Genomic DNA, 72,089 nt, shown 5'->3' on the forward strand with positions numbered 1-72,089 from the left:
GATGTATCGAACACCCATAGCATTGTGGTGTTGATCATGTTTTGCTCGAGGAAGAGGTTTAGTCAACGGGTCTGCAATATTCAGATCCGTGTGTACTTTACAAATATCTATGACTCCTCTCTAGACCTGGTCCTGGATGGAGTTGTAGCGGCGTTGGATATGCTTGGTCTTCCGGTGAAATCTGGGCTCCTTGGCTATGGCAATGGCTCCAGTGTTATCACAGAAGAGTGTCATCGGACCTGACGCGCTTGGAACCACTCCAAGGTTGGTGATGAACTCCTTCATCCAAATCCCTTTATGAGATGCTTCCGAAGCAGCTATGTACTCCGCTTCACATGTAGATGCTGCCACGACGTCTTGCTTGGTGCTGCACCAGCTCACTGCCCCGCCATTCAAAACATACACATATTCGGTTTGTGACTTAGAGTCATTCGGATCTGTGTCGAAGCTAGCATCGGTGTAACCCTTTATGACGAGCTATTCGTCACCTCCATAAACGAGAAACATCTCCTTAGTCCTTTTCAGGTACTTAAGGATATTCTTGACCGTTGTCCAGTGTTCCATACCGGGATCACTTTGGTACCTCCCTACCGAACTTATGGCAAGGTTTATATCAGGTCTGGTACACATCATGTCATACATTAGAGAGCCCACGGCTGAAGCGTAGGGGACAGTACTCATGTTCTCTCTATCTGCTGCCGTGGTCAGCGACTCAGTCTTACTCAATCTCATACCTTGCAAAACTGGCAAAAACCCCTTCTTTGAGTTTTCCATATTGAACTTCTTCAATATCTTGTCAAGGTATGTACTTTGTGAAAGACCTATGAGGCGTCTCGATCTATCTCTATAGATCTTGATGCCTAATATGTATGCAGCTTCTCCAAGGTCCTTCATTGAAAAACTCTTGTTCAAGTAGGCCCTTATGCTCTCCAATAACTCTATACTATTCCCCATCAATAGTATGTCATCCACATACAGTATGAGGAAAGCTATAGAGCTCCACTCACTTTCTTGTACACACAGGCTTCTCCATAAACCTGTATGAACCCAAACGCTTTAATCACCTCATTAAAGCGAATGTTCCAACTCTGAGATGCTTGCACCAGCCCATAGATGGAGCGCTAGAGCTTGCATACCTTGTTAGCACTCTTAGGATCAACAAAACCTTCTGGTTGCATCATATACAACTCTTCCTTAAGATACCCGTTAAGGAACGCTATTTTGACGTCCATTTGCCAAATTTCATAATCATGAAAAGCGGCAATTTCTATCATGATTCGGACTGACTTTAGCTTTGCTACGGGAGAGAAAGTCTCATCGTAGTCAACTCCTTGAATTTGTCGAAAACCCTTTGCGACAAGTCGAGCTTTGTAAACGGTCACATTACCGTTTGCGTCAGTCTTCTTCTTGGAGATCCATTTATTTTCTATGGCTCGCCGATCATCGGGCAAGTCCACCAAAGTCCATACTTTGTTCTCATACATGGATCCTATCTCGGATTTCATAGCCTCAAGCCATTTGTTGGAATCCGGGCCCGCCATTGCTTCTTCATAGTTCGAAGGTTCACCGTTGTCTAACAACATGATTTCCATCACAGGGTTGCCGTACCACTCTAGTGCGGAACGTACCCTTGTGGACCTTCGCGGTTCAGTAGCAACTTGATCCGAAGCTTCATGATCATCATCATTAACTTCCTCTTCAGTTGGCGGAGGCGTCACAGGAACAATTTCCCGCGTTGCGCTACTCTCTGATTCGAGAGGGGGTACAATTACCTCATCAAGTTCTACTTTCCTCCCACTTACTTCTTTCGAGAGAAACTCTTTCTCTAGAAAGCATCCATTCTTGGCAACAAAGGTTTTACCTTCGGATCTAAGATAGAAGGTATACCCAATAGTTTCTTGCCAAACCATAGTTCATACAGTGTTGTCTCAACGGATTTAGACAGTGCCCTATTTAAAGTGAATGCTGCAGTTTCCAATGTGTATCCCCAAAATGATAGCGGTAAGTCGGTAAGAGACATCATAGATCATACCATATCTAATAAAGTGCGATTATGACGTTCAGACACTCCGTTACGTTGCGGTGTGCCACGCGGCATCAGTTGTGAAACGATTCCACATTTCCTTAAGTGTGTGCCAAATTCGTGACTCAAATATTCTCCTCCACGATCAGATCACATACACTTTATTTTTCTGTCACGTTGATTCTCAACCTCACTCTGAAATTCCTTGAACTTTTCAAATGTTTCAGATTTGTGCTTCATCAAGTAGATATACGCATACCTACTCAAATCATCGGTGAGAGTGAGAACATAATGATAGCCACCGCGAGCTTCAACATTCATTGGACCACTAATGACCCACAAGTATAGGGGATCAATCGTAGTCCTTTCGATAAGTAAGAGTGTCGAACCCAACGATGAGCAGAAGGCTGTGATAAACGAATCTCAGCAAGGTAATAACTGCAAGCACTGAAAGTAGCGGTAACAAGTGATTGTGTAGCGAGGTGAAACATAACAAGTAAAAAGTAACAAGTAACAAGTAGTAGCAACGGTGCAGCAAGTGGCCCAATACCTTTTGCAGCAAGGGACAAGCCTGAACAAAGTCTTATAGGAGGAAAAACGCTCCCGAGGACACACGGGAATTTCTGTCATGCTAGTTTCATCATGTTCATATGATTCACGTCCGTTACTTTGATAGTTTGATATGTGGGTGGACCGGCGCTTGGGTACTGCCCTTACTTGGACAAGCATCCCACTTATGATTAACCTCTCTCGCAAGCATCCGCAACTACAAAAGAAGAATTAAGACAAAGTCTAACCATATCATTAAACTAGTGGATCCAAATCAGCCCCTCACGAAGCAACGCATAGACTTGGGTTTAAGCTTCTGTCACTCCAGCAACCCATCATCTACTTATTACTTCCCAATGCCTTCCTCTAGGCCCAAATATGGTGAAGTGCTATGTAGTCGACATTCACATAACACCACTAGAGGAAAATACAACATACAACATATCAAAATACCGAACGAATATCAAATTCACATGACTATTATTAACATGACTTATCCCATGTCCTCAGGAACAAAAGTAACTACTCACAAAACATAATCATAGTCATGATCAGAGGTGTAATGAATAGCATCAAGGATCTGAACATAAACTCTTCCACCAAGTAATCCAACTAGCATCAACTACAAAGAGTAATCAACACTACTAGCAACCTTACAAGTACCAATCGGAGTCGTGAGACGGAGATTGATTACAAGAGATGAACTAGGGATTGGAGAGGAGATGGTGTTGATGAAGATGTTGATGAAGATGCCTCCCCTCCGACGAGAGGAGTGTTGGTGATGACGATGGCGACGATCTCACCCTCCGGGAGGGAAGTTTCCCCGGCAGGATCGTCCTGCCGGAGCTCTAGATTGGATCTGCTCAAGTTCCGCCTCGTGGCGGCGGCGAAACCACGAAAAAGCTCCCTCTTCATTTTTTCTGGACCAAGACGCTTCATATAGCAAAAGAGTGTTGGAAATATGCCCTAGAGGCAATAATAAATTAGTTATTATTATATTTCTTAGTTCATGATAATCGTTTATTATCCATGCTATAATTGTATTGATTGGAAACACAATACTTGTGTGGATACATAGACAAAACACTGTCCCTAGTAAGCCTCTAGTTGACTAGCTCGTTGTTCAAAGATGGTCAAGGTTTCCTGGCCATAGGCAAGTGTTGTCACTTGATAACGGGATCACATCATTAGGAGAATCATGTGATGGACTAGACCCAAACTAATAGATGTAGCATGTTGGTCGTGTTATTTTGTTGCTACTGTTTTCTGCGTGTCAAGTATTTATTCCTATGACCATGAGATCATATAACTCACTGACACCGGAGGAATGCTTTGTGTGTATCAAACGTCGCAACGTAACTGGGTGACTATAAAGATGCTCTACAGGTATCTCCGAAGGTGTTAGTTGAGTTAGTATGGATCAAGCCTGGGATTTGTCACTCCGTATGACGGAGAGGTATCTCGGGGCCCACTCGGTAATACAACATCACATACAAGCCTTGCAAGCAATGTAACTTAGTGTAAGTTGCGGGATCTTGTATTACGGAACGAGTAAAGAGACTTGCCGGTAAACGAGGTTGAAATAGGTATACGGATACTGACGATCGAATCTCGGGCAAGTAACATACCGAAGGACAAAGGGAATGACATACGGGATTATACGAATCCTTGGCACTGAGGTTCAAAACGATAAGATCTTCGTAGAATATGTAGGATCCAATATGGGCATCCAGGTCCCGCTGTTGGATATTGACCGAGGAGTCTCTCGGGTCATGTCTACATAGTTCTCGAACCCGCAGGGTCTGCACACTTAAGGTTCGACGTTGTTTTATGCGTATTTGAGTTATATGGTTGGTTACTGAATGTTGTTCGGAGTCCCGGATGAGATCACGGACGTCACGAGGGTTTCCGGAATAGTCCGGAAACGAAGATTGATATATAGGATGACCTCATTTGATTGCCGGAAGGTTTTCGGAGTTACCGGGAATGTACCGGGAATGACGAATGGGTTCCGGGAGTTCACCGGAAGGGGGCAACCCACTCCGGGGAAGCCCATAGGCATTTGGGGAGGTCACACCAGCCCTTAGTGGGCTGGTGGGACAGCCCACCAATCCCCTATGCGCCAAGAGAGAAAAAAATCAAAGGAAAGAAAAAAAAAGAGGAAGAAGTGGGAAGGGGGAAGGACTCCCTCCCACCAAACCAAGTAGGACTCGGTTTGGGGGGGAGAGTCCTCCCCCCTGGCTCGGCCGACCCCTTGGGGATCCCTTGGACCCCAAGGCAAGGTCCCCCTCCCTCCTCCTATATATATGGGGCTTTTAGGGCAGATTTGAGACGATTTTCTCACGGCTGCCCGACCACATACCTCCATAGTTTTTCCTCTAGATCGTGTTTCTGCGGAGCTCGGGCGGAGCCCTGCTGAGACAAGATCATCACCAACCTCCGGAGCGCCGTCACGCTGCCGGAGAACTCTTCTACCTCTCCGTCTCTCTTGCTGGATCAAGAAGGCCGAGATCATCGTCGAGCTGTACGTGTGCTGAACGCGGAGGTGCCGTCCGTTCGGTACTAGATCGTGGGACTGATCGCGGGATTGTTCGCGGGGCGGATCGAGGGACGTGAGGACGTTCCACTACATCAACCGCGTTCTCTAACGCTTCTGCTGTACGATCTACAAGGGTACGTAGATCACTCATCCCCTCTCGTAGATGGACATCACCATGATAGGTCTTCGTGCGCGTAGGAAAATTTTTGTTTCCCATGCGACGTTCCCCAACAGTGGCATCATGAGCTAGGTTCATGCGTAGATGTCTTCTCGAGTAAGAACACAAAAGGTTTTGTGGGTGTGCATTTTGCTGCCCTCCTTAGTCTTTTCTTGATTCCTAGGTATTGTTGGATTGAAGCGGCTTGGACCGACATTACTCGTACGCTTACGAGAGACTGGTTTCATCATTACGAGTAACCCCCTTTGCTCAAAGATGACTGGCAAGTGACTGTTTCTCCAACTTTAGTTGAATCGGATTTGACCGAGGAGGTCCTTGGATGAGGTTAAATAGCAATTCATATATCTCCGTTGTGGTGTTTGCGTAAGTAAGATGCGATCCTACTAGATACCCTTGGTCACCACGTAAAACATGCAACAACAAAATTAGAGGACGTCTAACTTGTTTTTGCAGGGTATGATTGTGATGTGATATGGCCAATGATGTGATGTGATATATTGGATGTATGAGATGATCATGTTGTAATAGAAATATCGACTTGCACGTCGATGGTACGGCAACCGGCAGGAGCCATAGGGTTGTCTTTATACTAACATATGTGCTTGCAGATGCGTTTACTATTTTGCTAGGATGTAGCTTTAGTAGTAATAGCATAAGTAACACGACAACCCCGATGGAAACATGTTGATGGATGATCATGGTGTGGCGCCGGTGACAAGCAGATCGTGCCGGTGCTTTGGTGATGGAGATCACGAAGCACGTGATGATGGCCATATCATGTCACTTATGAATTGCATGTGATGTTAATCCTTTTATGCACCTTATTTTGCTTAGAACGACGGTAGCATTATGAGGTGATCTCTCACTAAAATTTCAAGACGAAATTGTGTTCTCCCCGACTGTGCACCGTTGCGACAGTTCTTCGTTTCGAGACACCACGTGATGATCGGGTGTGATAGACTCAACGTTCACATACAACGGGTGCAAAACAGTTGCACACGCGGAACACTCGGGTTAAGCTTGACGAGCCTAGCATGTGCAGACATGGCCTCGGAACACATGAGACCGAAAGGTCGAGCATGAATCGTATAGTTGATATGATTAGCATAGGGATGCTTACCACTGAAACTATTCTCGACTCACGTGATGATCGGACTTGAGATAGCGGATTTGGATCATGTACCACTCAAATGACTAGAGAGATGTACTTTTTGAGTGGGAGTTCTTAAGTAATATGATTAATTGAACTAATTGTCATGAACATAGTCTAATGGTCTTTGCGAATTACGATGTAGCTTGCGCTATAGCTCTACTGTTTTTATATGTTCCTAGAGAAAATTTAGTTGAAAATTGATAGTAGCAACCTTTGCAGACTGAGTCTGTAAAAACGAGGATTGTCCTCGTTGCTACGCAGAAGGCTTATGTCCTTAATGCACCACTCGGTGTGCTGCACCTCGAGCGTCGTCTGTGGATGCTATGAACATCCGACATACACGTTACTAATGACTACACGATAGTTCAGTGCAAGATACTTGATGGCTTAGAAGCAAGGCGCCGAAAACGTTGTAAAACGTCACGGCACATAAGTGATGTTCCGAAGAGATGAAATTGTGATTTCATGCTTGTGCCCTTGTTAAGAGGTACGAGACCTCCAAACAAGATTCTTTGTCCACAAAGTAAAGGAGAAAAACTCAATCGTTGAGCGTGTGCTCAGATTGTCTGAGTACGACAATCGCTTGAATCAAGTGGGAGTTAATCTTCCAGATGAGATAGTGATGGTTCTCCAAAGTCACTGCCACCAAGCTATGGGAGCTTCGTGATGAACTATAACATATCAAGGATAGATACTATGATCTTTTGAGTGATTCGCGATGTTTGACACTGCGAAAGTAGAAATCAAGAAGGAGCATCAATAGTTGATGGTTAGTAAAACCACTAAGTTTAAAGAAAGGCAAGGGCTAGAAGGGATACTTCGTGAAACGGCAAAACAGTTGCTGCACTAATGAAGAGACCCAAGATTAAACCCAAACCCGAGATTAAGTGCTTCTGTAATAAGGGGAACAGTCACTGAGGCGGAGCAACTCTAGATACTTGGTGGATAAGAAGGCTGGCAAAAGTCGAGAGAAGTATATATGTGATATACATAATGTTGATGTGTACTTTACTAGTACTCCTAGTAGCACGAGGGTATTGGATACCGGTTCGGTTGCTAAGTGATTAGTAACGCGAAATGAAAGCTACGGCATAAACGGAGACTAGCTAAAGGCAAGGTGACGATACGTGTTGGAAGTGTTTCCAAGGTTGATATAATCAAACGTCGCACGCTCCCTCTACCATCGGGATTGGTGTTGAACCTAAATAATTGTTATTTGGTGTTTGCGTTAAGCGTGAACATGATTGGATCGTGTTTATTGCAATACGATTATTCATTCAAAGAGAATAATGGTTACTCTATTTGCTTGAATGATCACCTTCAATGGTTTATTGAATCTCGATTGTAGTGTTACACATTGGTGCCAAAAGACACGAGTTAATAATGATAGTACCACTTACTTGTGGCACTACCGCTTGAGTCATGTTAGTATAAATTGCATGAAGAGGCTCCATGCTGATGGATCTTTGTACTCACCTGATTTCGAATCACTAGTGACATGCAAATCATACCACATGAGCAAGGCCTTGTTTTCATTGAGATGAAATAAGATAGTAACTTGTTGGAAGTGATACATTTTGATGTATGCAGTCCAATGGGTGCTGAGGCACGCAGTGGATATCATTATGTTCTTACTTCACTGACGATTTGAGTAGATACTAGAGTATTTACTTAATGAATCACAAGTCTGAAATATTGAAAAGTTCAATTCTGTTTCAGAGTAAAGTTCGTCGTAACAAGAGGATAAACTGTCTACGATATGATCATAGAAATGAATATCTGAGTTACGAGTTTTGGTACGCAGTTAAGACAATGTGGAAGTTGTTTCGCAGTTCATGCCACCTGGAACATCATAGTGTGATGATGTGTCTGAACAACATAGCCACGCACTATTTGGTATGATGCATACTATGATGTCTCTTATCGAATTACCACTATCGTTTATGGGTTATGCATTAGAGACAACCGCACTCACTTTAAATAGGGCACCGCGTATTTCCGTTGAGATGACACAGTATAGACTGAGGTTTAGAGAAATCTAAACTGTCGTTTCTTGAAAGTTTGGGGTTTCGACACTTATGTGAAAAAGTTTCAGTCTGATAAGCTCGAACCCAAAGCGGATAAATGCATCTTCATAGGATATCCAAAACAGTTGGGTACATCTCCTATCTCAGATCCGAAAGCAAAGTGTTTGTTTCTAGAAACGGATCCTTTCTCGAGGAAAGGTTTCTCTCGAAAGAATTGAGTGGGAGGGTCGTAGAACTTGATGAGGTTATTGAACCATCACTTCAACCAGTGTGTAGCAGGGCGCAGGAAGTTGTTCATGTGGCGCCTACACCAATTGAAGTGGAAGCTGATGATGATGATCATTGAGCTTCGAATCAAGTTACTACAAATCTCGTGGGTCGACAAGGTCGCGTACTGCTGCAGAGTAGTACGGTAACCCTGTCTTGGAGGTCATGTTGTTGAGCAACAGTGAACCTACGAGTTATGGAGAAAGCGATGGTGGGCCCGAATTCCGACAAATGGCTGGAAGCCATGAAATCCAAGAGAGGATCCATGTATGAAACCAAAGTGTAGACTTTGGAAGAACTACTTGATGGTCATAGGACTATTGAGTAAAGATGGATCTTTAAAAGAAGACAGACGATGATGGTGATAAGTCACTATTAAGAAAAGCTCGACTTGTCGCAAAGATGTTTTCGACAAGATCAAACAGTTGACTATGATGAGACTTTCTCACTCGTAGCGATGCTAAAGGTCTGTTAGAATTATGTTAGTTGTTGATGCATTATTTATGAAATATTGCACGTAGGATGTCAAAACATTGTTTCCTCGACGGTTTCCTTGAGCAAACATTGTATGTGATACAACCAGAAGGTTTTGTCGATCCTAAAGATACTAGCAAGCATGTAAGCTCCAGTGATCCTTCAATGGACTGGTGCAAGCATCTCGGAGTTGGAATATACACTTTGATGAGATGATCAAGGATTTTGGGTTTGTACAAGGTTTATGAGAAACTTGTATTTCCAAAGAAGTGAGTGGGAGCACTATAGAATTTCTGATAGGTATATGTGGTTGACATATTGTGGATCAGAAGTAATGTAGAATTTCTGTAAAGCATACAAGGTTGTTTTGAAAGAAGTTTTCAAAGGAGTACCTGGATTACGCTACTTGAACGTTGAGCATCAAAGATCTATGGAGATAGATCGAAAAGCGCTTAATGGAAGTTTCAACAAGATGCATGCCTTGACAAGTTTTTGAAAGGAGTTCAAAATAGATCAGCAAAGAAGGAGTTCTTGGTTGCGTTGTGAGGTGTGAATTTGAGTAAGACTCAAAACCCGACCCCGGCAGAATAAAGAGAATAGACGAAGGTCGTCTTCTATGCCTTAGCCGTAGAATCTAAAGTATGCCATGCTATGTACCGCACCTGATGTGTGCCTTGACTCAAAGTATGTTGAGAGGTACAGAGAGTGATCCATGATTGAATCACTAGCAGCGGTCAAAATTTATCCTTAGTAACTAATGGACTAAGGAATTTTTCTTGATTATGGAGGTGGTTGAAGAGTTCGTCGTAAAGGGTTACGTCGATGTAAGCTTTGACACTAATCCGAATAACTATGAGTAGTGAAACGGATTCGTATAGTAGAGTAGATATTTGGAGCATTTCCGAATAGCATGTAGTAGCAGCATCTATAAGATGACATAAAGATTTGTAAAGAACGCACGGATCTGAAAGTTTCAGAACCGTTGACTAAAACCTCTCTCACGAGCAAGACGTGATCAGACCCCATAACTATATGGGTGTTGGATTCGTTGGAATCACATGGTGATGTGAACTAGATTATTGACTCTAGTGCAAGTGGGAGACTGTTGGAAATATGCCCTAGAGGCAATAATAAATTAGTTATTATTATATTTCCTAGTTCATGATAATCGTTTATTATCCATGCTATAATTGTATTGATTGGAAACACAATACTTGTGTGGATACATAGACAAAACACTGTCCCTAGTAAGCCTCTAGTTGACTAGCTCGTTGTTCAAAGATGGTCAAGGTTTCCTGGCCATAGGCAAGTGTTGTCACTTGATAACGGGATCACATCATTAGGAGAATCATGTGATGGACTAGACCCAAACTAATAGACGTAGCATGTTGGTCGTGTTATTTTGCTGCTACTGTTTTCTGCGTGTCAAGTATTTATTCCTATGACCATGAGATCATATAACTCACTGACACCGGAGGAATGCTTTGTGTGTATCAAACGTCGCAACGTAACTGGGTGACTATAAAGATGCTCTACAGGTATCTCCGAAGGTGTTAGTTGAGTTAGTATGGATCAAGACTGGGATTTGTCACTCCGTATGACGGAGAGGTATCTCGGGGCCCACTCGGTAATACAACATCACATACAAGCCTTGCAAGCAATGTAACTTAGTGTAAGTTGCGGGATCTTGTATTACGGAACGAGTAAAGAGACTTGCCGGTAAACGAGGTTGAAATAGGTATAAGGATACTGACGATCGAATCTCGGGCAAGTAACATACCGAAGGACAAAGGGAATGACATACGGGATTATACGAATCCTTGGCACTGAGGTTCAAAACGATAAGATCTTCGTAGAATATGTAGGATCCAATATGGGCATCCAGGTCCCGCTGTTGGATATTGACCGAGGAGTCTCTCGGGTCATGTCTACATAGTTCTCGAACCCGCAGGGTCTGCACACTTAAGGTTCGACGTTGTTTTATGCGTATTTGAGTTATATGGTTGGTTACCGAATGTTGTTCGGAGTCCCGGATGAGATCACGGACATCACGAGGGTTTCCGGAATAGTCCGGAAACGAAGATTGATATATAGGATGACCTCATTTGATTGCCGGAAGGTTTTCGGAGTTACCGGGAATGTACCGGGAATGACGAATGGGTTCCGGGAGTTCACCGGAAGGGAGCAACCCACTCCGGGGAAGCCCATAGGCATTTGGGGGGGTCACACCAGCCCTTAGTGGGCTGGTGGGACAGCCCACCAATCCCCTATGCGCCAAGAGAGAAAAAAATCAAAGGAAAGAAAAAAAAAGGAAGAAGTGGGAAGGGGGAAGAACTCCCTCCCACCAAACCAAGTAGGACTCGGTTTGGGGGGGGAGAGTCCTCCCCCCTGGCTCGGCCGACCCCTTGGGGATCCCTTGGACTCCAAGGCAAGGTCCCCCTCCCTCCTCCTATATATATGGGGCTTTTAGGGCAGATTTGAGACGATTTTCTCACGGCTGCCCGACCACATACCTCCATAGTTTTTCCTCTAGATCGTGTTTCTGCGGAGCTCGGGCGGAGCCCTGCTGAGACAAGATCATCACCAACCTCCGGAGCACCGTCACGCTGCCGGAGAACTCTTCTACCTCTCCGTCTCTCTTGCTGGATCAAGAAGGCCGAGATCATCGTCGAGCTGTACGTGTGCTGAACGCGGAGGTGCCGTCCGTTCGGTACTAGATCGTGGGACTGATCGCGGGATTGTTCGCGGGGCGGATCGAGGGACGTGAGGACGTTCCACTACATCAACCGCGTTCTCTAACGCTTCTGCTGTACGATCTACAAGGGTACGTAGATCACTCATCCCCTCTCGTAGATGGACATCACCATGATAGGTCTTCGTGCGCGTAGGAAAATTTTTGTTTCCCATGCAACGTTCCCCAACAAAGAGGGGGGTTAGTGGGTTGTCAGGGAGCCCACAAGCCCCCACTCCGCCACCAGGGGGTGGCGGTGTTAGGGCTTGTGGCGCCCTGGCAGCCCCCCTCCGGTAGTTCTTTCGCCCAGTATTTTTTATATAATCCCAAAAAAATCCACGTAACTTTTCACGGCATTTGGAGATGTGTAGAATAGTGGACTAGGATTTGCTCCTTTTCCAGTCTAGAATTTCAGCTGCCTGAATTCTCCCTCTTCAAATAAACCTTGCAAAATAAGAGAGAAAAGGCATAAATATGGTACCACAAGTAATATAACAGCCCAAAAAGCAATAAATATCAACATGAAAGCATGATGCAAAATGGACGTATCAACTCCCCCAAGCTTAGACCTCGCTTGTCCTCAAGCGAAAACCAAGTTCCACAAACATGTCCACATGTTGAGGGACGAAGGTGTCGATAAAACATAATACGGACATGAGGGCATCATGATCACACATAGGACAGCAATACATCATAAAGATTCTTATGGGAAAGTAACAATACCTTCACAAAGCAAAGCATGAACCAAAAACCTTACCGAGAAGTAACCAACAATAAACCATAGTCATTGAAGCAATTACAATTTATCACAACATCAGAAAGAGTCAAATAAGAGCTTATAAGGCAAACCCACATACTCAATCATCTCTTTTGTTTTCCACAATTGTTACAACTCACGTGGTACTCATGGTGTCAAAGTTTCAGTTGGACACAGAGGAAGATAGGGGCTTATAGTTTTGTCTCCCAACCATTTACCTCAAGGGTAAAGTCAACAACAATAAAGCATAAGTACTCAACTCCAAGTTGATATATGAATATAGATCTTTCCCAAGCATGTGACGGTAGCCAAGACAAAGGAAAAAATAGGGAATTGGTGATGATCACCATGACTCTTACAAGGGAAAAAAGTAAAGGTACAATATAGGCCCTTCGTAGAGGGAAGCAGAGGTTGTCATGCTCTTTTGAGGTTTGAATGTGTGTCCTCTTAGTGCGGAGGAACGTCACTTTATATTGCCTCCTGTGATAAAGAACTTTATTATGCAGTCTGTCGTTTTTATGTCTTCCTCATCACAGGTTCGTACAAAGTTTATTTTCCACACACTAAGAGATCATACATATTAGAGAGCAATTTTTATTGCTTGCTCCGATGACAACTTACTTGAAGGATCTTATTCAATCCATAGGTAGGTATGGTGGACTCTCATGCCAAAACTGGGTTGGAGGTTTATGGATGCACAAGTAGTATCTCTACTTGGTGCGGGAGTTTTGGCTAATATGAGGTGGAAGCAATCGTCACATGCTAAGGGATCTCTAATCCTATAACATTGTTTGGAACCAAGCAAACACAATTTATTATGTTGTCTTCCTCGTCCAACATCTACTCCTAAGCATGCAATAGTTTGGTGAGTGCTCACATTTGTAAAAAGTATCTAAGATGATATATTTATATGTGAACCTCTCTTTCCTTATTACTTCTTATTAATTGCAACAATGACTGAGGTCTATGTTGATTTATTCTCAACAAGTTTCAATCATCATACGTGTCATACGTGAAGTTATCACTTTCCATAAGATCGTCTCATGATCTTTCATGCTATCGTTCTTTTCATACTTTTGATCATGGCACAAAGCAAAGCCCTTGACTAAGACACTCTTTATTATATAGCTCGTAAGCTCGAATACATAGGGGGAGAGACAAAAGCAAAAGACTCAAACTAAAAACGAAAGACTTATTCCTCTAAGAGAAGAAATAAAAACTGAAAAGGAAAGAACTAAAACAGAGGTAAAAGCAAAAGATATAAAGGTGATATGATACCAGGGCAACTCCCCCAAGCTTGGCAGAAGCCAAGGGGATTGCCCATACCAATTCTTAGTTGTATTCCTTTGGTGGTGATGGTGGTGTTGTTGTTGGAGTAGTCTCATCCTCCGTCTTCCAAGGCATAGGTGCTCCATCATGGCAGGATGAACGAGTCGCCGGAATCCTCAAATCTGCACCCAATCTTATTGATTTAAATATGTACTCATACTCACAGTTTTGGTTCTGCAGGTCATAGATCTGGCCCTCCAGTTGATCAACCTTGTCATAGAGCGTGGAGAGGTGTTTCCCAATATCAATGGCATCCATCTTGTGATTGCTAGTGAACTCCGTGATCATCGTGTGGTTGGCCTTGAGTCCACGCTCCACCATCCTTTGGCACTTGAAGACTTGTTGCTCCATTGCTTCGAGCCTTGTCTCCATGCTTCCGGTCTTCTTAGGCCCCTCAACATCACGGATGTGCAACATCCCCTCGCTCATCTTGATAGATTGAGGGTGTTTCAGCACTTCCGTGAGGTAGGGATTGATGACCTACTCGAAGGTCTTGTCCTTAGGAGCGTTTGGGGAAGTCATGATGATCTAGATCTGTCACAGAAACAGGCTCGAAACGAAAACAGAGGAAAACTGCGCGATACGGAGATCAAAACCTTCGGGCGAGTATATATTGATTTTTTCTGGGCCAGAAGGAGTCCTCCGCAAGAAAACGGAGTCCGGGAGGCACACGAGGTGCCCACAAGCTTGCCCTCCGCCACCAGGGGGTAGGGGCGGTGGCAGGGCTTGTGGCCGCCTCGTCCGCTCTCCGGACTGCTTTTTATTTTTCTAATTTTCCAAAAATTCCAAAACGGAGGAAATTTCCTATTGGAAAAGCATCGGAGTCCAGTTTCTTACCGAAACAGATACATCTTCATTTTCAAGGTCTGAAACAGGCTGATAAACATCCCTTATGTACTCCTCTGGAGTTATGACATTGATGATATTGGTCTCAACATTTATGGGAGTACCAGAGATGTAATGCTTGATTCTTTGCCCATTAACCACTCTAGGAAAATTTCCTTCCGTGTTATTGATTTTGATGGCACCGGAACGATATACTTCCTCGATAACATAGGGACCTTCCCATTTAGAGAGAAGCTTGCCTGCAAAGAATCTAAAACGAGAATTGTATAGCAAGACATAATCACCTACATTGAACTCTCGTTTCTGTATTCGTTTGTTGTGCCATCTCTTAACCTTTTCCTTGAACAACTTGGCATTCTCGTATGCCTGGGTTCTCCATTCATCTAATGAGCTGATATCAAACAACCGCTTCTCATCGGCAAGTTTGAAATCAAAGTTGAGCTCTTTGATTGCCCAATAAGCTTTGTGTTCCAGCTCAAGAGGTAAATGACAGGCTTTACCGTAAACCATTTTATACGTGACATGCCCATGGGATTCTTATAAGCAGTCCTATAAGCCCATAGTGCATCATCAAGTTTGCTAGACCAGTTCTTTCAAGATCTATTGATGGTCTTTTGTAGGATCAACTTGATCTCCCTATTACTCAACTCAACTTGACCACTAGACTGAGGATGATAAGGAGATGCAACTCTATGGTTGACATCATACTTAGCTAGCATCTTGCGGAAAACACCATGAATGAAGTGTGAACCGCCATCAGTCATCAAGTATCTAGGGACTCCAAATCTTGGGAAAATGACTTCTTTAAGCATCTTAATAGAGGTGTGGTGATCAGCATTTTTAGTGGGGATAGCCTCTACCCACTTAGTAACGTAATTCACACCAACTAAGATGTGAGTGTACCCATTGGAACTCGGGAAGGGTCCCATATAATCAAAGCCCCAGACATCAAATGGTTCAATGACAAGTGAATAGTTCATAGGCATCTCCTGACGCTTACTGATGTTCCCTATTCTTTGGCATTCGTCACAAGACAAGACAAACTTACGGGCATCCTTGAAGAGAGTGGGCCATTAGAAACGTGATTGCAATACCTTATGGGCAGTTCTATCTCCAGCGTGGTGTCCTCCGTAGGCTTCGGAATGACACTTCTGCAAGATCTATCCCTGTTCATGTTCAGGCGCACAACGTCTAATAACACAATCTACTCCTTCCTTATAAAGGTGAGGATCATCCCAAAAGTAATGTCTCAAATCAAAGAATAATTTCTTATTTTGCTGATAGGTGAAACTGGGTCGTATGTATTTGGTTACGATATAGTTTGCATAATCTGCATATCACGGTGCACTATGTGAAGTGCGGATGACATTAATTTGCTCATAAGGAAAGCTATCATCAATAGGTAGTGGGTCATCAAGGACATTCTCTAGCCTAAACAAGTTATCTGCTACAGGGTTATCAGGACCCTTTCGGTCAACGACGTGCAAATCAAATTCATGTAGCAGGAGAACCCATCTGATCAGCCTAGGCTTAGCGTCCTTCTTTTCCATGAGGTACTTAATAGCAGCATGATCAGAGTGAATAGTGACTTTGGAGTCAACTATGTAAGATCTGAACTTTTCACATGCAAACACGACTGCTAAAAATTCCTTCTCCATAGTGGCATAGTTTCTTTGGGCACTGTCTAGAGTTTTACTAGCGTAGTGAATGACATTCAACTTCTTGTCAACTCTCTGTCCTAGAACAACACCAACAGCGTAATCACTAGCATCAGACATGATTTCAAAGGGCAAGTTCCAGTCAGGTGGTGGAACAATAGGTGCGGTTATCAAAGCCTTCTTAAGTATTTCGAAGGCTTCCTCACAATCCTCATCAAAAACAAAAGGAACATCCTTCTGCAAGAGGTTGGTAAGAGGCCTAGAAATCTTAGAGAAGTCTTTAATGAACCTTCTATAGAAACCAGCATGACCTAGGAAACTTCGTATACCTCTGATATCTGTGGGGCAAGGCATTTTCTCAATTGCATCAACCTTAGCCTTATCAACTTCAATGCCTCTTTTAGAGATTTTGTGTCCTAAGACGATACCTTCATTAACCATAAAGTGGCACTTCTCCCAATTCAAGACGAGGTTGGTTTCTTCGCATCTCTGTAAGACTCGATCAAGGTTGCTGAGGCAATCATCAAACGAAGACCCGTAAATGGAGAAGTCATCCATGAAATCCTCGACAATCTTTTCACAAAAGTCGGAGAATATAACCATCATATTGTTGGAATTATGCCCTAGAGGCAATAATAAATGTATAGTTATTATTATAATTCCTGTATCAAGATAATAGTTTATTATCCATGCTATAATTGTATTGAATGAAGACTCATTTACATGTGTGGATACATAGACAAAACACCGTCCCTAGCATGCCTCTAGTTGGCTAGCCAGTTGATCAATGATAGTCAGTGTCTTCTGATTATGAACAAGGTGTTGTTGCTTGATAACTGGATCACGTCATTGGGAGAATCACGTGATGGACTAGACCCAAACTAATAGACGTAGCATGTTGATCGTGTCATTTTGTTGCTACTGTTTTCTGCGTGTCAAGTATTTATTCCTATGACCATGAGATCATATAACTCACTGACACCGGAGGAATGCTTTGTGTGTATCAAACGTCGCAACGTAACTGGGTGACTATAAAGATGCTCTACAGGTATCTCCGAAGGTGTTAGTTGAGTTAGTATGGATCAAGACTGGGATTTGTCACTCCGTGTGACGGAGAGGTATCTCGGGGCCCACTTGGTAATACAACATCACACACAAGCCTTGCAAGCAATGTAACTTAGTGTAAGTTGCGGGATCTTGTATTACGGAACGAGTAAAGAGACTTGCCGGTAAACGAGATTGAAATAGGTATGCGGATACTGACGATCGAATCTCGGGCAAGTAACATACCGAAGGACAAAGGGAATGACATACGGGATTATACGAATCCTTGGCACTGAGGTTCAAACGATAAGATCTTCGTAGAATATGTAGGATCCAATATGGGCATCTAGGTCCCGCTATTGGATATTGACCGAGGAGTCTCTCGGGTCATGTCTACATAGTTCTCGAACCCGCAGGGTCTGCACACTTAAGGTTCGACGTTGTTTTATGCGTATTTGAGTTATATGGTTGGTTACCGAATGTTGTTCGGAGTCCCGGATGAGATCACGGACGTCACGAGGGTTTCCGGAATGGTCCGGAAACGAAGATTGATATATAGGATGACCTCATTTGATTACCGGAAGGTTTTCGGAGTTACCGGGAATGTACCGGGAATGACGAATGGGTTCCGGGAGTTCACCGGGGGGGGGCAACCCACCCCGGGGAAGCCCATAGGCTTTGGGGAGACACACCAGCCCTTAGTGGGCTGGTGGGACAGCCCCAAGGGGGCCTATGCGCCAAGAGAAGGAAATCAAAGGAAAAGAAAAAAAAAGAGGGAGGAAGTGGGAAGGGAGGGGGACTCCTCCCACCAAACCAAGACCAACTCGGTTTGGGGGGGGGGAGTCCTCCCCCCCTTGGCTCGGCCGACCCCTTGGAGTCCCTTGGACCCCAGGGCAAGGTCCCCCTCCCTCCTCCTATATATATGGGGCTTTTAGGGCAGATTTGAGACGACTTTCTCACGGCTACCCGACCACATACCTCCATAGTTTTTCCTCTAGATCGCGTTTCTGCGGAGCTCGGGCGGAGCCCTGCTGAGACGAGATCATCACCAACCTCCGGAGCGCCGTCACGCTGCCGGAGAACTCTTCTACCTCTCCGTCTCTCTTGCTGGATCAAGAAGGCCGAGATCATCGTCGAGCTATACGTGTGCTGAACGCGGAGGTGCCGTCCGTTCGGTACTAGATCGTGGGACTGATCGCGGGATTGTTCGCGGGGCGGATCGAGGGACGTGTGGACGTTCCACTACATCAACCGCGTTCTCTAACGCTTCTGCTGTACGATCTACAAGGGTACGTAGATCACTCATCCCCTCTCGTAGATGGACATCACCATGACAGGTCTTCGTGCGCGTAGGAAAATTTTTGTTTCCCATGCGACGTTACCCAACACATACATCCTTGAAAGGTGGCAGGTGCATTGCATAAGCCAAAAGGCGTACGTCTATAGGCAAAGGTACCGAAAGGGCAGGTGAAAGTGGTTTTCTCTTGATCAGATTGTGCAACAGGTATTTGCGAGAAACCTGAATAACCGTCTAGAAAGCAGAAGTGTGTGTGTTTTGATAGCCTTTCTAGCATTTGGTCGATGAACGGCAAAGGATAATGATCTTTCCTGGTTGCCTTGTTCAGTTTTCGGAAGTCTATCACCATTCTACAGCCGGTAATAATCCTTTGTGGGATTAGTTCATCCTTATCATTAGGAACGACGTTGATACCTGCCTTCTTGGGTACGCAATGTACTGGACTTACCCAATCACTATGAGCAACGGGATAAATGATTCCTGCTTCCAGAAGCTTTAACATTTCTTTTCTAACGACCTCTTTCATCTTAGGATTTAATCTCCTTTGATGATCAGCAACTGGTTTAAAGTCAGGATCGGTTTTAATCTTGTGCTAACATAGAGTAGGACTAATACCCATAAGATCATCAAGAGTATATCCAATAGCAGCGTGGTGCTTCCTCAGAGTTTTTAATAACTTCTTCTCTTCGTGATTCGAGAGGAGAGCACTAATAATGACAGGATATATCTCCTTCATCAAGATAGGCACACTTAAGAGTATCAGGCAACTGTTTAAGCTCGAACACAGGATCACCCTTTGGTGGGGGAGGATCCCCAAGCAGTTCAAAATGCAGATTATTCTTGAGAATAGGATATTGTTCTAAGACAATTTTATCTATCTCATCTCTCTCCTCCATATGCATATCATTTTCATGCTCAAGACGATATTGCTCTAAAGGATCCGTAGGAGGTACGTCAATAGAAGCAAGAGCAATAATTTCATCCCTACCAGACGACTCTCTTTCATGGGGTTGTCTTCCAAACTTGGAGAAGTTAAATTCATGAGACACACCCTCGAAACTAACTATGACAGTCTGCTTAATGCAATCAATGTGAGCATTGACAGTATTGAGAAAGGGTCTACCAAATATGATGGGACAAAATATATCTTGTGCAGTGCCAAGGACGAGGAAATCAGTAGGATACTTCGTCTTACCACACAGGACTTCTACGTCTCTCACAATTCCCACAGGGCAGATAGTGTCTCTATTAGCTAGCGTAATAGTGACATCAATTGGTTCTAACTCAGCAGGTGCAATCTCATCTTTGATTTCATCATATAGAGAATGGGGTATTGCACTAACACTAGCTCCCATATCACATAAACCATGGTAATAGTGATCTCCTATCTTAACAGAAACAACGGGCAGGCCAACTACAGGTCCGTGTTTGTCTTCCGCATGAGGTTTAGAAATTCTAGCGGAGTCCTCACAGAAGTTGATAACATGCCCATCTATGTCTTCGGCTAAGAGATCTTTGATAATAGCAACACTAGGTTCAACTCTAATCTCCTTAGGGGGTGCAAGTGGTCTAATATAACCCCTACGTATCACAGTTGGAGCTTTAGAAGAATCCTTTATCCTAGCAGGGTATGGTGGTTTCTCAGTGTAAGCACATGGAACAACATGATCACTAAAAGCAATGACTTCCTCCTCAACTAGATTGGTTTTGGCTATGTTGCTTTCTACAGGAGGATGATATTTAAACCACTTCTCTTTGGGAAGATCAACATGAGCAGCAAAAGATTCACATAGAGAAGTTACTATCTCAGAGTCAAGTCCATACTTAGCGCTAAAATCTCTAGAAGTGTTTGTCTCAACAAAAGATTTAACGCAATCAAATTGGAAATTCATACCTGACTCCTAACCTTCCTCCAGCTCCCAATCTTCAGAGTTGCGTTTGATTCTCTCCAATAAATTCCACTTGTGATCAATATCCTTCTTCATAAAAGAACCGGTACAAGAAGTGTCAAGCATGGTACGATCTTCATGAGAAAGCCGAGCATAAAAGTTTTGAGTGACAATTTCTCTCGAGAGCTCATGATTGGGGCATGAATATAGAATTGATTTAAGCCTCCCCCAAGCTTGAGCTATGCTTTCCCTGTCACGAGGCCAAAAGTTATAAATAAAGTTCCGATCACGATGTACTAAATGCATATGATAGAACTTTTGATGAAATTCCAATTTCAACCAATTGTAGCCCCATGATCCAGTATCATCACATAGCCTATACCATGTCAACGCCTTATCCTTCAAATATAAAGGAAATGCTTTCTTCTTTACCTCATTCTCGGGCAAACCTGCAAGCTTAAATAAACCACAAACTTCATCTACATAGATCAGATGCAAGTCTGGATGTGAAGTCCATCTCGTGTGAAAGGATTAGCCAGCAGTTTCTCAAGCATACCCGAAGGAATTTCATAAAAGATATTTTCAGTAGGTACCTCAGGTTGAGGAGCAACTCCTCGTGCTTCCATTCGTGGTGATGATACCCCAAACAAACTCCTCAAAGGAACAGTTTCCATAGTGACAAGTGACAATAAATTTCAGCACAGTATATAAATGTTTCCTTACCAATTTCCACTTACCAAAGGCGCTTCACTCCCCGGCAATGGCGCCAGAAAAGAGTCGTGATGACCCACAAGTATAGGGGATCAATCGTAGTCCTTTTGATAAGTAAGAGTGTCGAACCCAACGAGGAGCAGAAGGCTCTGATAAACGGATTTCAGCAAGGTAATAACTGCAAGCACTGAAAATAGCGGTAACAAGTGATTGTGTAGCGAGGTGAAACATAACATGTAAAAAAGTAACAAGTAACAAGTAGTAGCAACGGTGCAGCAAGTGACCCAATCCCTTTTGCATCAAGGGACAAGCCTAAACAAAGTCTTATAGGAGGAAAAACGCTCCCGAGGACACACGGGAATTTCTGTCATGCTAGTTTCATCATGTTCATATGATTCGCGTTCGTTACTTTGATAGTTTGATATGTGGGTGGACCGGCGCTTGGGTACTGCCCTTACTTGGACAAGAATCCCACTTATGATTAACCTCTCTCGCAAGCATCCGCAACTACAAAAGAAGAATTAAGACAAAGTCTAACCATAGCATTAAACTAGTGGATCCAAATCAGCCCCTCACGAAGCAACGCATAGACTTGGGTTTAAGCTTCTGTCACTCCAGCAACCCATCATCAACTTACTTCTTCCCAATGCCTTCCTCTAGGCCCAAATATGGTGAAGTGTTATGTAGTTGACGTTCACATAACACCACTAGAGGAAAAGACAACGTACAACATCTCAAAATACCGAACGAATATCAAATTCACATGACTATTATTAACATGACTTATCCCATGTCCTCAGGAACAAAAGTAACTACTCACAAAACATAATCATAATCATGATCAGAGGTGTAATGAATAGCATCAAGGATCTGAACATAAACTCTTCCACCAAGTAATCCAACTAGCATCAACTACAAAGAGTAATCAACGCTACTAGCAACCTTACAAGTACCAATCGGAGTCGTGAGACGGAGATTGATTACAAGAGATGAACTAGGGATTGGAGAGGAGATGGTGCTGATGAAGATGCCTCCCCTTTGACGAGAGGAGTGTTGGTGATGACGATGGCGACGATCTCCCCCTCCGGGAGGGAAGTTTCCCCGGCAGGATCGTCCTGCCGGAGCTCTAGATTGGATCTTCTCAAGTTCCCCCTCGTGGCGGCGGCGAAACCACGAAAAAGCTCCCTCTTCATTTTTTTCTGGACCAAGACGCTTCATATAGCAAAAGTGGGGGGCTAGTGGGCCGTCAGGGATCCCACAAGCCCCCACTCCGCCACCAGGGGGTGGCGGTATCAGGGCTTGTGGCGCCCTGGCAGCCCCCTCCGGTAGTTCTTTCGCCCAGTATTTTTTATATAATCCCAAAAAAATCCACGTAACTTTTCAGGGCATTTGGAGATGTGCAGAATAGTGGACTAGGATTTGCTCCTTTTCCAGTCCAGAATTACAGCTGCCTGAATTCTCCCTCTTCAAATAAACCTTGAAAAATAAGAGAGAAAAGGCATAAATATGGTACCACAAGTAAAATAACAGCCCAAAAAGCAATAAATATCAACATCAAAGTATCATGCAAAATGGACGTATCAACCACACACATCAGTATGTATTATTTCCAATAAGTCGGTTGCTCTCTCCATTATTCCTGATAATGGAGTCTTAGTCATCTTGCCCATGAGGCACGGCTCGCATGTGTCAAATGATTCAAAGTCAAGAGACTCTAACAGTCCATCAGTATGGAGTTTCTTCATGCGCTTAACACCGATATGACCAAGGCGGCAATGCCACAAGTATGTGGGACTATCATTATCAACTTTGCATCTTTTGGTATTCACACTATGAATATGTGTAACATCACGATCGAGATTCATCAAGAATAAACCATTCACCAGTGGAGCATGACCATAAAACATATCACTCATATAAATAGAACAACCATTATTCTCTGACTTAAATGGGTAGCCGTCTCGCATTAAGCAAGACCGTGATACAATGTTCATGATCAAAGCTGGAACTAAATAAAAATTATTAAGGTTTAAAACTAACCCCGAAGGTAGATGTAGAGGCAGCGTGCCAACGGCGATCACATCGACCTTGGAGCCATTCCCGACGCGCATCGTCACCTCGTCCTTGGCCAGACTTTGTTTATTCCGTAGTTCCTCCTTTGAGTTGCAAATGTGAGCAACAGCACCGGTATCAAAAACCCAGGAGCTACTACGAGCGCTGGTAAGGTACACATCAATAACATGTATATCATATATACCTTTAACGTTGTCGGCTTTTTTATCCGCTAAGTATTTGGGGCAATTCCGCTTCCATTGACCTTTTCCCTTGCAACAGAAGCACTCGGTCTCAGGCTTGGGTCCATTCTTTTTCTTCTTCCCGGCATCTGGCTTACTGGGCGCGGCAAAAGCTTTGCCGTCTTTCTTGAAGTTCTTCTTACCCTTGCCCTTCTTGAAACTGGTGGTCTTGTTGACCATCAACACTTGATGCTCTTTCTTGACTTCAACTTCTGTAGATTTCAGCATCGAGTACAGCTCGGGAATGGTCTTCTCCATCCCTTGCATGTTGTAGTTCACCACAAAACCCTTGTAGCTTGGTGGGAGAGAGTGGAGGATTCTGTCAATTACAACGTCACCCGGAAGTTCGACTCCAAGCTGAGTCAGACGATCGTGCAACCCAGACATTCTGAGAATATGCTCACTAACAGAACCGTTCTCCTCCATCTTGCAGCTAAAGAACTTGTCGGAGACTTCATATCTCTCGACCCGGGCATGAGCTTCAAAAACTAGCTTCAATTCCTGGAACATCTCATATGCTCTGTGTTTCTCAAAACGCCTTTGGAGCCCCGGTTCTAAACTGTATAACATGCCACACCTAACCAGAGAGTAGTCATCACTCTGCGCTTGCCACACGTTCTGAACATCTTGGGCTGCCACGGGAACAGGGGGGTCACCTAGTGGCGCATCAAGGACATAAGCCTTCTTGGATGCAATGAGGATGAGCTTCAAGTTGCGGACCCAGTCTGCATAGTTGCTACCATCATCTTTCAGCTTGTTTTTCTCTAGGAACCTGTTGAAATTGAGGTTGACAGATGCGCTGGCCATTGGATCTACAATATTTGTAAAGAAAATTTTTAGACTAAGTTCATGATAATTAAGTTCATTTAATCAAATTAAGTATGAACTCCCACTTAAATCGACATCCCTCTAGTCATCTAAGTGATACATGATCCATGTCGACTAACCCGTGTCCGATCATCACGTGAGACGGACTAGTCGTCATGGTGAGCAACTTCATGCTGATCGTATTCAACCATACGACTCATGTTCGACCTTTTGGTCCCTCGTATTCGAGGTCATGTATGTACATGCTAAGCTCGTCGAGTCAACCTAAGTGTTTCGCGTGTGTAAATCTGGCTTACACCCGTTGTATGCGAACGTTAGAATCTATCACACTCGATCATCACGTGGTGCTTCGAGACAATGATCCTTCGCAACGGTGCACACTTAGGGGAATACGTTCTCGAAATTTTATGAGGGATCATCTTATTATGCTACCGTCGTTCTAAGCAATAAGATGAAAAACATGATAAACATCACATGCAATCATATAGTGACATGATATGGCCATTACCATCTTTGCTCCTTCGATCTCCATCTTCGGGCATCGCATGATCATCATTGTCACCCGCGTGACACCTTGATCTCCATCATCATGATCTCCATCATCGTGTCTCCGTGAAGTCGTCACGCCAACTACTACTACTACTACTACTACTACTACTACTACTACTACTACTACTACTACTACTACTACTACTACTACAGCTAACAGTTAGCAATGAAGTAAAAGTAGTAAACACATGGCGTTGCATCTCATACAATAAATTAAGACAACTCCTATGGCTCCTGCCGGTTGCCATACTCATCGACATGCAAGTCATGAATCCTATTATAAGAACATGATCATCTCATACATCACACATGTAACATCACATCCTTTGGCCATATTGCATCACATGTCAAACCCTGCAAAAACAAGTTAGACGTCCTCTAATTGTTGTTGCAAGTTTTACGTGGCTGATTTGGGTTTCTAGCAAGAACGCCTTCTTACCTACGTGACAGCCACAATGATGATATGCCAAAGCTATTTACCTTGACCCTTTTCATCAAATCCAATCTGACTAGAGTGGGAGAGACAGACACCCGCTAGCCACCTTATGCACCTAGTGCATGTTAGTCGGTGGAACCTGTCTCACGTAAGCGTACGTGTAAGGTCGGTCCGGGCCGCTTCATCCCACAATACCGCCGGAAAAGAATAAGACTAGTAGTGGCAAGCAATGGACAAAATTAGTGCCCACAACCTTTTTGTGTTCTATTCGTGCAAAGAATCTACGCATAGAAAACCTTGCTCGGATGCCACTGTTGGGTAACGTAGCAAAAATTCAAAATTTTCCTACGCCATATTCAGATCTTCCTATGGAGAGACCAGCAACGAGAGAGGGGTGAGTGCATATTCATACCTTTGAAGATCGCTAAGCGGAAGCGTTGCTAGAACACGGTTAATGGAGTCGTACTCGCGGCGATTCAGATCGCGGTGTGATTCCGATCTAGTGCCGAACCATGGCACCTCCGCGTTCAACACACGTGCAGCCCGGTGACATCTCCCACACCTTGATCCAGAAAGAAGGAGGGAGAGGTTGGGGAAGAGCTCCGGCAACACGACGGTGTGGTGGCGATGGAGCGACGAGGTCTCCCAGCAGGGCTTCGCCAAGCACCGCGGGAGAGGAGGAAGAAGAGGAGCAGGGTTGCGTCGAGAGAGAGATGAAATTGCGTGTCTCCAATGGCCAAAAACCCCACTATATACAGGGGAAGGGAGGGTGGCGCCCCCCTTAGGGTTCCCACCCCTAAGGGGTGCGGCATCCCTAGATGGCGGGAGGGGTGGCGGCCAGGAGGGGAGGAGGGGGTGGCGCACCCCCTCGTGGGCCTTAGGCCCACCTGCGCTAGGGTTCCCCCCTTCCCCCTCTTAGGCGGCATGGGCTGGGTGTGGGGGGCGCACTAGCCCACCTAGGGGCTGGTTCCCTCTCACACTTGGCCCATGTAGCCTCCTAGGGCTGGTGGCCTCTCCCGGTGGGCCTCCGGAACCATTCCGGTGGTCCCGGCAGTTTGCCGGTGGTGCCTGAAACATTTCCGGCGTCCAAACCCATCCATCCTATATATCACTCTTTACCTCCGGACCATTCCGGAGCTCCTCGTGACATCCCGGATATCATCTGGGACTCTGAACAACCTTCGGTAACCTCGTATAACAATTCCCTATAACCCTAGTGTCATCGAACCTTAAGTGTGTAGACCCTACGGGTTCGGGAGGTGTGCAGACATGACCGAGACACCTCTCCGGCCAATTACCATCAGCGGGGTCTGGATACCCATCGTGGCTCCCACATGTTCCATGATGATCTCATCGGATGAACCACGATGTCAAGGATTCAATCAATGTCGTATGCAATTCCCTTTGTTTGTCGGTATAGAACTTGCCCGAGATTCGATCGTCGGTATACTTATACCTTGTTCAATCTCGTTACCGGTAAGTATCTTTACTCGTTCCGTAGCACATCATCCCGTGACTAACTACTTAGTCACACTGATCTCATTATGATGATGTTCTATCGAGTGGGCCCACAGATACCTCTCCGTCACACGAAGTGACAAATCCCGATCTCGATTCGTACCAACCCAACAGACACTTTCGGAGATACCTGTTGCGCACCTTTATAGTCACCCAGTTACGTTGTGATGTTTGATACACCCAAAGCACTCCTACGGTATCCGGGAGTTGCACAATCTCACGGTCGAAGGAAAAGACACTTGACATTAGAAAAGCTTTAGCATACGAACAACACGATCTAGTGCTATGCTTAGGATTTGGTCTTATCCATCACATCATTTTCCTAATGAGTGATCCTGTTATCAATGACATCTAATGTCCATGATCAGGAAACCATGATCATCTATTGATCAACGAGCTAGCCAACTAGAGGCTTGCTAGGGACCCATTGTGCTCTATTTATTCACACATGTATTACTGTTTCCTATTAATACAATTATAGCATGAACAATAGACGATTATCATGAACTATGAAATATTATAATAACCATTTTATTATTGCCTCTAGGGCATATTTCCAACACAAGGAGGGGTGGAGCCCTAGAGTTTCCCCTATGGTGGGGCGGTGGCCACATGAGGTGGCTTCCCCCCCCCCCCAAGCTAGGTGGGGCGCTGGCCTACTCTGGTCCAGCCCGCCTCCTTGGCCGCATGGGCCTTAGGTGGGAGGGGCAGCGAGCCCACCAGGGGCTGGTGCGCCACCTCTCACATCCCATGGGGACCTTCGGGACAGGTGGACCCTCTCGATGGACCCCCGGAACTCTTTCGGAACCTTCGTCATAAAACCGGTAACCTTCCAAAACTCTTCCGGGACTCGAATACCAACTTCCCATATATCAATCTTTACCTCCGAACCATTTTGAAGCTCCTCGTCATGTACGGGATCTCATTTGGGACTCGGAACAACCTTCAGTTACCAACACAATACCTAAACCATACTTAGATCTTCACCGAATGGGTTCCAAAACTATGCAGACATGACCGAGACACCTCTACGGTCAAGAAAGACAAGCAGGATCTGGATGCACATATTGATTCCTACATATTCTACGAAGATCTTTATTGGTCGATCCACGATGTCAAGGATTCAGCTAATCCTGTATGCAATTCCCATTGTCCATCAGCATGTTACTTGCCCGAGACTCGATCGCCGGTATCTCCATACCCAGTTCAATCTCATTACCGGCAAGTATCTTTACTCGTTCCGTAATACAAGATCATGTGACTAACTCCTTAGTCACATTGATTGCAAGCTTATCGTGATGTTGTATTACTGAGTGGGCCCTAAGATACCTCTCCGTCATACGGAGTGACAAATCCCAGTCTTGATCCATGCCAACTCAACAGACACCCTCGGAGATACGTGTAAAACATCTTTATAGTCACCCAATTACGTTGTGACATTTGACACACACAAGGTATTCCCCCGGCGTCGGTGAGTTGCATGATCTCATGGTCATAGGAATAGATACATTGTCATGCACAAAGCAATAGAAGTAAACTGGATACGATCAAACTCTATGCTTAAGGTTTGGGTCTTGTCCATCACATCATTCTCCTAATGATGTGATCCTGTTATCAAATGACAACTCATGTTTATGGCTAGGAAACCTTAGCCATCCTTGATCAACGAGCTAGTCCAGTAGAGGCTCACTAGGGACACTTTGTTGTCTATGTATCCACACATGTATTTGAGTTTCCGATCAATACAGTTATAGCATGGATAATAAACTATTATCATGAATAAGAAAATATAATAATAACCACTTGATTAGTGCCTCTAGGGCCTATTTCCAATAGTCTCCCACTTGCACTAGAGTCAATAATCTAGTATTACAAGGTAATGAATCTAACAGCCATAGAGTTCTGGTGTTGATCATGTTTTGCTCGTGGAAGAGGTTTAGTCAACGGATCTGCAACATTCAGATCTTTGTGTACTTTGCAAATGTTTATGTCCTCCTCCTTGATATAATCTCGGATGGAATTGAAATGGCGTTTTACGTGTCTGGTCCTTTTGTGAAACCTTGGTTCCTTGGCTAGAGCAATGGCACCAGTGTTGTCACAAAACAGGGTCATTGGATCCAGTGCACTCGGCACAACTCCAAGATCCATCATGAACTTCTTCATCCAGACATCTTCCTTCGTTGCTTCCGAAGGAGCTATGTACTCTGCTTCACATGTAGAATTAGCTAGCACACTTTGCTTGAAACTACACCAGCTTACCGCTCCACCATTCAGAATAAATATGTGTCCGGATTGAGACATAGAGTCATCTGGATCAGTCTCAAAGCTAGCATCGACGCAACCCTTTACGATGAACTCTTGATCACCTCCATCAACGAGAAAAATTTCCTTAGTCCTTTTCAGGTACTTCAGGATATTCTTGACCGATATTTGGTGTTCCATTCCTGGATCACTTTGAAACCTTTCGACCATACCTATGGCAAGGCTGACATCTGGTCTTTGTGCACAACATCGCATACATTATAGAGCCTATGGCTGAAGCATAGGGGATGTCACGCATCTTCTCTCTATCCTTTGTAGTCGCTGGGCAGTGAGTCTTACTCAACTTCACACCTTGTAGGACAGGAAAGAACCCCTTCTTGGACTGAACCATTTTGAACTTCTTCAAAACCATATCAAGGTATGTGATGTGTGAAAGTCCTATTAAGCATCTCGATCTATCTCTATAGATCTTGATATCTAATATGTAAGCAGCTTCTGTAAGGTCTTTCATTAAAAAAATCTTATTCAAATATATCTTCACACTATCCAAAAATTATATATTGTTTCCAGTCAGTAATATGTCATCATATAAAATATTAGAAACGCTATAGAGCTCTCACTCACTTTCTTGTAAATACAAACTTCTCCATAAACTTGTATAAACCCAAACACTTTGATCAACTCATCAAAGCGAAGATTCCTACTCTGATATGCATGCACCAGTCCATAAATGGATCGCTGGAGCTTACATACTTTGTCAGCATTCTCTGGATCGACAAAACCTTTTGGTTGCATCATATACAACCCCTCCTTAAGAAAACCGTTAAGGAACGCTATTTTGACATTCATGTGCGAGATTTCATAATCAAAAAATGCAACTATTGCCAACATGATTCTGACGGACTTAAGCATCGCTACGGGTGAGAAAGTCTCATCGCAGTCAACTCCTTGAACTTGTGAAAACCCTTTTGCCACAAGTCAAGCTTTATAGACGCTGACATTACCGTCCGCGTCCGTCTTCCTCTTAAAGATCCATTTTTTTTAATAGCTTTCGACCTTCAGGTAATACTTCCGTAGTCCACACTTTGTTTTCATGCATGGACCCCATCTCGGATTTCATGGCCTCTAACCATTTGTCGAAATCCGAACCCACCATTGCTTCTCCATTGCTCGTAGGTTTAACATTGTCTAACAACATGACCTCTATGACAGGATTACGAGACCACTCAGGAGCAATACGTGTCCTTGCCGACCTACGAGGTTCGACAATAACTATATCTGAAGCTTCATGGTCACCATCATTAGCTTCCCCTACAACTGATCTAGGCGCCACACGAACATCTTCCAGCGCCGTGCTAGCCTCTCGTTGAAGTGACGGTTCAATAACCTTATCAAGTTCTATTTTCCTCCCACTCAATTATTTCTAGAGAAACTCTTTCTCAAGAAAGGACTCGTTCTTAGCGACAAACACTTTGCCCTCGGATCTGAGATAGAAGGTATACCCAATTGTTTTCTTTGGATATCCTATGAAGACGCATTTATCCACTTTGGGTTCAAGCTTATTAGGCCGAAGCCTTTTGACATAAGCGTCGCGGCCTCAAACTTTAAGAAACAACTGCTTAGGTTTCTTGCCAAACCATAATTCATACGGTGTCGTCCCAACAAATTTAGTTAGTGCCCTATTTAGAGTGAATAAACCTGTCTCTAATGCATAACCCCAAAACGATAGTGGCAAATCGGTAAGAGACATCATAGAACGCATCATACCCAATAAAGTACAATTATGACGTTTGGACACACCATAACGTTATAGTTTTCAAAACCGTGTGAGCCGTGAAACAATTCCACACTGGCTTAAGTGCATTCCAAACTCATAACTCAAATATTCTCCTCCTCGATCAGATTGCAGGAATTTAATCTTCTTGTTACGATGATTCTCAACTTTACTCTGAAATTGCTTGAACTTTTCAAACGTTTCAGACTTGTGCTTCATCAAGTAAATATACTCATATCAACTCAAATCATCGGTGAAGGTGAGAAAGTAATGATATCCACGCGCGCCTCAACACTCATTGGACCACACACATCAGTATGTATGATCTCCAACACGTCACTTGCTCGTTCCATTGTACCGGAAAACGGTGTTTTAGTCACCTTGCCCATGAGGCATGGTTCGCATGTGTCAAGTGATTTAAAATCAAGTGACTCCAAAAGTCCATCAGCACGGAGCTTCTTCATGCGCTTTACACCAATATGACCTAAGCGACGGTGCCACGAGAAAGTGGTACTATCATTATTAACACTATATTTTTTGATATCAATGTTATAAATATATATATCATCACTATCGAGATTCAATAAGAATAAACTATTCATATTGGGTGTATGACCATAAAAGATATTACTCATATAAAAAAACCATCATTCTCGGATTTAAATGAGTAGTCGTCTCACATTAAACAAGATCCAGATATAATGTCCATGCTCAACGCAGGCATCAAATAACAATTATTTAGGTTCATCACTAATCCCGATGATAATCAAAGAGCGAACATGTCGACGACGATCACGTCAACATGAAACCATTTGTCACGCACATCGTCACTTCGTCCTTTGCGAGCCTCCGTTTTTTTCCAGACAATAACCTTTTTTTAAACAAGATGTTACAGTAACCTGACCTGCTATGATGCTCCTTTCTACAAGTGTTTGCTATAGTAATCTGCCCTACTACGATGGACCGCGGATGCCTGCAAAAAATCGCAAAAAAGGTTGATCACGCTTCCTGGGAACGGGTCACCTCACCTACTCAAGTGTGCTTGCTCGAAGAATTCTCACAGTAGAAATATACATCGCAAGAGTTAAAATAGCAGTAGCCGACGGAACACTACTTGAAACATTCCCGAACAATATTTCAAAATTTGAGTAATTTTCTGAATTTACGACCAATTTTTGGCAAACCCAAACAATTTTCTGAAATGGCTAATATGGGACATTTTTTTGTAAAATCTCCCAAAAATAGAAAACATGAATATTTTTCGCAACCGGAAAAAAACTTAAATTTAGAAAACAATTTTTGGATACGCAAACATTTTTTGAAATAAGAATATTTTTCAAATTCCAGAACATGTTTTGAATACGCGAACATTTTTTTTAAAATGGGAACATTATTTTAAACTCCCAAACAAAACTTGAAAACATAAACAATTTCTGAATCTATGAACAATGTTTGAAAAACCAAACAACTTTATGAAAAATGCGAACATATTTTGAAAATAGAAACATTTTTTAATTTGTGAACAAAACCTGTAAACGGGAATATTTTTTGTAAAGTGCGACCAATTTTTTTATTTGTGAACAATTTTTGAATGGAGCGGTTTTTTGAAAATCTGAACAAATTCTGATAAAGCAAACAAATTTATGAAAAAATTAAACAAATTTTGAAAATACAAACATTTTCCAATTTGTGAAAACAAATTGAAAATGGAAACATTTTTTTAATACAATGGGAACGTTTTTTTGAAAATTCGAACAATTTCTGAAAAGGCAAACAAGTTTATGAAAAATGCGAACATATTTTGAAAATACGAACATTTTTTGAAATTCTTGAACACTTATTGAAACACGAACACTTTTTCAAAAATACCAATATTTTTTTGGAAAAAGAAAAATAAATTTGAGAAGGAAATAACCAGAAAAGGAAAAAAAAACAGAAATGAAAAGGAAAAAAACTGGCTTGTGAACCTTCTAGAAGTTCCTACAACCTTAAAAACGGATTAGGAACCTCTAGAAGGTTCCGAAAACAAGATAAAAAAAGTTTCGCTAGTAATTGGGCCGGCCCATTGTATCGATTGCTCACGACACCCTATGCGAAGCATCGACATTACGATGCACTGAGCTACGTATATGTTTTTTCAGTACAATTGGCCTTGCTCGGGTGAGAAGTTGTATCTGCGTTTGTAGGGTTCCTATCCAGTATCTAAGAGCATCTCTAGCAGACCCCGTATATTGCGGATCCACAAAATTCGTTTACAGTTTGTGAAAAAACGCATTTACACACCGGTGTGGGCGATTGTCGAGCAGACCCCGCAAAACAGACCCGTAAAAAAGATATTCGCGGCCGTCATCCGCCGCCGACCCGTAAATTAGTTTTTTGCATTTTAGTTTCGAGCATGAACACACATTTATTTGCTTCTTTATTTTTTAAAGGCATTGGATACATAATAATTCATCAAATCTTTGCTAAAATAGCAAGACCAAAGGAAACAAGAATCACAATTAGGCATTTTAGAAGGTATCCAACTTCCATAACTACTCCCACTAGTTGGACCAACATCTTCTTCATGCATTCGTTGTTGATATGCGGATTCTGGATCTGACATTCTTCATTCTTCGGCTTTGATTCCCTTCTCATTTATTTTCTAATTGTACATGCAGCCGCATAATTAGCCTTAATTATACTAAGGAGTGCACGAACATCTATTAAGTTTCTTTTTATCAATAAATCGATGTATTCTTCTTTCCAATACCAAAATGAGCATCCACCTTCCAACACACATGAACACCTCAATAAACTACCGAAATTTAATCAAATAAGTTGACAAAGCCAAATAGAAAGAAGAACATACCCAGTCGTTATTGCATTTGAAGAATACACACCCGAGGTGTTGCCACGTGCTAGATGTGAGCCGCAACACTTTATTTGTGCAATCGTCGCACTCTATGAGCGGCATCGGCAAGCCGGTGAGCCGCTGCGTGAGCACCGAGCCCGGGCGACGGCCGGAAGAGTCCTTGCCGGCAAATCGACGACGGCGACTAGAGGCCGAATTAGTACCTGCATGCGGTACTGGCGCTTTGTCGGGGCTGTGCGGGGTGGTCCCCAACCAATCCATTGCTTGGTGCAGCCGCCGAGTCCGGAAATGCCAAATCAAGCGGCCGCGACCAACGGTCGCCGGTGTGCAGCTTTCCGGCCAGCCGAGGCACGAGAGAATGGCGGAGGTCAATCTCGGGCGTGTGGCGGCCCGCCGGCGTGATCCCTGCGGCTGGTATGGCCGGAATCGAAGGCGGCAGCCCGACGACGGTGGGTGGGGAAAAAGGGCGGGCTGAAATGTCCCACCCACCAATCGCTCCTGATATATACAGGGCACCGACAGGGCATGGGGGAGAACCTGTGTTTTCGCGGGTTGGGGTGGGCATTTTGATGTGCCCCACAAAAACGTTTACGGGTCCGAGGCATTTGCGGGGCCTGGTCGGGCAGCTTTAGCTACGTCGACTCGTGTTTTGGCGGTTATTTTACGGTTCGAGGCATTATACGGGGTCTGCTAGTGATGCTCTAGGAGCATTTACAGACGGACCCCTCAAACCCTCCTCAAACATCTAGGCAGGTCGCCCAGTCACAAAAAAATCCACCCAAACGGGCCTCTCAAAACGGCCTCAAATGCCCGGGTTGACCAGCACCCCCATTTCCAGCCCAAATATGGGGCGGATATGGGGGAGCCCGGGCGCGTCCGGGCATGCCTACCACATCGGCCAGATAGGTTGGCCCCACGCGAACTTGCGGGGAATCCCAATGGTCCGACAGGCACATCGACCGTCGGGGCGGTGTGAGCCCCCCAGCCCTAGCACACCCCCCTCCACCCTCTCTCTGTCGTCACCCAAGCACTTCCCTCTCCGAGCCCGTCAGTAATGCCACTACGCCGACAACATTACACGTTCCAACACCGTCTCTACCTCCTTCAGTAGGTCCAAATCTGAAGGGAAGCGGGGCTACCTCTAGAACTGGAGGTGGATTTTATGGAGGGGAAGGAGATAGGGGAGGAGTGTGAGGAGGAGCCACTGACGTCGGAGGAGGAGGTGCCACCACAGGAGCCGGAGGAGGAGCCACCGATGGTGGTCGATCTGTGGCCGGAGCAGCTGGCCATCCTCAACTCCATCCACTTCGAGTCAGCTGTGGTGGCCAGGCGTCGGATGGAGGAAGCGCGGGCGGCGCAGGAGGCAACACAGGAGGCGAAGGAGGAGGCAGCGCACGCGGCTCAGGCTCCCGCGCAGGCCATCTCCGACGAGGAAGAAGATTGCAGTAGTAATACATAGGATAAATTATGCATGCTTCTATATGGATATGAGGAATGAAATATGTTGATGCCTCTAGGAAGAAGTGATGACGATAACACGTGTGTATTATTTCGATGAGACCATCTTTGGAGCTGTGTGCCTGGGGTACCTTGTGTTGCTGAGTTGTTGTGATAGTTTTCATTCGGTTCTTCATAATTAACCGGATAATCTGGTTTTTGCTTGGTTTTTCTAATTAATTGAGCAAAAAAATTTAAATGAATGCAGGATAACTAACATTTCAAAAATATATTATATCCTGAAAATTCATATAGTGCAAAAAGGGAATTGCTCACGAACATCATATATATTATGTTCATATATTGAATTAAAAAACTCATTTAATATTTCGGAAATGTTTCCTACACTAAAAAAACATGCATCCACAAATAAGTCCATGGTTTTAAAAGAAATCATGAATGATTATGTAAGGGCTCATATACATTTATAAAATATTCCAGTATTTTCCAACAAAATAAAATTAAAATGTAAAATATGGTAAAAAGGTAAAAAGGAAAGAAGATAAAAATAAAATGTAAATGTAATGAAAAACAAAGGTGCAAAAAGTAAACATATACGAAATTATGTTGTAGATCCACTCATACATTAATTTGATTTTGCTAGCACAATTCTGCACTATAATCTATATACAGCAATGTGCACAAAAGGTCAACTCCTTCATGCAAACTAAGAGCGCAATTACAAAATCAATGAAGAATCATGAACTAAATTATGTTTTAGATCTACTCATTAAATAATTTGATCTTGTTAGCGTAATTCTGCACTATTATTTATATCACCGCAGCAATGTACATACACAGCAGGTCAACTCCTCAACGGAACTCAGGAGTGCACTTCTAAAATCAATTACGGATCATGGACAAAATTATGTTTTAGATGCACTACATTAATTTATTCTTGCTAGCACAATTCCGCCGTATAAGGGTATCTATAAGGGAGATCCGCAAAACTCTGGTATATGTTCGTCCGGACACTTTTCTTCATTTTTACAATTCAACACGGTTCTGCGTTGGTCCATAAAGTGGTCTGGATTCGTACATACATTTGATCAATCACATGTGCCTGTTCTTCTCTTGTCTCTCCTTTCATCCACACATGCATGATTCCCCTCTTTATCTCTCCTTTCAATCACATGCATGGTCTTCATAAAAAAAAAATCCAACCAGCCACATGCATGGTCTCTATCAACTTTTTTTTCCGTGGACCACGTCCGGACACAAAGACGAATATGTATCGAAGGAATTTGCGGATAATTGTTGGAAATGCCTTAATCTATGTATCACCGCATGAATCTTGGACATCAGGTCTACAAGCAACAAAAAAAATGCACATTCAACTCCTGCATGCAAGCCAGCAGCACAATTACGAAATCAATTATACAGATCGTTAACAAAATCATGTTTAGTGCACCTCATGCTCAGCTTCAATGAGTGAGCCTGGTAGTTCATCTGACAGACTAACGTTCGTGGAGACCAACGAACAAAAGCCAGCTTAATTGGCGGCGGTGGCGGAGACCAACGAACCTTGAGGAGGTTGAGGTTGAGTCGAGTTGATCCCAACGAATTAATAAAGGATACACTGATATATATTCTGCTAACCACCCTCTAAGTCAAGTTGACGTTCGTGTCAACGAACAGACACCTTGATTATCGGGAGAGAATGTCCACAGCAAGTGCATGTGTTTATGTCGAGTTCATCCTCTGTTCGTGGCTCCGGTTTAAAATAAGTGATGGTCGGTGATTAGCATTCGCATGGCAAAGCGACTGAGAGACTTTAATCATTGACAGTCCGCATTGTGTTATTATCCGTAACTGCCGGTGGGAGTGTTAACAAAGTCATCAACGAAGCTGGAATTAATCCCCTGTCAACCTAGCTAATAGCCTTTGTAACACGTATTAGGATATATCATAAAAATAGTTCAAGCGCAAGAGTCAACATATGTTGTCCCCTCGGCAAAAAATAAGTGTCAACATGCTAGCTGTAATGAACTAATCATCCAGATTAATTGTAGACTCGTGAGTTCCTAATCTTCCATGGAAAAGTACGATATCATGTGGCATTGTCAACACGTTCATAGCTGCAAATAATTCAACTACCAGCGTGGTACGGTAACCTCCTAATCATTTAGACAAATTCTTTGTATGCACTCAACACACTAGCTAACAAGGTCATGCATGTACGTGTTCGTCCTCATGGTCTTCGTGATCTATAAATACTCATCGAAACCACACTATTGTCACCATCAAAGCACTCTCTGCGAGTCTCTTTCATTGCACACACACGCAAATAGCAGTACGAGAACAAGAAGGAGATGGCGACTGCATCCAAGGCTTTGGTGCTCATGGCGTTCATGGCCGCTGCACTGTGCTCTGTGTCCATGGCCACCGGGCTGCAGCACGGCTACTACTACTCGTCTTGCCCGAAAGCGGAGGACACGGTGAGGAACGTCGTGCAAGGCATGATCAACAATGACCCCACCATGGGCGCCGCCTTTGTTCGCCTCTTTTTCCACGACTGCTTTGTCAGGGTACGTACCTCAATGCAAACACATGCATTCCACCCTACGTACAGTTTGAAACACTTGGCATTTCATTGGAAATGTATGTAAATTTCATATATTTCCATGAAATTTTACTGGCATATACATAAACTAATACGTACAAGTTTGAAAGAGTATATTTATAATGACCTTTTGCAGGGTTGTGATGCCTCCATTCTGCTGGACCCGACACCCAGCAACCAACAAACTGAGAAAACAACAATCCCTCTGCGCGGGTACGAGGCCGTGAACAAGATCAAGGCCGCCGTGGAGGCCGTCTGCCCGGAAGTCGTCTCTTGTGCCGACATCCTGGCCTTTGCGGCGCGCGACTCCGTGGCCGCCTCCGGCGACTTCACCTTCCACATGCCATCCGGCCGCCTCGACGGCTTCCAGTCAATCGCAGACGAGGTCTTCCAAGGCATCCCATCCCCGGCGTTTCATCTCCAAGAACTCCTTGACAACTTCGCTGCCAAGGGCCTCACCGCCGAGGACCTGGTGGTGCTCTCCGGCGCGCACTCCTTCGGCCTCACGCACTGCAACTTTGTCACCCCGCGGTTGTACCCCACCGTCGACACCACTATGAATGCCACCTTCGCGGCGGCGCTCAAGAAGGTGTGCCCGCCGCCGAGGAACGGCGGGGGGTTCATCTCCGTGAGCAACAACCGCGTGACGGACCCGAACAAGCTGAGCAACCAGTTCTACCATAACGTGGCCTCTGGGCAAGTGTTGTTCACGTCGGATCAGACGTTGATGGACCAGACACCGACGACCGGCAACAAGACGGCGGTCATGGTAGCTGATAATGCCGCTAACCCCATCGCATGGATGGTCAGGTTCGCGGCGGCTCTGGTGAAGATGGGAGGCATTGAGGTGCTCACCGGGACCGACCCCGGCCAAGTCAGGAAGGTCTGCTTTGCCACCAACAGCGCGAGCTAGAATCGGTTGAGCTGCATGCATGATGATTATACCTAATTAAGTGCGCACCTGCGCAGCTACAACCGCTGGACTTAGTTGGTTTAATCCTTGTTATTTTGGTTACATCCTAGTTATATATGCACTTCATTTTCGAACCTGAAATTAACTATGTACGAGTTGCTTTTGTTAACAACATTCTGGTTTCACAAAATTACTCAGCTTCCTGATGATCCCTCTATTTTCTTACGGTTGTGCTAAAACTTAGTTGACTGATTTCTAACGAAGTCTCAGTCGACCCCTTTCGTTAGATCATGTTGAAATTTGGAGGTGGGCCTTAGGCCCACTAGAGAATTTCAGAAAATCTACAAGGGCTCATGTAGGTGGTGGCATGGCAAGGTGGTGGGAGTTTAGTCCCACCCCGCTAGTGGAGGAGAGTTTGGACCCCTTTATAAGGGTCTCTCTTCCACATGCTATTGGAGAGTGAGAAGAGAAGGTGCCCTCGCGCACTCCTCCTCCGCTGCCCGCCTCGCCGCGGGTTGCGGGAATGAGCCGAGCCGAGCTCATACCTACGCGCTTATTTTTGCCGGTCAGGAACGGACAAGGCACGATCCGAGACGTCGGATCGTGATCGTTACCGACTCGGACGTGGGCTTGGCCCACGTCTCTCCACCCGAGCCGCCTTTATAAGCATGCGATCGCCTACCCTAGCCGTCACGAAATCAGATCACATCTGCCTCACGCGTTCGTTCCTTGAACTGCTGCTGCCGCCGGCGACTCCGTCCCGTTTACCGCGTACACGGTCGACGGGAGAGCAGGCCTCCGAAACCTCGCCTCTCCGGTTCCTGTACGGGAGAGGGGCGATTAGGTTTTTGGGGAGCGATCACGCGACTGCTCGCCTCCGTCCGTCTGCTTCGTCTACGTCCGCGTCGCCCTCGTCATCGCCATGTCTTCACCAAGCGAAGCTGATCGTCTCCGTGAGGAAGCCGAGAAGAAGACGGCAGAGGATACTGCCTCTGCCGCCGCTGCTGCTGCTACGGCCAACTGGCCGATTGGAGGGTATGACTCGTTTATCCTCTTGTTCGTATTTATTCTAGCAGTACTACTTGTTTGCATAGATGTATCCACTATATGTGTAGTATGTGCTAGGTTAGCTCAAGATCAGTATGTCATTAGTCTAGTCAATGCCATGCTAGTTATTGTTTTGTGGATTAATCTACTCAGAAAATTGCCTATTTACTCAACAATCCAAAAACCTAATGTCTGTAGGAATTTTTCGAGTAATGGTTTTGCTGCTGCACTGAAACCGGATAAGTTTACCGGTACCTTTTTCAAGCGTTGGCAAACGAGAACCACCTTATGGCTCACGGCTATGAACGTGTTCTGGGTAGCCGGTGTCACTCCTATGGAAACTATCACTCCTGAACAGGAGAAGATGTTTAAGGAGGCCACCGTCCTATTCCTTGGAGCAGTCATTAGCGTGATCGGAGATAAGCTGGTTGATGCATATTTACATATGCATGTTGCCAAGGACTTGTGGGAGGCGCTCGAATCTAAATTCGGGGCCACCGATGCTGGGAGTGAGATGTATGTTATGGAGCAGTTCCACGATTACAAGATGGTTGACAACCGTTCTGTATTGGAACAAGCTCATGAGATAATATGCATAGCTAAGGAACTTGAGGTTCTTAAGTGCAATTTGCCGGGCAAGTTTGTCGCGGGCTGTATAATTGCTAAGCTCCCTAATTCCTGGAGGAACTTTGCTACTACTCTGAAACATCAGAGGCGTGAGTTCTCAGTAGAGGACATCATCGGCCATCTGAGTGTTGAGCAGAACTCGAGAGCAAAGGACTCCAATGGAAAAGCGGTGGAAAGCTCCTCTGCTGCCAATATGGTACATCAGAGGAACTTCAATTCTCACAAGCCCAAGGGAAAGAACTCTGTCCAACAGAATACCGACTTCAAGAAGAAGGGGAAGAAGCCCTTCAAGAAGAATAAGAAGGGAGATGGCTGCTATACTTGTGGTTCAGAGGAACATTGGGCAAACAAATGCCCAAACAAGTAGAAGAAGCCGGCGCAGGACTCCAAGTCTGCAAACATGATTGTGGGCAACAATGAAAGTGGTGCATCTGGGTACGGTAATTTACTTACTGTATTTACAGTTTGTCAGTCCACCGATTGGTGGGTGGACACGGGTGCAAATATTCATGTGTGTGCTGACTTGTCATTGTTCTCTTCTTATCAGGCCACCGGTCGCGGGTCCGTATTGATGGGGAATGGCGCGAGTGCTTCTGTTCTTGGTGTTGGCATGGTCGATCTGAAGTTTACTTCGGGAAGGATCGTGCAGCTGAAGAACGTGCAGCATGTCCCCGCCATCAAGAAGAATCTCGTTAGTGGCTCCCTTCTGTGTAGAGAAGGGTTTAAGTTGGTGTTCGAGTCTAATAAAGTAGTAGTTACGAAATATGGACTTTTCGTTGGAAAAGGTTATGAATGCGGAGGTCTGTTCCGCCTTTCTCTAGCAGATTTTTGTAATAAAGTCGTGAACAATATTCATTCGAGTGTTAATGAATCTGAAGTTTGGCATTCACGTCTTTGTCACATAAGTTTCGGTGTTATGTCGCGGCTAGCAAAACTGAATTTAATCCCAACTTTCACTTTAGCCAAAGGTTCTAAGTGCCACTCGTGTGTGCAAGCAAAGCAACCTCGCAAGCCTCACAAGGCTGTAGAGGAGAGACACTTGGCACCATTAGAACTCATACATTCTGATCTTTGTGAGATGAATGGTGTGTTGACTAAAGGTGGAAAGAAATACTTCATGACATTGATAGATGATTCCACTAGATTTTGCTATGTGTATCTGTTAAATACTAAAGATGAGGCTCTACACTACTTTAAAATCTATAAGGCAGAAGTTGAGAATCAACTTGAAAAGAAAATTAAACGAGTCCGGTCTGATCGTGGTGGAGAGTACTTCTCAAACGAATTTGATTCATTTTGTGCGGAACACGGCATTATTCATGAGAGGACGCCTCCCTATTCACCCCAGTCAAATGGGGTTGCCGAGCGGAAAAACCGTACTCTAACTGATTTGGTTAACGTCATGTTAGATACATCGGGTTTATCCAAGGCATGGTGGGGGGAGGCTATATTGACCGCGTGTCATGTCCTGAATAAAGTTCCTACAAAAGATAATGAGGTCACTCCCTACGAGGAGTGGTCCAAGAGAAGGACGACACTCTCGTACTTACGTACTTGGGGCTGCTTGGCGAAAGTCAATGTACCGATTCCCAAGAAGCGTAAGCTTGGACCAAAGACTGTGGATTGCGTTAATTTGGGATACGCTAAGAATAGCGTAGGCTATAGATTTCTAGTAGTGAAATCTGAGGTACCTGATGTGAAGGTCGGTACAATAATGGAGTCGAGGGATGCTACATTCTTTGAGGATATATTTCCCATGAGAGATATGCAAAGCACTTCTAGACAGGAATCTGAGATAACTCCTGAGCCTGCCATTCCTATGGAATATTATGAACAAACACATGATGAAAATCCTGAGGAGGATGACGAGGAAGCCCGTGGTAGGGGCAAGAGACAAAGGACTGCAAAGACCTTTGGTGATGATTTCTTCGTATACCTCGTGGATGATAATCCCACTTCTATTTCAGAAGCGTATGCTTCTCCAGATGCTGATTACTGGAAAGCTGCGGTCCGTAGCGAGATGGATTCCATCATGGCTAACGGGACATGGGAAATCACTGATCGTCCCTATGGTTGCAAACCATTGGGATGCAAGTGGGTGTTCAAAAAGAAGCTTAGGCCCGATGGTATGATTGAAAAGTACAAGGCTAGGCTTGTGGCCAAGGGCTATGCCCAGAAAGAAGAGGAAGATTTCTTCGATACTTATTCACCTGTGGCTAGACTGACCACCATTAGAGTACTACTCTCATTGGCGGCCTCTCATGGTCTTCTCGTTCATCAAATGGACGTTAAGACGGCTTTCCTGAATGGAGAGCTAAATGAGGAAATCTATATGCAACAGCCAGATGGCTTTGTGATAGAAGGTCAGGAAGGAAAGGTGTGTAAGTTGCTGAAATCTTTATATGGTCTGAGACAAGCACCTAAGCAATGGCATGAGAAGTTTAATACAACTCTGACATCTGTTGGCTTCGTTGTTAATGAAGCTGACAAATGTGTATACTATCGCCATGGTGGGGGCGAAGGAGTTATATTGTGCTTGTATGTTGATGATATACTGATATTTGGAACCAACCTCAAAGTAATTGAGGAGGTTAAGTCTTTTCTGTCTCAAAACTTTGAGATGAAGGACCTTGGGGTGGCTGATGTTATCTTGAACATCAAGCTTTTGAGAGATGATGAGGGTGGGATTACACTTCTGCAATCCCACTATGTTGACAAGATTTTGAGTCGCTTTGGATATTCAGACTGCAAAATTTGTCAAACACCATATGATCCTAGTGTGCTTATTCGAAAGTTTAAAGGCACAGCTATAGATCAATTGAGATTCTCTCAAATTATCGGTTCACTTATGTACCTAGCTAGCGCAACGAGGCCTGACATCGCGTTTGCTGTGAGCAAACTTAGCCGGTTTGTTGCAAACCCGGGCGATGTTCATTGGCGTGCTGTTGAAAGAATTATGCGCTACTTGAAAGGTACTGTCAACCACGGGCTTCACTATACGGGATTCCCATCGGTACTTGAAGGGTATAGTGACGCGAATTGGATCTCTGATGCTGATGAGATGAAGGCCACTACTGGGTATATGTTTACTCTTGGGGGTGGTGCTGTTTCCTGGAAGTCTTGCAAGCAAACGATCTTAACAAGATCGACAATGGAAGCAGAATTAACAGCATTAGACACATCTGGTGTCGAAGCAGAATTTCTTCGAGATCTTTTGATGGACTTACCTGTGGTTGAGAAGCCGGTTCCGGCTATCCTTATGAACTGCGATAATCAGACGGTTATTGTTAAAGTGAAGAGTTCAAAGGACAATATGAAGTCCAACAAACATATAAGAATGAGATTGAAGGCTGTCAGACGTTTGAGAAACTCCGGAGTGATAGCGTTGGATTATATCCAAACGGCTAAGAATCTGGCAGATCCCTTTACTAAAGGGCTATCACGTGTTGTGATAGATAGTGCATCGAGGGAGATGGGTATGAGACCCACATGAGTTGCCATGGTAGTAACCCAACCTATATGATCGGAGATCCCGTGAAGTAGGACCTGGGAAAACAAGCCAGTGGTGAACTGAGGAGAGCAACTTTACTAACCCACTCCGTTGGAGATGCAATACTCTCGGATACTGTATGGTAGGATGACTACTGTCTTAATGCGTTCTAAAGCTTATATGTAAGCAAGATGCTGTCCTACAGAGCGATCTTTGGAGGAACACACCTATATGAGCTTGACTGCTGGTCACAGTCTATGAGGTTTGGGTGATCTCTAGTAAACTCATGAATAGGCCAGGAGTGTGACTAATATGCTCCACCCGAGGGGTCACCTTCGGCAGTCTAGTACTAGTAAGACTTGTGGTGAAGCTCTTTTACGCCAAGCTGACAATTCAAGGCATAGTCCATTGTTCAGTTGTAAAGGAGTGTAGCTACTTGTTCTAGGTGAAGCTCAACCTTAATAGGTCTTCACTGAAATGCTGGTATATTAAAACAGTGATTGGAACGAGGGAAAACGATGTGCCCTTGAGATCTGGTGGGGGATTGTTGAAATTTGGAGGTGGGCCTTAGGCCCACTAGAGAATTTCAGAAAATCTACAAGGGCCCATGTAGGTGGTGGCATGGCAAGGTGGTGGGAGTTTAGTCCCACCCCGCTAGTGGAGGAGAGTTTGGACCCCTTTATAAGGGTCTCTCTTCCACATGCTATTGGAGAGTGAGAAGAGAAGGTGCCCTCGCGCACTCCTCCTCCGCCGCCCGCCTCGCCGCGGGTTGCGGGAATGAGCCGAGCCGAGCTCATACCTACGCGCTTATTTTTGCCGGTCAGGAACGGACAAGGCACGATCCGAGACGTCGGATCGTGATCGTTACCGACTCGGACGTGGGCTTGGCCCACGTCTCTCCACCCGAGCCGCCTTTATAAGCATGCGATCGCCTACCCTAGCCGTCACGAAATCAGATCACATCTGCCTCACGCGTTCGTTCCTTGAACTGCTGCTGCCGCCGGTGACTCCGTCCCGTTTACCGCGTACACGGTCGACGGGAGAGCAGGCCTCCGAAACCTCGCCTCTCCGGTTCCTGTACGGGAGAGGGGCGATTAGGTTTTTGGGGAGCGATCACGCGACTGCTCGCCTCCGTCCGTCTGCTTCGTCTACGTCCGCGTCGCCCTCGTCATCGCCATGTCTTCACCAAGCGAAGCTGATCGTCTCCGCAAGGAAGCCGAGAAGAAGACGGCAGAGGATACTGCCTCTGCCGCCGCTGCTGCTGCTACGGCCAACTAGCCGATTGGAGGGTATGACTCGTTTATCCTCTTGTTCGTATTTATTCTAGCAGTACTACTTGTTTGCATAGATGTATCCACTATATGTGTAGTATGTGCTAGGTTAGCTCAAGATCAGTATGTCATTAGTCTAGTCAATGCCATGCTAGTTATTGTTTTGTGGATTAATCTACTCGGAAAATTGCCTATTTACTCAACAGATCATTAGATGCTTCAAGATCTGCGCAAGCTATTTATTTCTTGTCAGAAAGGGTAATATGGACACAGACGGCTTGTTTAGTATTTTTTATTTCTTTTTTCTCATGGAGGGTGAGGTATGCATAGTGGGCTTGGCATTTGGCCACATCTCAAATCCCAGTGTCCCCTTCACCAAGCTACATCTCTGAATGTTTCAAAACTAAGCAATCCAATTTATTTTTTTATTATCTGTACTTGTCTCCATTTCTTTTAGTTTTTTGCCTAGTTATTTAGCATTTTATTTGGTATTTCCTCCAATCCATTTGTTTGTCCTATTTTCTTATACTTTTGTTTTTCTTCATCTTCTGTCATAATATTTTTTCCTGTTTCTTTATTTTCTTTCTGTGACATATTATTCTAACTAGCAAAAGGACCCATGCGTTGCAACGGGAGAAAGAAATACCACACGCTCTTAATTTATAAAAAATGGTCTATAATCTGAGAATTTGTAGTTACGACACAAATAAAGATGGTCTTATCCTACAAAAATGCAGTTCAAAATTTCATAGGTCTTCTATTTTAACACGGCTTGCATGTAGATTTAATACATACAAAGAATCAGTCAAGTGACCTTCAGTTTCATCTCTAATCCTGATTTTGTTGACGTGTTCATCCCCAACCCGGATGAGTACCGGTATGAAAGAAAGACGAATAATGACTTATTTATTAAGATTGCACCCTAGATAGTATTTTTATTAAACGTTTAACAGATAAAATAGTATCATATTTAAATTCTACATATTTTTTAATCAAATTCCATATATAATATGTTAAATTTGGAGTTACGGTTTAAAAGATATGAGTATTTTAAAAAAAATATTTAATATATACTACGAGTTTAATGTCATAAACAGTAAGGACTTTTTTATAAAATCACCTCGGTGGGTTTTCCGACGGAAGCTATAGCCTCTTTATTATTAGGTAAAGATTTGCTGAAAAATAACTATGTGTCATTCACGTCCTTCATCATCTAGTTAAAACACGTTGTGATTCATGGATTTTTGCCATGCAGCACTGTTGGATCGCACAAGTGGAGCAACTAGGCATCACAAGTCGTCTTCTCTCATTTTTTGCACGGGCGGGATAGGGTTGTAGGCTTCTTATGTTGCATTCGGTTATTTTTGCAATGTAGACTTTTTGTCATCTTTATCTTGTTTTTATGGGGGATTTTGGGTCATTGGGGTGTTTGTTTGCCTTTATTTTGATTTCGTTTATTTTTTCTTTGTTCTTGTCTTCAAAATTCATTTTTTTTCTTCTTTTAGATTTTTTTCTCAGGCTATTTTCTATTTTCCATTTTCTTGATTGATAGAGAATTAGTTCAATCTCATTCGTTTTGGTAGCTATGGAATTTGGACATCAAATTTTGTGGGTGGTTGACGTGTGTTATGTTGATGGCTTAATATGTTGTATCTTGTTTCTTTCTCTCTTTATATCAACTTGAGAAGATATTATTGCATAGAGAAAAGAGCAATGTTTTTATCAACCCACTATTTTTTATTTTAACTTCATTTTATTTTTTCTTATATAATTATGAAGGGTTGTATGGTTCATTGCCCTCCTGCCAAGACATCGGATATTGACCCAACATGGGTGTTCATTTGGATGGGGACCAAATAATTGGTGGGCCCATGGCTCAGCGGCACCTCTAGTGTAGTTTTCAACCAACTTTTTAGTAGCTCATGGGTGGGGAAATCGAGACCAATTTATTTGGCGAGCCAACAATTGGCAAGGCCACATTGGCACAAACCAAATAACCTCTTAGTTCTTGCCCAACTGCATAATGTGGCCTTGATGCACAACTGTAAGTACTACAACCCAAATCCTAATGGACACGATCTCGACTTTCTTTGTTCTTTTTTAGTCTTTGTTTTTTGTTTAAAAATTGCTTTTTAATGTTAGAAAAAATGGGTTTCAACTAATACATGTCGCACGACCACGTATAGATTTTTCAGATTGCATACCTAAGACGCAACTACAACTGGGTCGGGAGGTAGACGTCGGTCAATTGCATGTCCGCTGCTAGACATGCAACTGCAAGTGTTACAACCCGTCTGCAACTGCATGCCCCCCGAACGCGGATGCAACTGGGTTTGTAGGGGGTTGTCACCTAGTTGCATCTCCTTTGCTAGACATGCAACTGCAAGTGTTGCAACCTGATTGTAACTGCATAGCCCCCAACGAGGTTGAAACTGGGCTGGTATGGGGCTTGTATTCTGGTTGCCTGACAATTGGTAGACATGTTAAAGTGTTGCACTCCAGATGTAACTAGGTTTGTAGGGGTTGTCTGTGAGTTGCATGTCCATCACTAGAGTTGTAACTTCAGTTGTTGCAAACAGACTTCAATTACATGGCCCACAATGCACATGCAATTGGGTTGGTATGGGGGTTTTTGGTAAATCGCATGCTCATCGGTAGTGATGCAACTTAAATGCAACTACATGGCGTCTAATGGGAATGCAACTTGTTTGGTAGGGGTTGTCAGTTAGTTGCATGTATATCACTAGAGTTGCAAGTGCAAGTGTTGCAACCTAACTTCAACTGCATGGCCCACCACGCGGATGCAACTGGACTCGTAGGGTGTTGTCGGTCAACTGCATGCCCATTGGTAGACGTGCAACTACAACTGTTGCAATCTACTGCAAATGCATGGCGCCTAATGCGACTCCAACTGGATTGGTAGGAGGTTGTCGGTTAGTTGCACGTCCACCAATAGAATTGCAACTGCAAGTGTTGCAACCTGACTGCAACTAGGGCCGTTACGGGGTTGTCGGTCAATTGCATTTTTACCACTAGACATGCAATTGCAAGTGTTGCAATATGAACTGTAACTGCATGGCACAAACACCAACACGACCGCAACTCGTTGCGAGAAGGGGGAGGAGTTGTCATCCAGTTGCATGTCTACAACCTTTTTAAATGTTCAAGATTTGTCAGTTTTATTTTTTATAAAATCACAATCTTTTCCTTAAAATTGTATTTTTTGAACTCATGAATTTATTTTAAAAATTGATTACAAATTTATGAACTTTTAAATTCACAATTATTTTATGAATTCGTGAAGGTTTACTCAATGCATGCACATTTGTTGAATTCATGAACATTTTCCATATTCGCGAATATGTTGTCAAATATGCAGCCCTTTTTTTTAAACCGTGAAAATTTCTCTAGCATCAACTACATGTGGCACACCCTTTGTGCAATCACAATCGCCTTGACATGCATAGACTGGTACGGAAAACTAATTTACTCGTCTAATTTTATATCATTTTCGCTGCTAATAATCACTAACGTGCGTGCAGCCCAGGTGAGATATACAAGAAGGAATAAAGAGGGAAACAATTTTTTCCAGTACCGCTCACCTTTTTGCTACGTCTCTTTTTTATTGCTCAGTCTAGTAGCAATAAGACTAAACTGGAGAGCTTTATTTTTGGCACAACTATAGAGCCAAAGTTGTCCCGTTCTCCTTTGTTTGCAGTAGAAGCGTTTGTCTACACGAGCAAAAGAAGGCACGGTCTAGCCCAATAAGAAAATACAAAAAAAAATACTAGCATGCAGGGGCAGTTGGGCCAGAGTATGCAAAATATAGAAAACCAAAACGAGACAGGGTTTATGGACCGAGAAAAGCATAAGAGATGATGACGTCACCCAATCGACTGAGACTTGATTAAGTCTCAGTCGACTGAGACGTAGTCGCTCCCATTTTCTTACTGCCATTTTACATATTTTACCCCATAGTAACGTTGGGCCGTCATCGGTCCTACGTGGCGAGTAAGTCAGATGCCAGCTAGAATGTGTATTCTTCTTAGGCGCAATCGACATGATAAGGGGGGATAACAATTCAGATAGTATATTTGATGGGAAGCACCATGCAAAATCAAGGGAATTGTGAAGAGCTAAACAATTGAAGGAGTACAGATGCACCAATCGTCTCTGCTTCAGCTGGGTGAAAATTTGGCACCTGACCATGTGTTAAGCAAGGACAAGACACGGTGCAAACACATGCAATTATAGTGCGAACTGAGGAGAGTGACATTATACGGATGATGTGTATTGCATGCTATTGCAATACAGGAAGCAGTGGAAGGAGAACTGCTTCAACCACTCGTCGACGACCGCATCTTTTTCCACGAGAGCAGAGCAACATCGAGCAGAGCAGCGAGCTGGGTGGCATGTTGCGCGACGACTACTTGTCCGCAACGGCGAGGACGACACCAATCTGGCGCTGAGGGCATGTCCTGGTCGTCCACCCCGTCGATGAGCCCTAGAACGTAGACGCGGGCATCTGCGTCGCCGGCCCCTGGAAGAGGACGATGGCCAGGACATGGCCAGGCCAGCATCCGCCGTTGCCGTGATCCACCACATCAAACCGGTTGTGTGCCTCGCGGCGGAAGGGAAGAGCAACTCGCCTTGGACACATGACTACATGAGAGGAAACGAAGGGCACAAGGGAAGCGGCGGTGCCTGGCCGTCCGGTCGTCGGTCGGTCACTAGCAGCGGTGAGGTGCATATCCCGTGGTTTTTATCTATATACATAAAATGTTCGATGAAATGCCAGAGAAATGAAGGGAGGAGGAAGAAGACCCGACTGCGAAAGTGCTCTTTTGATACCGAGCTCATATGCTCCTTGATGAACAGTAAAATCCAAAAAATAGTAAAAAAGTTTAAAATTCTGAAATTTTTCTGTTATAAACATTGATAAAAAATTAACATTCTGCAAACTTTCGTGATGAAATAACATTCTTGGAGGCCGGAACAAAAAAACAAAATTGATGCCCCAAAATGCTTCCAACAAAAGTGTTTCCGGAGCATCGATTTTTTTTTTTCAGTTTGGTGTAAAATGTCACGACTCGTAAGTAACAGAAATGTGATGGACTGTGCATTTTACCCCTGCCCGTCCAACATATGCAATAGATTGGCCGTTTTAGATTTCAGATATGTCGCATTTGGTACCAAAGTAATTATATTCAGAAGTTACATACGGGTCACAGTTAACCAGCCTATGAACTAAATTCTCTTTTTGATCAATTCGATGAATCAAACACATTTGTTCACAGTACAATCTCCAAAGTCCAAACTAACATTTACTACACGTTCCAATAAGCCCTAGAAAATCCGAAGATCAATCGTATATATCCTCGACGACGCCACGAACCAACTGCTCGATCAGTTCGCCGTCGATCTGGTTGTTTCTTGTGGGCTTCAGATCCTTCGGGAAATCTTGTCCGAGATCACGATGGGGTTGTGCTTGACGATCTGCTCCTGGCCAGCGGTCTTGTAGTCGAATCCACAGTCATGCTTGTCCGAGTAGCGGTGGACGCTGCAGAAGGTGCCCTCGCAGCGGCACAGGAACCCCAGCAGCCCCACCTTCTTGCGGCACGCCGCGCACCGGCTCGCCGCCACCGGCGGCTGCTTGACGGACGCCACGGAGGAGTCAACTGCGGCGGCGGCGGAGGAGGAGGAGGCGGCCGCATCATGGGAGGACGGGACGGCGACGATCATCCTGGCCTTCTTCGCCGGAGGAGGCGCGGTCGAGGTGGCCATGGGGTGAGCGGTGTCGGTGACGTGGTCCAGGTAGCACTTGGAGCACATGTTGCCGGTGGCGGCGGCGCCGAAAAAGCCGCAGCCGTTGGCGCACATGCCGGCCGGCTCCTCCTTGTCGGGGCACTTGCGCTTCTGCGTCGTCGCCGATGAGTCCATCGCCGCTACCTACGTAGTCCTGGAACACTTCCGGCCGCCGGTATGTGTTGGGGCGGCGGGCCGGACGTGCGTGATCTTCGTGCGATGGAGGCTACGGAGGGTGCGGGGCTGTTTGGTTGCGTTGGATGGGCAGCAGGGTTGCGCGTGGGTGTGGAATCTTATAGCGGTGTCGACGGACCCGCGCGGTCTTCACGATCATGGTCGTAGTAGGAGTGGCATCCGCATCCGTGCCCACGACGGCCAACTAACACGTCCGGTTTGCGGTATCATCACCGCTGCTAAACGGAAACCGAGCGTCTGTTACACGCAAAAAAGGCAAGACGTACGAGTTACCGGCGGCCGTGTACGTGCCTATTTAAGGCACGTACAATGGTTGATAGGATAGTCTTATTTAAATCTTACATGTAATTTAGAGATGATAAAAAAAAGTCTATAATGAGTCATCTCTTAGTCTTATATTTTATAATTAGCTATTTCTAAAAATATGATGAGACATATTGTGCTAAGATATCACCTCTTATCTTTTCTTAAACTAGCAAAAGAGTCCGTGCGTTGCAACGAAAGAGAAAATAACACACGCTCTGAACGCAATATATTTTCACATGGCATCACATTTCTGTTGCCGGCGATGGCTTTAGTGCTCATACAATGAAAACGTGTTTGAATATACAGTCACTCGGAATAAGATGAGAAATATGTTGTTTCTTCCCACGAGGTTTTTCAAAGATGTGCATGTGTTGTTAACGATGTTTTATTTCCTCTCAATTTGGTTTTAATTTAGTGGATGTTTATTGCAATTCGTATCGTCGCCGGAAAGAGAGAAAAAAAGGACCGTGCACTACAGATTAAGTTTGCACCAAAAATAATATTTAAGAAGTATTCAACCGTTAAAAATAACATCATATTTAGATTCTACACATTTTTTTAATCAAATTTCATATATAACATGTTAAAATTAGAGTTACGGTTTAAAAGATATGGATAATTTTGTTTTAGATAAAATGTGGATTGATTAACTGAAAAGTTAGGGTTTTTTTTGTTAAAATATAGAAGGCGGGTTGATTACCTGAAACATCAGGGGTTTTCGGGAAAATACAAAAAAACGATTCGTATTCTAACTTAAATCCGGACTGTGGGTTGATTACCTGAAACATTAGGAGGGTTTCTGAAAAATGCAAAAAAGATTCGTTTTTTTGACTCAAAACGGACTGCGGGTTGAATACTGGAAAATCGAGGGATGTTTATACAAAATAATCACGACGGACGACAGAAGCACTCCGCGCTTTATTATTAGGGAGAAATAAGAGAAGGTAAAACCTTTTTTCGAGTTCTCTCTCTTCCACCTCATCATTTATCCTACATGACACTTCTAAGATAGCATTATTGTACATGCCCTTAGAGTTAAAACTATGTGTAAGAGCATCTACATGGGCTCTCCAAATTGACCAGCCAGACGGTCCAATCGGTAATCATCACCCAGCCACACTTCGTAAATCAGTCTTAAATGTCCGGGCTGACGATCACCCCTCAAATTCAACCCAGATCTAACGCGTGTATAGTAAGGATGAGACGCGCGTCTGTCATGTCGGATCGACCCACCCTAGCTTATCCAGACCCCACATAAATCTCCACCTTGACGAGCCCTATAATGTAGTCAAACCCTCACTTCACTCTACTTCTCTTCATCTTCACCCAGACGAGCCAACGTGGACGCGGACATTCGGACGGATTCGAAGCACGGGACACACGTTGTCGTCACGTGAGGGAGAGGATGATGGTTGCGCCGCCACAGATGCCTAATCCGAGGAGTGTGCCACACGCACGAGCGGCTGCGGGGGAGGGAGAGGGCGACAACAGGAGACGCAATGTCCACACTCGGGGCCTGTGTGCGTCTGCGGATCTGGAGGACCAACTCCTCGTGAAGGTCCTCTGCTGGTCCCTTACAATGGTGGAAACCGACGTGCGATGGCTTCGCCGCGTAAACACCAATGTGCTCTGACTCACCATCGAACAGTTAGAGCGGGAGGCAAAGGCAGATGCGGCAGCCAAACCGAAAGCCGCCCGACTGACGATGGCACAAGAGTGCATGGTTTGGAGGATGGTCAGCTTACATTTCCTCCCAACGGCGACTCCGACGCCCCATATAGCTCCAGCTCCGACGGTGACAGCCATCCTGCCGCCGACGCCTACACGAAGGGGTATAGCCGCACCAGCGACCGCAATGGGAAAGGGTCGGGGAGGAAATAATGATTCCCTTCACTCTTCCTTTAATTTTTAAATTATCTCTATGTGATAGTTTGCAATAAAAGCTTTTTTGTTAAACCGCAGAAAAAACGACTCCCAAATGTCAGTGCTGTTTCCAAAATGGTTCATGCACCTCCCAAGACTCCAATCACCTCTTCCTCAAGTGTCTGAAAGCAATGTAGATTTGGCTCCAGCTCAACATTGCACTCCCTTCCTGCTTCCAAGACCCGTCGATCATATCAACACCAAAGTGCAATGTGTGATTTTCCAAAATGGTTCATGCACCTATCTAGACACCGATCACCTTTTCCTATACTGGGCGAAAGGAATGCGGATTTTGCTCAAATTGGACACTACCCCCCCCCCCCTCCCCCATCCCCGGACTGAGATCCCGTGCCCCGCTCAAGGGAGGGCAAGCTGTGCCCTGAGGCCCACGATCCACCATCCGCTCCCCATCCGACTGCAGCGAGTCAACCTAAAATTGGACCAGTCTGCTCGATCCTTCCTCTTTCTCACGCACGCGATGCACGACGCGCGACTCGTACTCGCCCTCGCCAAGCCCCATCGAGCGGAGGAGCTCCCGAATCACCCGCGCGTCCCAAGGTTTGTCCGCGGCGGAGGCACCCGCCGCCGCTGCCGACGGAAGAGATGGCCGTCCGCCGCCGCCGTCCATGGTTCGCTGGCATCCCCTTCCTCGGTTCCACGCGCGATGACGCGAGGCGAGCTGCTGGTCCCGTCGCCGAGGGGAAGGGAGACGAGCTGCTCCGGCTGCTCCTCCAGGACATGAGGAAACGACCTCGACGACCACCCACCTCTGGCACGGGATCTCAGTCCCCGCCCGCCCGCTCGGACGGCCACGGGCGCCCTGGACGGAAGCAGCGAGGACATGTCTATACTACACACGAACAGAAAATTCAGTTAGCAGTTAGCACTGGACAACCCTAGGATACAAAATTCAGTAAAATGAAAATAGAGACAGCATCAATAAAGTGTTTAATCTGCAGAATTTAGTACCGAAAATGAACTGAAGAAGAGTTGAACTGGGGCATTCATTATAAAATCAACTAGAAAATAAAATCAAAATGAAGTAACAATCCAATGACATGGCTAATTTTGAGTACTAAACTAACAAGCAATCACAATTTTCAGTTTTGAAATATACGTATACAGAGGACGCACAGGGGACGGATAGAGGACGGATAGGGGATAACCTGCTTTGTACTGGAGTGGTCGCAGGGGAGAACCTCGGTTGAGGGGACGCGGTCGTCGGAGCTGAGGGCTCGTCCGAGCGGGGCGGGAGGGCGGACGCGGTCGTTGGAGCTGAGGGCTCGTCGCAGCTCGTCCGAGCGGGGTGGGGATGAGAAGCCGTGGGGCGGAGGGGATTGCCGGCGCCATTTATCCAGTGGCCGCCGCCGGAGATCCCATGGTGCCCTTCCCCACGGCGGCGACGACGGCACAGCTCCACGGCAGTTCCCGCGCGAGAGTCCTTCGCTGTGCGCTTCGTTTCCCGCGGTTTAGGCTGTCTCGCGTGCGAGGATCGAGCGGACTGGTCCAATTTTAGGTTGATTCGCTGCAGTCCGTCGGATGGGGAGCGGATGGTGGATCGTGGGCCTCAGGGCACAGCGTGCCCTGCCTTGAGCGGGGCACGGGATCTCAGTCCCCCTTCCCCACTGGGCGCACTTTTCGAAGGCCAGTCGAGCATATCAACATCATCGATCAAACATTAGGTATGAGCGCTGGCGGAGCGTCAGCGGGACAAAGGAGGGTCCTGCCCCCCCCCCTCCCCCCCTTGCATGCCGAAGATTGCAAGGATAAGCTTGCACTAGCTAGTGCTAAACCCCTGCTAATCTTCCGGCTTCTCTAATCTTCCTAACCTTTTTGGCCCCTCCTTCAATTTGGTTCACGCTCCGCTACTGGGCATGTTCCATTCTTTGGAAGATTTAGGACTCGAAAAGCGTTGCTGTTCTTGAAAACTCTGATCACCCTAGTTTGATCATCATTAGAAATGTTTGTTCGAACTTTGATTTATGGATTCATCGGCTAAAAGAACCGAACGATAAGGTTGCTGCATGCCCTCTTATGGTGAGACTACCTCTTTTCACACATTAGTTAAACTACAGGGAAACAACAAAGATGTGGATTTTATTTCAAGTTGCATACAAAGTAGCCTACATGAAAAGAAATGGTTTCAGATCCCCGTGACATAATTTTCAGTATTAAAATAACATAAATTTTTTGATGACATAATTTCTCGACCTGACCAACCATGGTTTGAATAGAAACTGGTAATTTCTCAAGTTGCAGCGTGCGAGCATTTGTGCTAGTGACTAGTTCCAAATTCTCCCAAAACCAGCTAAAAAACATTTCTCAAGAAAACAAATCTCCCAATACATAACTTGATAATGTATATAAATATATAGAGAGAAAAAGTGTCACAAGGCAGTGGAAACTGCGCCGGGAGCCCAAGTACTGGCCCGTATGAATTGCGTAATGCTAGTTCAATGTAGTAACTCTGAAGACTTTATTTTGCACGGTCGCAGACTCGCAGTGGCTACTAGAGTTGATCGAGGGTGGATATCACTGGACGTTGACGGCGAGCTTCATGCCGTCCTGGCAGTGGCCCTCGATGCCGCAGATGAAGAACCACTGCCCGGCCTGTGTCAGCGACACCGTGTCGTCCCCGGTGGTCAGCGTCGGCGCGTTGCTCGGCACGGTGCACGCCGCGAAGCTCTGCGCATCCACCAGCACCACGTTGTGCTCGGCCTCCCCCAACGAGTACAAAAACTCTGCACCCACGCGCGAAAATGGATCAACTTATATACACCACGCGCCGGTCCATGCATGTATGCATGCATGCATGGAAGGTTGGTGCCCCGAGACGAGACGAGACGAGACGAGAGGAGACGTCACGTACCGAGGGTGTCGCCGACTCTGAACTTCTTGCCGCTGGCCCAGGCGTGGTAGTCGATCCCGATGTCCCACCCGGAGCCGTCGCCGACCGTGTACGACGCCGCGCTGGCCGTCGCCGGGAGCAAGGTGGCCACGGCGACGACGACGGCCATGGCGCCGAGAGTGACCTGACGAGAGGCCATTAGTGTAGGCGACGGGGAGGCGTGCACAAGAACGGTGGTGCTTCGATCGATCGGTATGCTGGGGGCTGCGTTGTGCGTCTACATAAGTAGGTGCCCGTGAACAAGACAAGCGGTTCACGGTGTGATCGATGCAGAATTAATCGAGCACGTAGGTACAGCCAACGCTGTGCAACTGGCTGCGCAAGCTGGGCTCTCGGTGGTAAGGAAAGAATGGGCAGGGAAATTTCTGCGTTGTTTACGGCCGGACGAGATAACATTGGTTTCTTTTTTTCCTTTTCTTAAAACATGGGCAACAAATTGCCACATTTTATAGCATTTATACTTTATAAATTATTTATTTTATCATTTATCTAGGAAGAGTAGAAATTAAGATTGAAGATGTTGGTACATCTTCAACGTATCGATAATTTATGAAGTATCCATACCATATTTACCTATGCTATAATTCTTTTATATGATTTTCATGTAATTTATTTAGACCTAACCCGGAATGACGTTGTTTTTAACATAATTACCGTGATGTTGTTTTTTATGCAGAAAATATAAGTTCTCGTAATCGCCTAAAAATTTCTGATGATTTTTTCTGCAACATATGAGCAATATTAAAGTGAAGAACCATCGGAGGGGAGCTACCTATGGGTTACAAGCCAACGGGACACGCCCCCCCCCCCCTCATTGCGTCCTGAGGGCTTGTGGGATCCATGTGGCTCTATTTAACGTGATTCCAACAAAAAAAACATATATATACAAAAACTCTCAGAAATAATCAGAAAACTTTCGCTTCGTCGCCGGAACTCTCTGTATCGACGAAAATCCATCTAGAGCCTTTCGAGTACCCTGCTGGAGACGGGAAATCCGGTGGCCATCTTCATCATCCCGGCGAAGGCCATGGCGAGGAGGGAGTAGTTCACCCTCGGGGATGAGGGTATGTGTCAGTACATATGTGTTTGATTTCTCTAGTGTTCTTGAAATGTCCCGATCTTGATGTATCAGTAGCTATGTGTTTGTTCAAACTTTGATGTGTGGATGTGTCCGTTTAAAGAAATGAAAAATAGTGTTACCGCGACCTCATGGTGAGACCATCTCTCTTCACGGTGAGACTATCTCTCTTCACAGATTACTTGAACTACAAGAAAAAGAAAATGCTATACACTTTATTTCAAATTGCATACAAAATAGCCTGGGGGAAATGGTTTCTGATCCTTGTAATTTGAACACCTGATACCTGATTTATATTATTTGATTTCCGGTTCTCTTGAATTAAACGCCTAATGCCATATGTGGTTTCCAGAAATGGTTCATGCACCTCCCAAGATACCGATCAACTATTCTTCAACAGTCCAAAACCAATTCGGATTCAGCTCCATCTAGACATCGCGCCGCCCTCCCGTTTCCAAGACCCGTGAGAAGATCAATACGGTCAAACATCAGCGACTCCATTTGGCATGAGGTACTCCTTTCTATACTTTGAAAGATTCGGGACTCGAGAAACGTTGCAGTTTTCTAGAACTACGGCCACCCTAGTTCGGTCACCATTAGAAATGTTTATTCAACCTTTGGTTTATGGATGCACCGATTTAAAGAAATGAACAATAATGTTGTCGCCCCCTCATGGTGAGACTATCTCTCTCATACATTAGTTAAACTACATGTAAAATATGTAGACTTTGTTTCAAATTGCATACAGGATAGCCTATGGGGGGATGGTTTCCTATCCTTGTGAATGGAAGACCTGATGCCTTATTTATGTTATTTAAATATTACTTTCCAGTTCTTGTGAATTTTAAGCCCAATGTCATATGTGGTTTCTATAAATGGTTCATGCACCTCCCAAGAAACTTATCAACTCTTCCTAGACAGTCCTAAAGCAATGCGGATTCGGCTCCCGTTGGACATCACACCGCCCTCCCACTTCCAAGACCCGTGAACAGATCAACACCATGAAACATTGGTGACTTCATTTCACATGAGGTAATCCTTTCTAAACTTTAGAAGATTTAGGAATCGAGAGACCGTTGCAGACTTCGAGAACTCCGACCACCCTAGTTTGGTCACCATTAGAAATGTTTGTTTAAGCTTTGATGTGTGGATGCGTCGTTTAAAGAAATGAAAAATGGTGTTACCGCCCCCTCATCGTGAGACTATCTCTCTTCACAGATTACTTAAACTACAAGAAAAAGAAAATGATATACACTTTATTTCAAATTGCGTACAAAATAGCCTGGGGGAAATGGTTTATGATCCTTGTAATTTGAACACCTGATACCTGATTTATATTATTTGATTTCCGGTTCTCTTGAATTGAACGCCCAATACCATATGAGATTTTCAGAAATGGTTCATGCACCTCCCAAGATACCGATCAACTATTCCTCAATAGTCCGAAAGCAATCCGGATTCGGCTCCAGCTAGACATCGCGCCGCCCTCCATTTCCAAGACCCGTGAGAAGATCAATACAGTTAAACATCAGCGACTCCATTTGGCATGAGGTACTCCTTTTTATACTTTGGAATATTCGGGACTCGAGAAACGTTGCAGTTTTCTAGAACTACGGCCACCCTAGTTCGGTCGCCATTAGAAATGTTTGTTCAAACTTTGGTTTATGGATGCATCGATTTAAAGAAATGAACAATAATGTTGTCGCCCCGTCATGGTGAGACTATCTCTCTCATACATTAGTTAAACTACATGAAATATATGTAGACTTTGTTTCAAATTGCATACAGAATAGCCTATGTGGGGATGGTTTCCTATCCTTGTGAATGGAACACATGATGCCTTATTTATGTTATTTAAATATTACTTTCCAGTTCTTGTGCCTGATGCCTCATTTATGTTATTTAAATATTACTTTACAGTTCTTGTGAATTTAAAGCCCAATGTCATATTTGGTTTATATAAATGGTTCATGCACCTCCCAAGAAACCTATCAACTCTTCCTCGACAGTGCTAAAGCAATGCGGATTCGCCTCCCGCTGGACATCATGCTGCCCTTCCACTTCCAAGACCCGTGATCAGATCAACACCTTCAAACATTTGTCACTTCATTTCGCATGAGGTAATCCTTTCTATACTTTGGAAGATTTAGGAATCGAAAGAAGTTGCAGATTTCGAGAACTCCGACCACCCTAGTTTGGTCACCATTAGAAATGTTTGTACAAACTTTGATGTGTGGAGGCGTCGGTTTAAAGAAACGAAAAATAGTGTTACCGCGCCCTCATGGTGACACTATCTCTCTTCACAGATTACTTAAACTACAAGAAAAAGAAAATGCTATACACTTTATTTCAAATTGCGTACAAAATAGCCTCGGGGGAAATCGTTTATGATCCTTGTTATTTGAATACGTGATACCTGATTTATATTATTTGATTTCCGGTTCCCTTGAATCGAAGGCCCAATGCCATATGTGGTTTCCAGAAATGGTTCATGCACCTCCGAAGATACCGATCAACTATTCCTCAACGGTCCGAAAGCAATCTGGATTGGGCTCCAGCTAGACATCGCATCGCCTCCCGTTTCCAAGACCCGTGAGAAGATCAATACAGACAACCATCAGTGACTCTATTTGGCATGAGGTACTCCTTTCTATACTTTGGAAGATTCAGGACTCGAAAAACGTTGTAGTTTTCTAGAACTACGACCACCCTAGTTCGGTCACCATTAGAAATGTTTGTTCAACCGTCGGTTCATGGACGCATCGATTTAAAGAAATGAACAATAATGTTGTCGCCCGGTCATGGTGAGACTATCTCTCTCATACATTAGTTAAACTGCATGAAAAATATGTAGACTTTGTTTCAAATTGCATACAGGATAGCCTATGGGGGGAATGGTTTCCTATCCTTGTGAATGGAACACCTGATGCCTTATTTATGTTATTTAAATATTACTTTCCAGTTCTTGTGAATTTAAAGCCCAATGTTCCATAAATGGTTCATGCACCTCCCAAGAAACCTATCAACTCTTCCTCGACAATCCTAAAGCAATGTGGATTCGGCTCCCGCTGTACATCACGCCGGCCTTCCACTTCCAAGACCCGTGAGCAGATCAACACCATCAAACATTGGTGACTTCATTTCGCATGAGGTAATCATTTCTATAATTTAGAAGATTTAGGAATCGAGAGACGTTGCAGCCTTCGAGAACTCCAACCACCCTAGTTTAGTCACCATTAGAAATGTTTCTTCAAACTTTGATGTGTGGATGCGTCGGGTTTAAAGAAATGAAAAATAGTGTTACCGTGCCGTTATGGTGAGACTATCTCTCTTCACAAATTACTTAAACTACAAGAAAAAGAAAATGCTATACACTTTATTTCAAATGGCGTACAAAATAGCCTCGGGTGAAATGGTTTCTGATCCTTGTAATTTGAACACCTGATACCTGATTTATATTATTTGATTTCCGGTTCTCTTGAATTTAATTCCTAATGCCATATGTGGTTTCCAGAAATGGTTCATGCACCTCCGAAGATACCGATCAACTATTCCTCAACGGTCCGAAAGCAATCTGGATTCGGCTCCATCTAGACATCACATCGCCTCCCGTTTCCAAGACCCGTGAGAAGATCAATACGGACAACCATCAGCGACTCTATCGGGCATGAGGTACTCCTTTCTATACTTTGGAAGATTCGGGACTCGAGAAACGTTGTAGTTTTCTAGAACTACGACCACCCTAGTTCGGTCACCATTAGAAATGTTTGTTCAACCTTTGGTTTATGGATGCATCGATTTAAAGAAATGAACAATAATGTTGTCGCCCCGTCATGATGAGACTATCTCTCTCATACATTAGTTAAACTGCATGAAAAATATGTAGACTTTGTTTCAAATTGCATACAGGATAGCCTATGGGGGGAATGGTTTCCTATCCTTGTGAATGGAACACCTGATGCCTTATTTATGTTATTTAAATATTACTTTTCAGTTCTTGTGAATTTAAAGCCCAATGTCATATGTGGTTTCCATAAATGGTTCATGCACCTCCCAAGAAACCTATCAACTCTTCCTCGACAATCCTAAAGCAATGTGGATTCGGCTCCCGCTGTACATCACGCCGCCCTCCCACTTCCAAGACCCGTGAGTAGATCAACACCATCAAACATTGGTGACTTCATTTCGCATGAGGTAATCATTTCTATAATTTAGAAGATTTAGGAATCGAGAGACGTTGCAGCCTTCGAGAACTCCAACCACCCTAGTCTAGTCACCATTAGAAATGTTTCTTCAAACTTTGATGTGTGGATGCGTCGGGTTTAAAGAAATGAAAAATAGTGTTACCGCGCCGTCATGGTGACACTATCTCTCTTCACAAATTACTTAAACTACAAGAAAAAGAAAATGCTATACACTTTATTTCAAATGGCGTACAAAATAGCCTCGGGTGAAATGGTTTCTGATCCTTGTAATTTGAACACCTGATACCTGATTTATATTATTTGATTTCCGGTTCTCTTGAATTTAATTCCTAATGCCATATGTGGTTTCCAGAAATGGTTCATGCACCTCCCAAGATACCGATCAACTATTCCTCAACAGTCCGAAAGCAATCCGGATTCGGCTCCAGCTAGACATCACGCCGCCCTCCCGTTTCCAAGACCCGTGAGAAGATCAATACGGTTAAACATCAGCGACTACATTTGGCATGAGGTACTACTTTCTATATTTTGGAAGATTCGGGACTCGAGAAACGTTGCAGTTTTCTAGAACTACGGCCACCCTAGTTCGGTCACCATTAGAAATGTTTGTTCAACCATTGGTTTATGGATGCACCGATTTAAAGAAATGAACAATAATGTTGCCGCCCCGTCATGGTGAGACTATATGTGTCATACATTAGTTAAACTACATGAAAAATATGTAGACTTTGTTTCAAATTGCATACAGGATAGCCTATGGGGGGAATGGTTTCCTACCCTTCTGAATGGAACACCTCATGCCTTATTTATGTTATTTAAATATTACTTTCCAGTTCTTGCGAATTTAAAACCCAATGTCATATGTGGTTTCTATAAATGGTTCATGCACCTCCCAAGAAACCTATCAACTCTTCCTCGACAGTCCTAAAGCAATGCGGATTCGGCTCCCGCTGGACATCACGCCGCCCTCCCACTTCCAAGACCCGTGAGCAGATCAACACCATCAAACATGGTGACTTCATTTCGCATGAGGTAATCCTTTCTACACTTTGGAAGATTTAGGAATCGAGAGACGTTGCAGACTTCCAGAACTCCGACCAACCCAGTTTGGTCACCATTAGAAATGTTTGTTTAAACTTTGATGTGTGGATGCGTCGGTTTAAAGAAATGAAAAATAGTGTTACCGCCCCCTCATGGTGAGACTATCTCTTCACAAATTACTTAAAGTACAAGAAAAAGAAAATGATATACACTTTATTTCAAATTGCGTACAAAATAGCCTCGGGGAAATGGTTTCTGATCCTTGTAATTTGAACACCTAATACCTGATTTATATTATTTGATTTCCGGTTCTCTTGAATTGAACGCCTAATACCATATGTGATTTTCAGAAATGGTTCATGCACCTCGCAAGATACCGATCAACTATTCCTCAATAGTCCGAAAGCAATCCGGATTCGGCTCCAGCTAGACAACGCGCCGCCCTCCGTTTCCAAGACCCGTGAGAATATCAATATGGTCAAACATCAGCGACTCCATTTGGCATGACGTACTCCTTTTTATACTTTGGAATATCCAGTACTCGAGAAACGTTGCAGTTTTCTAGAACTACGGCCACCCTAGTTCGGTCGCCATTAGAAATGGTTCTTCAACCTTTGGTTTATGGATTTATCGATTTAAAGAAATGAACAATAATGTTATCGCCCCGTCATGGTGAGACTATCTCTCTCATACATTAGTTAAACTACATGAAAAATATATGTAGACTTTTTTTCAAATTGCATACATAATAGCTTATGGGGGATGGTTTCCTATCCTTGTTAGTACAACACCTGATGCCTTATTTATGTTATTTAATATTACTTTCCAGTTCTTGTGCGTGATGCCTCATTTATGTTATTTAAATATTACTTTCCAGTTCTTGTGAATTTAAAGCCCAATGTCATATTTGGTTTATATAAATGGTTCATGCACCTCCCAAGAAACATATCAACTCTTCCTCGACAGTCCTAAAGCAATGTGGATTCGCCTCCCACTGGACATGACGCCGCCCTCCCACTTCCAAGACCCGTGAGCACATCAACACCTTCAAACATTGGTCACTTCATTTCGCATGAGGTAATCCTTTCTATACTTTGGAAGATTTAGGAATCGAGAGACGTTGCAGATTTCGAGAACTCCGACCACCCTAGTTTGGTCACCATTAGAAATGTTTATTCAAACTTTGATGTGTGGAGGGGTCGGTTTAAAGAAATGAAAAATAGTGTTACCGCGCCCTCATGGTGATACTATCTCTCTTCACGGATTAATTAAACTACAAGAAAAAGAAAATGATATACACTTTATATCAAATTGCGTACAAAATAGCCTCGGGGGAAATGGTTGATGATCCTCGTTATTTGAACACATGATACCTGAATTATATTATTTTATTTCCGGTTCTCTTGAATCGAACACCAATGCCATATATAGTTTCCAGAAATGGTTCATGCACCTCCGAAGATACCGATCAACTATTCCTCAACGGTGCGAGAGCAATCTGGATTCGGCTCCATCTAGACATTGTGTCGCCCTCCCGTTTCCAAGACCCGTGAGAAGATCAATACGGTCAACCATCAGCGACTCTATCGGGCATGAGGTACTCCTTTCTATACTTTGGAAGATTCGGGACTCGAGAAACGTTGCAGTTTTCTAGAACTACGGTCACCCTAGTTCGGTCACCATTAGAAATGTTTGTTCAACCTTTGGTTTATGGATGCATCGATTTAAAGAAATGAACAATAATGTTGTCGCCCCGTCATGGTGAGACTATCTCTCTCATACATTAGTTAAACTGCATGAAAAATATGTAGACTTTGTTTCAAATTGCATACAGGATAGCCTATGGGGGGAATGGTTTCCTATCCTTGTGAATGGAACACCTGATGCCTTATTTATGTTATTTAAATATTACTTTTCAGTTCTTGTGAATTTAAAGCCCAATGTCATATGTGGTTTCCATAAATGGTTCATGCACCTCCCAAGAAACCTATCAACTCTTCCTCGACAATCCTAAAGCAATGTGGATTCGGCTCCCGCTGTACATCACGCCGCCCTCCCACTTCCAAGACCCGTGAGCAGATCAACACCATCAAATATTGGTGACTTCATTTCGCATGAGGTAATCATTTCTATAATTTAGAAGATTTAGGAATCGAGAGACGTTGCAGCCTTCGAGAACTCCAACCACCCTAGTTTAGTCACCATTAGAAATGTTTCTTCAAACTTTGATGTGTGGATGCGTCGGGTTTAAAGAAATGAAAAATAGTGTTACCGCGCCGTCATGGTGAGACTATCTCTCTTCACAAATTACTTAAACTACAAGAAAAAGAAAATGCTATACACTTTATTTCAAATGGCGTACAAAATAGCCTCGGGTGAAATGGTTTCTGATATTGGTAATTTGAACACCTGATACCTGATTTATATTATTTGATTTCCGGTTCTCTTGAATTTAATTCCTAATGCCATATGTGGTTTCCAGAAATGGTTCATGCACCTCCCAAGATACCGATCAACTATTCCTCAACAGTCCGAAAGCAATCCGGATTCGGCTCCAGCTAGACATCACGCCGCCCTCCCGTTTCCAAGACCCGTGAGAAGATCAATACGGTTAAACATCAGCGACTACATTTGGCATGAGGTACTACTTTCTATACTTTGGAAGATTTGGGACTCGAGAAACGTTGCAGTTTTCTAGAACTACGGCCACCCTAGTTCGGTCACCATTAGAAATGTTTGTTCAACCATTGGTTTATGGATGCACCAATTTAAAGAAATGAACAATAATGTTGCCGCCCCGTCATGGTGAGACTATATGTGTCATACATTAGTTAAACTACATGAAAAATATGTAGACTTTGTTTCAAATTGCATACAGGATAGCCTATGGGGGGAATGGTTTCCTACCCTTCTGAATGGAACACCTCATGCCTTATTTATGTTATTTAAATATTACTTTCCAGTTCTTGCGAATTTAAAACCCAATGTCATATGTGGTTTCTATAAATGGTTCATGCACCTCCCAAGAAACCTATCAACTCTTCCTCGACAGTCCTAAAGCAATGCGGATTCGGCTCCCGCTGGACATCACGCCGCCCTCCCACTTCCAAGACCCGTGAGCAGATCAACACCATCAAACATGGTGACTTCATTTCGCATGAGGTAATCCTTTCTACACTTTGGAAGATTTAGGAATCGAGAGACGTTGCAGACTTCCAGAACTCCGACCAACCCAGTTTGGTCACCATTAGAAATGTTTGTTTAAACTTTGATGTGTGGATGCGTCGGTTTAAAGAAATGAAAAATAGTGTTACCGCCCCCTCATGGTGAGACTATCTCTTCACAAATTACTTAAAGTACAAGAAAAAGAAAATGATATACACTTTATTTCAAATTGCGTACAAAATAGCCTCGGGGAAATGGTTTCTGATCCTTGTAATTTGAACACCTAATACCTGATTTATATTATTTGATTTCCGGTTCTCTTGAATTGAACGCCTAATACCATATGTGATTTTCAGAAATGGTTCATGCACCTCGCAAGATACCGATCAACTATTCCTCAATAGTCCGAAAGCAATCCGGATTCGGCTCCAGCTAGACAACGCGCCGCCCTCCGTTTCCAAGACCCGTGAGAATATCAATATGGTCAAACATCAGCGACTCCATTTGGCATGACGTACTCCTTTTTATACTTTGGAATATCCAGTACTCGAGAAACGTTGCAGTTTTCTAGAACTACGGCCACCCTAGTTCGGTCGCCATTAGAAATGGTTGTTCAACCTTTGGTTTATGGATTTATCGATTTAAAGAAATGAACAATAATGTTATCGCCCCGTCATGGTGAGACTATCTCTCTCATACATTAGTTAAACTACATGAAAAATATATGTAGACTTTTTTTCAAATTGCATACATAATAGCTTATGGGGAATGGTTTCCTATCCTTGTTAGTACAACACCTGATGCCTTATTTATGTTATTTAATATTACTTTCCAGTTCTTGTGCGTGATGCCTCATTTATGTTATTTAAATATTACTTTCCAGTTCTTGTGAATTTAAAGCCCAATGTCATATTTGGTTTATATAAATGGTTCATGCACCTCCCAAGAAACATATCAACTCTTCCTCGACAGTCCTAAAGCAATGTGGATTCGCCTCCCACTGGACATGACGCCGCCCTCCCACTTCCAAGACCCGTGAGCACATCAACACCTTCAAACATTGGTCACTTCATTTCGCATGAGGTAATCCTTTCTATACTTTGGAAGATTTAGGAATCGAGAGACGTTGCAGATTTCGAGAACTCCGACCACCCTAGTTTGGTCACCATTAGAAATGTTTATTCAAACTTTGATGTGTGGAGGGGTCGGTTTAAAGAAATGAAAAATAGTGTTACCGCGCCCTCATGGTGATACTATCTCTCTTCACGGATTACTTAAACTACAAGAAAAAGAAAATGATATACACTTTATATCAAATTGCGTACAAAATAGCCTCAGGGGAAATGGTTGATGATCCTCGTTATTTGAACACATGATACCTGAATTATATTATTTTATTTCCGGTTCTCTTGAATCGAACACCAATGCCATATATAGTTTCCAGAAATGGTTCATGCACCTCCGAAGATACCGATCAACTATTCCTCAACGGTGCGAAAGCAATCTGGATTCGGCTCCATCTAGACATTGTGTCGCCCTCCCGTTTCCAAGACCCGTGAGAAGATCAATACGGTCAACCATCAGCGACTCTATCGGGCATGAGGTACTCCTTTCTATACTTTGGAAGATTCGGGACTCGAGAAACGTTGCAGTTTTCTAGAACTACGGTCACCCTAGTTCGGTCACCATTAGAAATGTTTGTTCAACCTTTGGTTTATGGATGCATCGATTTAAAGAAATGAACAATAATGTTGTCGCCCCGTCATGGTGAGACTATCTCTCTCATACATTAGTTAAACTGCATGAAAAATATGTAGACTTTGTTTCAAATTGCATACAGGATAGCCTATGGGGGGAATGGTTTCCTATCCTTGTGAATGGAACACCTGATGCCTTATTTATGTTATTTAAATATTACTTTTCAGTTCTTGTGAATTTAAAGCCCAATGTCATATGTGGTTTCCATAAATGGTTCATGCACCTCCCAAGAAACCTATCAACTCTTCCTCGACAATCCTAAAGCAATGTGGATTCGGCTCCCGCTGTACATCACGCCGCCCTCCCACTTCCAAGACCCGTGAGCAGATCAACACCATCAAATATTGGTGACTTCATTTCGCATGAGGTAATCATTTCTATAATTTAGAAGATTTAGGAATCGAGAGACGTTGCAGCCTTCGAGAACTCCAACCACCCTAGTTTAGTCACCATTAGAAATGTTTCTTCAAACTTTGATGTGTGGATGCGTCGGGTTTAAAGAAATGAAAAATAGTGTTACCGCGCCGTCATGGTGAGACTATCTCTCTTCACAAATTACTTAAACTACAAGAAAAAGAAAATGCTATACACTTTATTTCAAATGGCGTACAAAATAGCCTCGGGTGAAATGGTTTCTGATATTGGTAATTTGAACACCTGATACCTGATTTATATTATTTGATTTCCGGTTCTCTTGAATTTAATTCCTAATGCCATATGTGGTTTCCAGAAATGGTTCATGCACCTCCCAAGATACCGATCAACTATTCCTCAACAGTCCGAAAGCAATCCGGATTCGGCTCCAGCTAGACATCACGCCGCCCTCCCGTTTCCAAGACCCGTGAGAAGATCAATACGGTTAAACATCAGCGACTACATTTGGCATGAGGTACTACTTTCTATACTTTGGAAGATTTGGGACTCGAGAAACGTTGCAGTTTTCTAGAACTACGGCCACCCTAGTTCGGTCACCATTAGAAATGTTTGTTCAACCATTGGTTTATGGATGCACCGATTTAAAGAAATGAACAATAATGTTGCCGCCCCGTCATGGTGAGACTATATGTGTCATACATTAGTTAAACTACATGAAAAATATGTAGACTTTGTTTCAAATTGCATACAGGATAGCCTATGGGGGGAATGGTTTCCTACCCTTCTGAATGGAACACCTCATGCCTTATTTATGTTATTTAAATATTACTTTCCAGTTCTTGCGAATTTAAAACCCAATGTCATATGTGGTTTCTATAAATGGTTCATGCACCTCCCAAGAAACCTATCAACTCTTCCTCGACAGTCCTAAAGCAATGCGGATTCGGCTCCCGCTGGACATCACGCCGCCCTCCCACTTCCAAGACCCGTGAGCAGATCAACACCATCAAACATGGTGACTTCATTTCGCATGAGGTAATCCTTTCTACACTTTGGAAGATTTAGGAATCGAGAGACGTTGCAGACTTCCAGAACTCCGACCAACCCAGTTTGGTCACCATTAGAAATGTTTGTTTAAACTTTGATGTGTGGATGCGTCGGTTTAAAGAAATGAAAAATAGTGTTACCGCCCCCTCATGGTGAGACTATCTCTCTTCACAAATTACTTAAAGTACAATAAAAAGAAAATGATATACACTTTATTTCAAATTGCGTACAAAATAGCCTCGAGGAAATGGTTTCTGATCCTTGTAATTTGAACACCTAATACCTGATTTATATTATTTGATTTCCGGTTCTCTTGAATTGAACTCCTAATACCATATATGATTTTCAGAAATGGTTCATGCACCTCGCAAGATACCGATCAACTATTCCTCAATAGTCCGAAAGCAATCCGGATTCGGCTCCAGCTAGACATCGCGCCGCCCTCCGTTTCCAAGACCCGTGAGAATATCAATATGGTCAAACATCAGCGACTCCATTTGGCATGAGGTACTCCTTTTTATACTTTGGAATATTCAGGACTCGAAAAACGTTGCAGTTTTCTAGAACTACGGCCACCCTAGTTCGGTCGCCATTAGAAATGGTTGTTCAACCTTTGATTTATGAATTTATCGATTTAAAGAAATGAACAATAATGTTATCGCCCCGTCATGATGAGACTATCTCTCTCATACATTAGTTAAACTACATGAAAAATATATGTAGACTTTTTTTCAAATTGCGTACATAATAGCTTATGGGGATGGTTTCCTATCCTTGTTAGTGAAACACCTGATGCCTTATTTAGGTTATTTAATATTACTTTCCAGTTCTTGTGCTTGATACCTCATTTATGTTATTTAAATATTACTTTCCAGTTCTTGTGAATTTAAAGCCCAATGTCATATTTGGTTTATATAAATGGTTCATGCACCTCCCAAGAAACATATCAACTCTTCCTCGACAGTCCTAAAGCAATGCGGATTCGCCTCCCACTGGACATGACGCCGCCCTCCCACTTCCAAGACCCGTGAGCACATCAACACCTTCAAACATTGGTCACTTCATTTCGCATGAGGTAATCCTTTCTATACTTTGGAAGATTTAGGAATCGAGAGACGTTGCAGATTTCGAGAACTCCGACCACCCTAGTTTGGTCACCATTAGAAATGTTTGTTCAAACTTTGATGTGTGGAGGGGTCGGTTTAAAGAAATGAAAAATAGTGTTACCGCGCCCTCATGGTGATACTATCTCTCTTCACGGATTACTTAAACTACAAGAAAAAGAAAATGATATACACTTTATATCAAATTGCGTACAAAATAGCCTCGGGGGAAATGGTTGATGATCCTCGTTATTTGAACACATGATACCTGAATTATATTATTTTATTTCCGGTTCTCTTGAATCGAACACCAATGTCATATATAGTTTCCAGAAATGGTTCATGCACCTCCGAAGATACCGATCAACTATTCCTCAACGGTGCGAAAGCAATCTGGATTCGGCTCCATCTAGACATTGTGTCGCCCTCCCGTTTCCAAGACCCGTGAGAAGATCAATACGGTCAACCATCAGCGACTCTATCGGGCATGAGGTACTCCTTTCTATACTTTGGAAGATTCGGGACTCGAGAAACGTTGCAGTTTTCTAGAACTACGGTCACCCTAGTTCGGTCACCATTAGAAATGTTTGTTCAACCTTTGGTTTATGGATGCATCGATTTAAAGAAATGAACAATAATGTTGTCGCCCCGTCATGGTGAGACTATCTCTCTCATACATTAGTTAAACTGCATGAAAAATATGTAGACTTTGTTTCAAATTGCATACAGGATAGCCTATGGGGGGAATGGTTTCCTATCCTTGTGAATGGAACACCTGATGCCTTATTTATGTTATTTAAATATTACTTTTCAGTTCTTGTGAATTTAAAGCCCAATGTCATATGTGGTTTCCATAAATGGTTCATGCACCTCCCAAGAAACCTATCAACTCTTCCTCGACAATCCTAAAGCAATGTGGATTCGGCTCCCGCTGTACATCACGCCGCCCTCCCACTTCCAAGACCCGTGAGCAGATCAACACCATCAAATATTGGTGACTTCATTTCGCATGAGGTAATCATTTCTATAATTTAGAAGATTTAGGAATCGAGAGACGTTGCAGCCTTCGAGAACTCCAACCACCCTAGTTTAGTCACCATTAGAAATGTTTCTTCAAACTTTGATGTGTGGATGCGTCGGGTTTAAAGAAATGAAAAATAGTGTTACCGCGCCGTCATGGTGAGACTATCTCTCTTCACAAATTACTTAAACTACAAGAAAAAGAAAATGCTATACACTTTATTTCAAATGGCGTACAAAATAGCCTCGGGTGAAATGGTTTCTGATATTGGTAATTTGAACACCTGATACCTGATTTATATTATTTGATTTCCGGTTCTCTTGAATTTAATTCCTAATGCCATATGTGGTTTCCAGAAATGGTTCATGCACCTCCCAAGATACCGATCAACTATTCCTCAACAGTCCGAAAGCAATCCGGATTCGGCTCCAGCTAGACATCACGCCGCCCTCCCGTTTCCAAGACCCGTGAGAAGATCAATACGGTTAAACATCAGCGACTACATTTGGCATGAGGTACTACTTTCTATACTTTGGAAGATTTGGGACTCGAGAAACGTTGCAGTTTTCTAGAACTACGGCCACCCTAGTTCGGTCACCATTAGAAATGTTTGTTCAACCATTGGTTTATGGATGCACCGATTTAAAGAAATGAACAATAATGTTGCCGCCCCGTCATGGTGAGACTATATGTGTCATACATTAGTTAAACTACATGAAAAATATGTAGACTTTGTTTCAAATTGCATACAGGATAGCCTATGG

The 72,089-nt window shown here is 43.9% G+C and overlaps 3 protein-coding genes across 3 annotated transcripts; 1 reads left to right on the forward strand and 2 right to left on the reverse strand.

Moving 5' to 3' along the window:
- The first annotated feature begins 37,742 nt into the window (after positions 1-37,742).
- Positions 37,743-38,965, forward strand: LOC123398764 (peroxidase 2-like). The gene is made up of 2 exons (XM_045093219.1): positions 37,743-38,012; positions 38,184-38,965. The coding sequence occupies exons 1-2, from the start codon at positions 37,797-37,799 to the stop codon at positions 38,958-38,960; spliced, it is 993 nt and encodes a 330-aa protein (XP_044949154.1). The 5' UTR covers positions 37,743-37,796; the 3' UTR covers positions 38,961-38,965.
- An 11,872-nt stretch (positions 38,966-50,837) lies between these two features.
- Positions 50,838-54,144, reverse strand: LOC123397215 (zinc finger A20 and AN1 domain-containing stress-associated protein 7-like). The gene is made up of 3 exons (XM_045091851.1): positions 54,100-54,144; positions 53,447-53,521; positions 50,838-51,344 (listed from the first exon to the last, which is right to left on the reverse strand). The coding sequence occupies exons 1-3, from the start codon at positions 54,142-54,144 to the stop codon at positions 50,838-50,840; spliced, it is 627 nt and encodes a 208-aa protein (XP_044947786.1).
- Positions 54,145-56,046: 1,902 nt separating this feature from the next.
- On the reverse strand, positions 56,047-56,671 carry LOC123451835 (basic blue protein-like). The gene is made up of 2 exons (XM_045128378.1): positions 56,494-56,671; positions 56,047-56,365 (listed from the first exon to the last, which is right to left on the reverse strand). The coding sequence occupies exons 1-2, from the start codon at positions 56,669-56,671 to the stop codon at positions 56,157-56,159; spliced, it is 387 nt and encodes a 128-aa protein (XP_044984313.1). The 3' UTR covers positions 56,047-56,156.
- Positions 56,672-72,089: the final 15,418 nt, after the last annotated feature.

This window comes from Hordeum vulgare, chromosome 5H (genome assembly GCF_904849725.1).
Source record: "Hordeum vulgare subsp. vulgare chromosome 5H, MorexV3_pseudomolecules_assembly, whole genome shotgun sequence".
Taxonomy (NCBI): Eukaryota; Viridiplantae; Streptophyta; class Magnoliopsida; order Poales; family Poaceae; genus Hordeum; species Hordeum vulgare.

Excerpts from the sequence above, each read along its gene's own strand:
- LOC123397215 (XM_045091851.1), bottom strand. The coding sequence starts at position 54,144 with ATGGGGCTTGGCGAGGGCGAGTACGAGTCGCGCGTCGTGCATCGC. Across the intron at positions 53,522-54,099 it reads AGTCGCGCGTCGTGCATCGC|GCGTCGGCGGCAGGATGGCT; the intron begins GTGCGTGAGAAA and ends CCCTTCGTGTAG. Across the intron at positions 51,345-53,446 it reads AGTCGCCGTTGGGAGGAAAT|GTAGCGGCGATGGACTCATC; the intron begins GTAAGCTGACCA and ends AGGACTACGTAG.
- LOC123451835 (XM_045128378.1), bottom strand. The coding sequence starts at position 56,671 with ATGGCCTCTCGTCAGGTCACTCTCGGCGCCATGGCCGTCGTCGTCGCC. Across the intron at positions 56,366-56,493 it reads CAGAGTCGGCGACACCCTCG|AGTTTTTGTACTCGTTGGGG; the intron begins GTACGTGACGTC and ends GCGTGGGTGCAG.
- LOC123398764 (XM_045093219.1), top strand. The coding sequence starts at position 37,797 with ATGGCGACTGCATCCAAGGCTTTGGTGCTCATGGCGTTCATGGCCGCT. Across the intron at positions 38,013-38,183 it reads TCCACGACTGCTTTGTCAGG|GGTTGTGATGCCTCCATTCT; the intron begins GTACGTACCTCA and ends GACCTTTTGCAG.